This window comes from Medicago truncatula, chromosome 3, assembly GCF_003473485.1.
Source record: "Medicago truncatula cultivar Jemalong A17 chromosome 3, MtrunA17r5.0-ANR, whole genome shotgun sequence".
Classification (NCBI taxonomy): Eukaryota; Viridiplantae; Streptophyta; class Magnoliopsida; order Fabales; family Fabaceae; genus Medicago; species Medicago truncatula.
In genome coordinates, this window is record NC_053044.1 from 24,300,570 (window position 1) to 24,371,935 (window position 71,366).

Consider the following 71,366-nt stretch of genomic DNA (forward strand, 5'->3'; position numbering starts at 1 on the left):
TGATAAAGAAAATAAACCATATATATATATATTCGTATCATGTTTGTTATATTTTTTTAATATTTAAATTTATTCTTGTCTATTTGCTACATGTGCTATTTGTATTTAAAATTGAGGGTATTTTTGAAAAAAGAAAAAGTCAGCCCCAAAGAGCTGAAATGGATTGTTTTCTTTATATAAAATATAAATTTATTTATAGATATTTAATCAACATTTTCATTATTTGAGGATATATCACTAAATTAATAAAAGAAAATAGTTGAATACCCAACATTATCCCTTTATAAAATTGTATTGGTAAATCAAATCACTAATATTACTATTCTCTCAACAAAAAAAAAAAATCAAATTAACTTGACTTGTCATAATATTATCATGTATTATAAAAAAATATTATTTTACCCGATAATAAGGATTATATATTTTTTCTGAGCAATGCAAAATGAAATATATTATTACCGAAAAAACATTTTCCCTTGCACAAGACATACTAGGTCGTAGAACAACATAGTTCATCAACAAATATAATGCGGCAATAAACATTTTCCATTGTGCTAGGGTTTCTAGCATGTGCGCCGTCTACCAACTAAATTTAACCATTTCAATTCACAAATCCAACACAGCTTATTCAAATATATTCCATTTGGCTTTACGTTTCACACTAATTTTGGATCTAGTAGCTTCAATTACAATTTTTGATCTATTATCATCCAATTGGTTACCAAGCCATTGTTCCAATTATTTAATTTCCATCGTGCCAATTCTTTCATTGGAATTGAATCATTGTTGGTTGTTCAATCGGTGCTTCTTCTCAATAACATTTTTGGTGTCTGGTGATTTCAATATCAATTATTGTTTGGTTGCAATACGGTCTGGCTCGCCATGTTTGACTGGCAGACTGAACTTGCGGCGCCGATTACTATTTCTCCATATGTGAAGACACAGATTTCTCCCTCTCCTCAGAATTACGGTCTCTTCTCAGATTGTTACAGTACCTTACAAGTCTTTTGCGGCGGCACTTGGCGGAAGGGGTTCTCTCCCTAATGACACTCCCCTTCCGATTCCTTGCCTCAAAGGTGATGCATTTTGTAGTAAACTTGGGCAGGAGAATACACGAAAGGTTTAGCAGACCGTCAAAACGCACTCCAGGGACGTCTGACTTGGGTCAAGGGTGACAAACCTTACACGGCGCAAGATTTGGCTACGAAGCTAGGCTCGATTTTGAAGGTTATACACAAATGTAAATGGTGCCGCTTGGAAGGGGTTATTATGACTTCATTTTGAGTCGGCCGAGGACTTACGGAATATTTGGTCGGCTAGTACTATCAATTTAAGGCCAGGTCTCCTTCGTTTCTCCCAATGGCTAAAAGACTTTTCTCATTATTCACAGAACCAGACTCATGCTTCCATTTGGATCCGCTTGGTCGAATTACCACAAGAATATTAGCAGGAACGTACTTTGAAGGAAATAGCAAGCGTGATTGGTACCCCAATTGACTTGGATGCCCGGCCCACACGTAATAGAGCTTATGGGCATGACACAATGATATTGGTTGACATTGATTTATTTAAACGTGCATTTGACGAAATTCTTTTGGAACGAGAAGGTTATGCTTTTTAAATTGGAAATAGATGAACTTTGTCAAAATGAGGTTTTCTGATTGGATAACTTGCAATTGGCTTTGTATACATGATAACATGGTGAAATAAGAATAAATCAACAACTGATTGGTGTATAATATGTTGTTTATCATGATGTGGTGATTTGTTCGTTTTTTATACGATTTGTGCTTTGTGAAACGATGTTGCTTCCTTGTGGTGATAATTGTTAATGATGAATATGTTGATGACTCTATTGATTATGACTTGTTGAATTGTATCAATGTAAATGCTTGATAATGCAATGGTGAATTTTGATGAAGATATTAAATGATGGAGTGAATTGTATAATATAGAATTGGTGATTTTTGCATTGTCGAGTCTTTACTTGAAAGTCCATGCATTCATGTTCATGTTGAGTCTTTTGGTGAAGAACATAATCAGAGAGAAGCTACGTTATTTAGTGAAGAACGTAATCGGAGAGAAATTACGTTAGTGGATTCACACGGTAAAATTATCTCCGGAATCCAATTGGTACCACATGCATGTAGAAGTGTCTAGAACATTGCATGCACTTGAAGTTAGTGAAATGTGTCATACTTAAATATGTGACTTGGTGATTATGTTCATTGGTTAAATTTTGTGAATGTTGGGATTATGTGAAATTGTGGACTTGTATATATTACTTTAGTATGATAATATTCATGTGGAGTTAATATTCTAGGAATGTTGAATACATACATGTGTATTTATTTAAAATCCTTCTCTTGTATCGTTTGTGATGCACGTCTAGGACTGCTTGTTATTTGTGAGCCTTTCTTGTATCACCTTAATACATGATAAGGATTGTTTATTGAGTTGTAACTCGTGTGCTACACCAAAGCTTTGAAGCACGGTTTTAGTTTGTGTTTGAAGGTAACTTCTTCATTTTGTGTTTAAATATGATAATCATAGGGGCTGTGATTAATTGTAGGATAGTGAGACGGGATCTCAGATCTAGGAGTTCCTAGGTTGAAGTTCTAGACGGGTAGGTCCTAGGTCTTAAGTTGTAAACGTGGTTTACTGAGAACTTTAGAATAAGGACTACACTAGTGAATTTCCTTCCTGACTTGGTAGCCCCAGAGTAGGTGTGTTTGTCGAACTAGGTCAACAAATTCTCTCTGCTATTTACTTTCTTATCTTTTATTTTCCAGCATATTTTATGTTTGCTAATATGATTTTGGAACATTAAACACAATATCTGTTTTCTATGATTCTGATGTTGGAACATTGCATAGAACATCGTAAAACAAATACGTTAGAATTTCAAAAATCCATGTTAAAATATAGTGGAAAAATGTAAATATGACGTAGTTGAGCAGAATGTAAACACTGATTTGAGCAAACCACATTGTGTGAGAATTGAACATATAAAATAAACTACAAGCTTTGTTGATGTGTTGTGCAAGATGAGTGCGTGATGCAGAGAAAAAACAACATTTGACTTAGGAGGTGAAATAGAAAGAAAAAGAAAAGAAACACTAACGTAGTAAAATAAGTTAAATGCATCTTAAACTTAATATTCTCTTTCGGATATGGTCACATAAGCGTAAATGACTTAATTAGAACCTTGACTGTTACAAAGTAAGTGAAGAATATTTTTTTTAACAAGCCAAAATGAAATATATATTACCACCGATGATTCATCTCGCACAAGGCGTGTCAAAGAGAATCACCAAAAAAGAATACAAACAGTAGTCAATGATGCATAATTAACAAGCACTGAAGAAGGGAAACAGAAAATCAAGAAGATTATAACCCGACACCTATACAAGACAAAGGGTGCTGCCAACAATCATGATAGCTAAAAAAAAAACGAAACATATTTGCCTTTAACTACCGGAAAGATAACAGTTTAACCTTGTCTGCTAAATATTGAGGAGCTGCAACCTTCTGCTGAAACACTATGTTGTTCCTTTCCTTCCAAATAATTCAGACACAAGCCAACCAGATTATCCAAAAAGAACATGTAAGATGAACGCGGAAACCTAGCCATCTGGCCAAACTGAAGATAATGCGACCTACTCCCAACCGAGTCGACGAAGGATAAGTGAAGCCACTGCAAAACCACGGACCACACACTACCAAAAGTGTCGCAGCTGAAAAGGAGGTGAGTCGCGGTCTCCAAAGAGCCGCACCCACCCACACAAATGTTGTCACCGGTGTGAAGAATTTGACGCCGAACGAGATTATCTTTGGTCGGAAGCCTATTGCGAAAAAGTCTCCAAGCGAACAATGAAACCTTTCGTGGAACCTGCGTATGCCAAACATCAACAGACAAGTCTTGTTAAGGAGGACATCGACCGTTGTGAGAAAGCGATAAGTTCCCTTAACAGATTAACCATTAACGGGATCAAGCAGCCACCTCCACCTGTCAGTAATATTGTCCTGCAAAATAATATCCTGCGGCAAAACAGAGCACTCTGTAACACTCTCCTCCTCCTACGCTAATAGGCGCCTCCTCCACTCCCAAGCGGCACCCCCTTCCTCCAACCCCCTCCTCGACCTCTCCGCCACTATAACCCATCTATCGGTAACCAAATCAAAAAGGCGGGGAAATTTGACCCGTAACACATAATATTTACATTGGATAATCTGACATGGTCAAAGATAAGCTTTCGGATGTTCATCTTCGTTAAGATTAAGATAATAGGTGTTTAAATAGTAAAGAAAGGACAAAGAACCAAAAATATCATCTAAAGTTATACTAGAGATTAATCCCCTCAAAATAATCGAGATCAATTTAAAGGATTGATATATCTAAACAAATGATTTTTTATACACATCGACCGACCAATCAAATAGTTAAGGAATACAAGGAACACAAGTATCTATGATCTATCTATATTGGCTATTGAACCATATCATCAAGATTAATTTGAAAAGAATCTTTAAATTATTTTTTAAAAATTATAACATCAGACAATTTTGTTTCTAATATGAATGAAATTTCGAAACGATCATATAAAAATAAAAAAAATTAATCACATTATCTTCTTATATATTAAAGTTAACAAGTAAGCCCTAATTTTAACCTAAACCCTATTGCATAATTTTACTGTTTTAACCCTAATGTTCACACCTAATCTCCTATTTTCATGAACAATCCTAATGCTCTCTCCTAATCTTCTTATATATTAAAGTTAACAAGTAAGCCCTATTTTTAACCTAAACCCTATTGCATAATTTTACTGTTTTAACCCTAATGTTCACACCTAATCTCCTATTTTCATGAACAATCCTAATGCTCTCTCCTAATCTTCTTATATATTAAAGTTAACATGTAAGCCCTAATTTTAACCTAAACCCTATTGCATAATTTTACTGTTTTAACCCTAATGTTCACACCTAATCTCCTATTTTCATGAACAATCCTAATGCTCTCTCCTAATCTTCTTATATATTAAAGTTAACAAGTAAGCCCTAATTTTAACCTAAACCCTATTGCATAATTTTACTGTTTTAACCCTAATGTTCACACCTAATCTCCTATTTTCATGAACAATCCTATTGCTCTCACCTAATCTTCTTATATATTAAAGGTAACCCGTAAGCCCTAATTTTAACCTAAATCCTATTGCATAATTTTACCGTTTTAACCCTAATGCTCTCACCTAATCTTATATTTTCATGAACAACCTAATGCTCACACCTAATCTCATATTTTCATGAGCCCCAATTTTAACCTAAACCCTGTTGCATAATTTTACCGTTTTAACCCTAATGCTCACACCTAATCTTATATTTTCATGAACAACCCTAATGCTACCTAATCTCATATTTTCATGAGCCCTAATTTTAACCTAAACCCTGTTGCATAATTTTACCGTTTTAACCCTAATGCTCACACCTAATCTTCTATTTTCATGAACAATGCTAATGCTCACACCTAATCTCCTATTTTCATGAACAAAGCAAATTGGCATCGCTTTATTTCCCCTATTTCTTCAAAATAAATCGCCCTATTTCTTCAACAAAACAAATCGCCCTATTGGAATAAAAGGGTTTTGAAAGATTATAGCAACATTTTTTTTTGTTAATATTACACTTTTCATCCAAATTAGAACTGAACTCTCTTTGTTAAATATTTAACACAAAATGCACCTGAATTTCGCAATCTATATAAACAGATGGAAGAAACATTTCAACAAACAGTTAAAGGGTATCATTTACGGTAAAAGCCAAATATTCGATAAAAGGAAAATTATTTAAATAAAACATTTTACATGTTGAGGTTAAGAATGAACTATTTTTAGGTACATAATATAACATTAACATATAATTTTTACAAAAGAATGAAGTAACATTTTTTCAAAAAAAAAAAAGAAAAATATGAAGTAACATACCAATAATATAATATTGACATATAATTTTAACAAAAGAATGAAGTAAACACACGATTGATAAAAATTAATATTTTTTTGGTGAATAAGCGTGGTGTCTGAGGTTCGAATTCCAACATCTGCATATATTTGGGACCACATATTTCATTCTCTTTGATATGCATTGAGATTTGTTTTTGTCTATTATATCTACAATGTATATGACCCGTGCGGCAGCACGGGTGGAAAGTCTAGTAGTTATGAAAGACACAGTGTTACCTATTTGTGTTATCCTTATCCACATGGAAGTATAGTACAGATACTTTTTTGGAATAATCTCATTAGGAAACTCACCTGTTGTACATTGTTGCTAGCATTTTCGAAAATTGACACTGATATTCCGTTTGAGAATTTTCTTAGAATCTTCAGCAACCACAATTTTCTTACAACTACAACTTCCATCCAACAACTATATATATCACCTTTGTTTTCTCATAATTATATCCATCTTTTTTTCTTCTATCACTTTTCCCCTCATTTACCAAAACCAATGAACAAGTTTAAGAAATCTCAAGTTCTGGTATTATTTGTTCTACTTCTTTTCCTTGCTTTTATACCTTTATTACCTTCCTCTCTTAAATCTACCTACTTGTATTTCATCTCAAACTTCATCATCATTGTACTTGCTTCTGAAGCTGGCCTTTTTTCCCTATTATATAAGCCTTTAGAAGACAAAATGCAATCTTCTTCTCTTATCAAGAAACCTATTACACCCTCGGACGGATATTCCGAGAAAAAAGAAGCTACCATTAGTTCTGTCTCAAAACATGTTGAGAAGAGGCTTAAACCTGTTGAAAAGTCAGCATCTGAGACTGAGAGGGTTGTTTCTTTCACCAAAGTGGATATAGTGAAAAAGAGCACTTTCATAGGTAGTGGAGAGGATGATGATATTGAAATACAAGAGGAGATTGAGGGACTTAATGGTCAAGAGCTATATGTAAAAGCAGACGTTTTCATTAGGAACTTCTACAAACAGTTGAAGCTGCAGAAAGATGAATCTTAGATTTATTAGAAAGTTTTATAATAATGTGATTTCTATAGTCTTAAAGTAGAAACTTTTTTTTTTTCTTTTGAAAATAACTAAACTAGCTACCTTGAAAATAACTATTTTTATTTTTTTTAGCTAAACTTAACTAGTATGTATGTATGTATAAATTAAAATGTGATACAAGAACTGAAGTCACACGTTATTCTAATCCACTCAATCTCATCAACTTTCAATCTAGTTTCCATTAAGAAAACCAGTTGAGGATTTTTAACTCTGAAAAGCCTTAGTAAGGCTCGAACTGCCTTCGGGTTACCTAACCCTAAACAGTTCCAACTGATGATTTTCATTGTTGTAGGTGGTGTTGAACATCCAACACCACATCTGGTTTGTTTACAATAGTTTCAACCATCTTCATATCTTGGCCCCTCTTTTTTGTCCCCAAATTGGAATTCTTCAGGTGTACCAACAAAAACTCTAAATCAGCAGGTGTTCACTTACATAGTACATTCTCTAGTTTTCTCCCTTTAGACATACTCTTCTTACATCTATCACCCTGCCTTGTCCATAGTATATCAAAGGTGCTAGAAAAGGCCACTGTTCCCAGCGATTCCGCAACAGTCTCAACCGCCTTGCTAGTTTTTCTTTTTCAGTATTCGTAACCTTTTTAGTTTGCACTTGTTGGAAACAATAGTTAAAAAAGTTGAAAATATTTTTGGTCACCGAAGAGACTACTAGGCTGAGTCGCGGATTATGTCGCTATTTTAAGACTTTTCATGAAAATGCCAAAAATTGTGCAAACAGACTATTAACCATGACGCCCCCAAGATAAAACAGTCTAGCTACAATTGTATCGGAGTCTTACTGTGTTGTAAGATCTGTTCTAGAAATACACCTTCATATGTGGTGTCAAGGTCACTCCAATATGGTATTGATACATGTAACACCCTAATTTTCTATTTTTAATTAATTCAATGATGTTTAATAGGCGGAATTTTGATAAATATTATTGTTGATGCTGCTTGTACTTGAGTATTATTTTGTTGTTGAGAAAATAGAAATAATGATGTGTAGCGGGAGGTGGTTTGAGAAAATTAAAAGGAACAAAGAGGAGAGTCTTGACAAAATAAATAAAGAGTCGTGGGTGTGGAAAGTAAGATTTTAATAAGTGGGGGAGGGGAGAAGTAAAAGAGTACTGCGTAAGAAAGGAAGACAATTATAGCAATTGCGAGCCCAAATATAAATAAGAATATTAGGGATTAAAAATCAATTTTGCTGATCAGAGTAAAGGGAGAAGAGAAGCAGGGGGAGAGAAGCGGAACCCTAGTGCAGCAACATCGAGCCAAACCGAAGGTTTCTATGGATTTGAGGTAAGGGGAGAATCTCTTCATATCTAGGGTTTAATATTTTGTTGTGGGTCTGTAAAGAGGTTAGAGGATGAGTGTTGTTATAATGGTGATGAAATTGTTGATAGGGTTATTTAATTCTTAAGATATGATTGTTATGATCAAGAATTCCACTGAAAAATTATGATGAATGAATGTAAAATTGTTGTTGAAAGAGTAAAACTAAGGGAACATAGTTTAGATATTAGGGTTAAGAATTTGACCTGAAAGAGTGTAAAATTGGATAGGTTAAGAGAGAATTAATGTCCGAATAGTAGGATAACCCTAAAGTGAAGTTTAGGGACGATTTGGGTAAGTTAAGGATCCAAAAATGGGAGTTTGGGACGACTTAGGATTGATCTCGAGGCCGGAAACTTTGTTTTTCAGGTCTATGAATCGATTCAAATATATGTGAATCGTATCAATCTTCATCTAGGGATTTTGAATCGACTCACAGACTCCTTGAATCATATCATAGAAAGTTTCTGGACTTGATTGAATCGATTCATATAAATGTGAATCGATTCAGACTTAGATGTCTTCATGAAAGTTGTAGATACGGATGTCAACTTTCATGTGGCTTTGGAGGGAGTCCTTTTAGACTTCTACAACTTGAGTTATGATTGAATTACCGTACATGGGTCATGTTGTGCTTTTCATGGAACTTCAACACAATCCTTTTAATGGACCTTAAAACATCCTAGAAAATAATAGTGAATTTAAGAAAGGTGTTAACGTGAAAGGTAAAATTAAGGATCCCTGAACTATATATCTAAAGGAGGAAGTGTGTTTAGGCATAAAAAGAAGTGATTACCTTAAGGAAATGGTGAGTCTAAAACATGAATTGGTGATAGCGGCGTAAGACAATAGAAGATAGTAACGATGAAACTATATATATATATATAGGAACCTAAATTAATGAGCCTAAAAGAATAGGGGGAAAACATTATGAGGAATGACGAATGTAGTGAAAAATATCTTAAGACTGGGAGCGAATGGTAAGACCTGTCACTAGGGCAAAAGATGTAAAAAATGGATATACAACTAATGATGGATGTGTGTTCTAAACATGATGTTGAAATAACGAAGACGTAAACTATATATATGATATGTAGATATGATGTTAATCGATGAATAAGGTTGTAATATGATGAGGTATGATGATAGTATAAATGTTATATGACAATGATGAACGATGTAATAAATGATGCTTATGAAAGACTTGAAGGTAAAGTAGAGAGAGTTGTAAGAGGTTAATTCATGAACTAATAAAGATAAAAATAATAGTAAATTAGAGTAAAGGATAAATGTAGCGACGGGTATATATGAAGAGATAGAACATAGGAAACTTAGTTTACATGCATATTTAAATTGAGTTTGCATGTATAGACTTAAACTTAGTTCGAGTGAATCTTATTTTTAGTGATGTAGCCACTCTTAAGTTTAAACAATTTTTGTTAACACAAGTTTGTGCATACCTAAATTAAGTGTACATACTTAAATTTAATTTACGTTAGCCAACAGTTTGTGCATACTTAAATTACATTTTAGTGTACATACCTAAATTTACGTTAAACTTATTTTAAGTTCTAAGTGATGTATGTAAATTTAAATTGTGTTATCCTGGGATTAACACTTAAACATAGTTAAGGCACACACCATAGAATAACTGCTTCCTCAGAGAAGACAAAAGGACATAGAACAAAGACAAAATAGAAACTCAACATCGTTGAAAAATTGGAAAAGAAGAAATCCATTTACCTGTATGGAGTAGAGTATGGATGGAAGATGTTCTGATAGAATCTTTAATTTTTCATTGAGATGGGTTGCACACTCATGATTGTTTGAAAGATTAGAGTGCAACAACGAAGGAGTTTTGATAAAATATAGGCTTAAATATGATTTTCATCCCTGTAATTTGAGTCAGTTTTGATTTTCGTCTCTTAAAAAAAAAAAAAAAACATTGAAAAACATCCCTGTAAAAAAAAATTTGTTTGAAAAAGGTCCCTGACCCCACTTTTTTGCTGATATGGTATGGTTTTGGCCACGTGGCAGTTGCTGACTCTGCAACTTTTGCCACGTGGCAGTCCATGTCATTAACAAATTTAAAATTAGTTTTTAAATTCTGAATTTTGTTTTAAATTTAAAAAACTGAAAAAAAATTCTAATATTTTTTTAAATATGAAGAAAAAAATTGGAAATTACTTTTTTTTTAAAATATGGAAATAAATGTTTGAAAAATAAAATTAAAAATTATATAATCTCAAAATTTATAACTTTTGAAATTATAATTTTCAGTATTTTCGAAAGAAAAAAAAAGTAATGAATAATATTCAAATTAATTTTCACTTTTTTTTTCGAAAATTTTTAATTTTAACAGTTTTTTTTCGGAATTTTTTATGATTTTTAAATTTTTTTAATTTAAAAAAAGAATTTTCAGAATTTTGAAAGAAAAAAAAAATTAATTATGTGACATGCAACGTCAACGTCACATGGCAAAAGTTGCACAGTCAGCAACTGGCACGTGGCAAAAACAATGCCAAATTAGAGCAGAAGTGGGGCCAGGAATCTTTTTCAAACAAAAAAATTTTTACAGGGATGTTTTTCAAAGTTTTTTTTTTATAGGGACGAAAATCAAAACTCGAAAATTTTAATTTTAACAGTTTTTTTTCGGAATTTTTTATGATTTTTAAATTTTTTTAATTTAAAAAAAGAATTTTCAGAATTTTGAAAGAAAAAAAAAATTTAATTATGTGACATGCCACGTCAACGCCACATGGCAAAAGTTGCACAGTCAGCAACTGACACGTGACAAAAACAATGCCAAATTAGGGCGGAAGTGGTGCCAGGAACCTTTTTCAAACAAAAAAAACAGGGATGTTTTCAAAGTTTTTTTTTTACAGGGACGAAAATCAAAACTGGTCCAAATTACAGGGACGAAAATCATATTTAAGCCTAAAATATATATGAAAAAGGGCAGTTTTGGTATTAACTTAAAACTTTAATTAAGTACGGGGTGAGACTAGAAAAAATATAAATTTATTTGATAAACATTAAAGTCTTCTTATATAGTTTTAGTACACAAATACACAATGCCTAAATAAATTTATTTGATAAACATTAAAGTCTTCTTATATAGTTTTAGTACACGAATACACAATTCCATAGTTTATACTCAATTCACCATTAGATGATCAAAACCTCCTCCACCTTGCAGTGCAGGAACCCGATTCCCTCCAACATTGTGAATCAGTTGTTGCAGCCACTTCCTAGTTGTTGGGTCCTCCTGAATAAACAAAACAAAAAATAAGTACTGTAAACAAACTAAAAGCATGAATGTTTATTCAAAGTGATTGAATGGAAAATTTTCAGCTCTAACATTAAAGATTTGGAGAACATGATGAACTGTTCTAGTTACGACCTTTCTTTTGGACCTATTGTTAATGATTTCTTCACTCATGCCATTTCACTCAACAAACAACAGACTATTGCATATTTGGTCCAAGTCATAGAGATTCGACAAAATTTTACATTGGATGTCGAGGCCTAATTGATTAAAAATTACTCCCTCTGATTCTATTTGTCACTTATGTAGGGAAAAAATTGTTCTTATTTACTTGTCATTTTCAAAGTTCAAACATTAATTTTGTTTTGTCAATAATACTCGTAAGTGTTTATTGCAGAGAAAAAACCAGGTGGAATTAGATAATAAATAGTTTAGATATTGTAGGCAAAAACAAAATATTCAATCAAAAGTAACAATTTATTAGTTTTCTTGGTATGTATAAATAATCGTAAAATCACACCAAAAAAAGAATTGAGGGAGTAGTGATCACAAGGAATACTTACACGAAGGCAGCTGCTGAATGTAGCATCCCTTAACATGTCAGGAAGACAGCTTCTTAATGCATCACAAGCCCTGTTTTAACAAGACCAAGAGTTTGGCATTTGAAACTTGGAAGGGAAGGGCATGAAAGAGGCAATTTCAGCGGAAAGAGAGGAGGGGAAGGAGGAACTCGCATTAAGTTGCAATCCTATTAACAAACCTCGGGTTATCTGACAGACGAAGATAGCATCGAATGATATGCTTCAACAGACGAGATGATGGTTGCTCAGCAAGAGCTGCCACCATGTTTCCAAGAACTCGACCAACAGCGAAAAAGCGCTCAGCTGTAGTACAAATATAGTCCAAGCCCACATCGTCTAACAGAATCTTTTGAACAATAAACGTTGCAACCTGTTGCAGCAGAGCCTTCATTAGACTATCATGCTCAATTTTTTTATTATCTCATATACATTAATAGGGAAACCAGACAGTGGCAACATAACATAAACAGGTGACTTAAAATCTATAAAACAAAAGATCGAGAGTTTATCCTAATGACCAAAAATTGTATTCAATAATTTATCCTAATGACAGAATAGTATTTGAAGTTGAACCCGTATAAATACATACAGATGCCATTGCTCAAATAACATATTGATAACATTAAACATCCCCCGCAAAGTTTAAACAATCCCATGACCATAGCTAGACCCTTGGATTGGGAGCAGCTATCCAAAAGGTAAAACAAGAATATCAAAAGCAGTCTTCTTAAGTGATAGGTTCACAATATCTATTTATCTTGTGCTATGACTTATGAATGCATAAACTGATTTAGCATGTGTTTGAAAACTAACAAAACCATGGTGAAAAGGCACGGTTGGCGTAAAGCTACACCAACTAGCTTCTAAATACCACGGTGAGATTGACTTTAAACATGCAGTAGCGGTCACTCACGGCACAAACAAACAAGCACTTATTATACGTATGTCTAACACAGCACTGAAATACGAAAATAACTTCACATGCATATATTAATGTTAATCGAACATTGACAGGAAAAATGTGGCTAAGGAGATGGTAATAAAGTCTGATTTGCCAGTGTTTGCATAAATTTACCCAAGACAGATAATCAAGAATCAGTAAACTCACTGTTTTGGAGAGCTCACTCCCCATCTCCATAGTGCGCAGGCACAGGGGAATTATTTCAGTCGAAAGCAGAAAACTAATAACCTCAGTATCATCAACCTGGTGAACAGAAAATTCAGACTAAATTGAAAAACACCAACATAGATGATATATTGATAAAAAAAAAAAAAATTAATAATAATAATATAAAACAAACAAAAAATAGAGGAACACTAGCTTACAAATTCATCCAAACAAGTTGTTGGACTTTCATTCCATTATAAAGAGCTGTGTCGAGGATTTTGTGATGAATCTTTTGGACAACTTTTTGTTATTATTTCAAATTAATTTTTGCAGTAAAAATGTAACCGTATGAAATATAGGTCATCTCGCAGTTATTTCCACCCAACATCAGAATGAGTAAGGAAGAAGTACCTTCACTAGTGCACCGATGACACCAAGACTAGTAAGCCTCAAGTACTCAAAAGGTCTGGATTTGCTTGTTGTGTTCAGGAACGGATACAAATACAGAGGAATGTGCGCTGAAGAAAAAAACAAGTGAAAAGAATCGTTAAAATAATACAACATACCTTATGAACTATCTTTAACTAATAAAAACCAATGGATCTTTTGACATTCAAGCAGTCTCCTTATATTCAATATAAAAAGAAAATGTATTACACCATCCAATTTCCAAAAGCTTCTGGTTTCACAGTTTTACAAGTGTATAGATATTAGAAGTAAAAAAATTCAAAAGCAACAAGGAAAGGCATGACTATGCCTACTAAAACGGAGCATCAGATGGGGTAACCTTTAAATAATAGGAGAAAGTTCGAGCAAAGTGGAGACTCCTAAGATGGGTAAGGTAATCGCAAGGGCATGCGAGTTGAATTTAAAGTTTATTAGCAACATTCATTTTTACTCAGATGCAATTTGTTAGATGTATGACATTAAGCAGACCATATTATATCCGTCTGCATGAGATATGTCAAATATAGATTTAGAATAACCCAGAGCAGGAGAGAATTCGTCATTTGTTCATGCAGTAAATATATCAAAAAGAATGATCAAATTAAAAGGGTAACATCGATCATTCATGCATAAACCAAAAATGTGGACAATTCAAACCACCCTTCATCCATATGCAGTCTATGATTAATCACATCAACCTGGTGTATATCAAGTCCCTAGTACCTACCATGCTTACCTCAATCCTATAATTTCCATACTATTACTGTATTACTTGGATGGAAACGGCATCGACCAAATCTAGAGAAGCCAACACCATTTCCCAAAGCATTTCAGCAAAATACAAATGCCAACTTTGATTTTTAAGAACACATTAGTCCAACACCCATCAGAATATTTGAAGCATAGATGATAATTAAAAATCAGACAGAAGTTCAAAATTCATCGAATGAATGAAGAAAGTAACATTACCATTCAGGAATAGCATCCTTGTATCAGGGTGAGATGCTACACACTGTAAGAAAACAAGAGAAGAAGAAAAAACTTAGTGCCGTCAATTTTTTATGTTCTTAATGATATGTCTCAAAAGAAAATAACAACACAAAAACGAAAAAGTATAATATCTATGGCTGGTTCCTTTCCTAATTAATTGATTATCTGAACTTAAGATTTAATAAACTGAAGAAACACTGCAAATCAGTGTCTTCTTTTCTTTACTCCTATCTTGCGAAGAACGCAGGTGGAATGGTCAAATACAAATAACCTGCCACGCAAAGTATATCCTGTAACAGTCCACACACACATACAGTTCTAACAAGTGTTATGTTTTTTATGTGTATCCCACCTTGAAATTTTACTATGATATTTCTACTGAAAGCGTGATATAGATTTCCAAATTTCACTGTTTGGTGATTTAAAATGAGTATTCATATAATCAAGTTATTCACAAAAAAATAAAAGGATTGAGTTAGACAAACTCATCTAACCTGGAGCAGGGCAAGAGCATTGCACACTCGATTTGATTGTGCTGGAGTGAGGTTGGGAGGAGACAAAACAGGGTATATTGAAACAATTTCCTGAAAGAAAATAAAATATCAAATCCAACTTAGTGGAGGACAACTGAGAAACCTTGCTAATGGAAACTGAAAGGGAGATATAGAGCAGACTGAGGTGAGAAAATATTAAATTAAAATACATGCGGAGAATCTGAGAGCAGTTTACAGCGTATGCTGATACTATAGTATTTTAAAGCTAACCAATTTTTAGATTTACAGTTTTAAAACAATCGAAGTTAAATCACAACAATGCGTAGTTTTGACTAATTATCAAATTTCAAAGTTGGTCTAGTCAAGGAAAAATAGTTGGAACCAAGTATAACAACAGGTTACCATAACAAAGAAATAGGGGGAGAAGAGAAAAATGTGAATACCACAATATATTCAAAACTAAGTAAATATTTATGTTGTCAATGGCAGATAGTAGAGCATAGCTGTGGACCTCCAAAAATGCTATCGCGGTATCATGAGAAAGGGCATCATCGGTACTGCCACATTAAAGTTTGGCAAGACAAAACAAGAAATTTATACCATAGTATGATACACATATAAAAGCTCAGAAATCTATACCATAGTATATTACACATTCAAAACTAATAATCAAAGTTCAGTTTTACCAATATTCAAACCCAACATAAAGCATAGTTTTAGGATGAAATGACCAAAGAGTTTCAAAAGAAACAAAAGGGAACACCGGAGCATCTATAAATTGAGGGCACGTTTGGAATTTTACAGGAGCTTCACTGTAGAGGCCACGATATTTTGCTGCTACTCAAAAATGAAAATCAACAGGGCAGGGTTTCGCGTAGTGACTAGGGGCTTCTATTGACTACAGATTCATATGAAAGGTTATAGCAAAATAAGCTAAACAATACAGATAGGAAAAAAGTGACACAGCATACCTGCAGTAGTGCTGCAATAGTACCAAATGAATTCCATAGCAATGGGGCGAGATCTTGAAATTGCTCCCTCTTCTACAATACACAAAACAAAAATGAGATACCCATATGAGTGCAGTAGCAATCCAAACAAACAGAAACCAAGTCAAATCATCGTGATATAATTCAATAAATGTCTAAACAATTTTTAGCACAAATCTAAAATTTAATTAGTTAATCAGCATCAATCCATTAACAAATAATGATTACATCTCCCATGTAACCCCAAATTCAACATAAGAAATAATGCACAAACCAAAGCCATTGAAACAGATTCTCACTCCAATGGGAATACTCATGCAAAATTGATCATACCTCTTTCTACTTTTCTCTCAGGTAAAAATTGTAACAACAAACAAGGAAAACTGAGATTCGAAAAACACGCAAAACAGAAAAACATTAAAAAAGTCAAATTTGTCCAACACGACAGCAAACTCATAACAAGAACACATAGACATAATATCAATATCATATCTTCAAAATTAACTAACATTTGAAGGCCAGATCGAAGTTCCAAACCATCTCTGCAACAACAAATTAATTATATGAAAACCTAACCGCGCATTAACAAAAAAAATAAGTAAATACAATCCAGTAAATGTGATTGAGAGGGTAAGTAAAAGGTTGTGGGGACATCTGATGTGTTGAGATGCGGGTTCGAACCCGCAATACCTCTTCACCGCACTTTGTTTTCGATCCAAATTTGTTGAAACTCTAATCTGGTATTCTAAAATAAAGGGGAAACGATAACCTTGCAGAGCTCACGAAGTGCATTTTCAATGTCGTCAGGGTTTCTAAGTTTACAAATGAGTTGTTCCGCAGCAGAAGGCATCGTGCCATCTTTGGTGGTGGCTGAACCCTGGGCAGTGGCACCCTGAGTAGTCAGCATGTCACTTTTGTGGACAGTTGATATTTTCTGTTTCGGTTTCTTCTCACTTGATTTATCATTTATCTCATCGTTTTAAACACAACAAGGCAATTTAATGTAACATCACGATGTCAATTTTACTGTCGTGTTTTGTAACAACGGTTATATTTTTATCAGTTTGATCTATTTTCCTTTAAGAAGGTTTGCCGACTTTGACAATCCAGATCACGTTCAAGATCACAAAAGTACACACAATAAAGGGGTAAAAAACCGCAAAACTGGTAATTGTGCATGGAACTACACGCATTTTAACGCGCCCCCCACACGCAAGCTGAACATCTTTAGTTTTGTTACATATCCGACTGGATATTTGTATTTTTCTTTAAGAAGGTTTACCGATTTTGACAATCCAGATCACGTTAAAAATCACAAAAGTACGCACAATAAAGGGGCAAAAACCGTAAATGTGTGTAGCACTCCACACATTTTAACGCGCCCCCCACGCGCAAGCCGAACATTTGTAGTTTTCTTACATACTAGACTGGATATTTGTATTTTTTAAACTGACACCCTTTGAAAATCTGTAACGCACGCTCTCACACTCGAGAATGAACAGCTCTAGTATATCTGCTGTCAATTTTCAATTTTTGAGTGTAAATACATAAAAAAATAAAAAAATGTGAATCAGCATTAAAACAAACAATAACTAAATTTACATCTCCCATGCAACCCTAATTTCAACAAAAGGAATCAATCAATCAATGATCCACACGTCAAATTCCATTGAAACCAATTCTCACTCCCACAAAATTGATCACACTATAAATCTACACGCAATTCAAAAATTATAACAGCAATTGACTAATAAAATAAAAACCAGAACAAATTTTCAACACATAACGTAATTAAACAGTGTAAAATTATCATAACAACACATATCATCAACACTTCTGATGAAATGCATCTCTAGCGTCCGACACTAACACATAATATTACATTCAATTATGTCATTTTCTCAAATTATTACGAGTGTCAACATGTCATGTCATGTAATGTCCAGTGTACATTTCTGTGTTTCAAAGATCCCAACAATTAACTAACAAAACCCTAATCATAAACAGTGTAACTTAACAAAACAATCAACTAAAAAAGGAAAACCAGACCAACCTTTCAACACATAACAACACAAATAAACAGTGTACCATTCTCATATCTCAACACTTCTGATCGAAAGCGTGTTTGGTGTCTGACATGTGTCAATGTCAGACACCCGACGAAACACATGTAATTACATTAAATCATGTCATTTTCTCAAATTGTACCAGCTTCTTAGTGTCAGTGCTTCATAGATCTAAATAATTAACTAAAATAATCCTAATCATAATCCATAACCCTAATCACTTATTTAAAAAATTAAATGGAGAAATTTGAAATTGTTTTGAAGAAAAAGGCGAAAGAGAAAATGGCTACGATGATGATGAAGATGAAGATACCTTGGAGAGTTCGAGAAGAGCGTTTTCACGGAGTTCGGGATTGCTGAGTTCGAGAACGAGTTGTTCAGAAGAAGCCATCGAGGACGAGTTGGAAGAAGCGGGAGAAGGAGGAATAGAACCGAATGAAGAGTTGTTGTTCATAGAAGAGGACACAGATTGGGGCAACTTTTACATGTGGCTACTCATATTTTTTTTTTTTTGTGTCTTTTTATACTAGTGTGAATGAATTCATTTTCATTTTCATTTTTATTTTATTACTATTTATAAAATTATTTATATCATATTACAACAAAAAAAAGATATATTATTTCCATAAAATAAATTATGATTTGGGTCTATCATGTCAATGAAAAATTAATTGGGTCAACAATTATTTTGTTCAATGAATATGCGATTTTTTTTTTTTAAGGGAATGAATATGGGAAAGTTGTTGACAATATTTCCTTTGTATTTTATTATTTATTACACTGAAAAATAAAAATTACCAAAAATAAAAAAAAAATCTTTGAAACATTGATGTTTTTTTTATTAAATTATTTATTGTTTAATATTTTCTCTTCTTTTAATTTATTTTGCTTAATGATTTGTCAAAAAAAATATTATATTGTTGAATGAATGTGATAAAGTTGTTGTATAGTACTCTTTTCTTTTTGAGAAAAGTTGGTGTATAGTATTTGATTTGAATATATTAAATTTGAAAATATATTACCAAGTACATTTTTTGTTCGAAATTTTATAGATTATAGTGATGAACGAAAAATATATTTGCGGATTATACTAATAAGTTAAAGATACATTTGAAAATTAACAATTAAAATTGATAAATTCACATGTAATTTTCTAATTTTTATTCTTTTGAAGGTTATTGTGACAATGACTTACGTATTTGAAGATTAAAATGATTGTTTACTGTGTTATATTTATTATTAATTTACGCTTTGATATTTTGATAGACAATTTTTGCTACTACTTCAAATGGTTAACAAATTAAATTTTTATAATAAGGTGTTGAAACTCGTTACTCATAACATGAACATAATTATTGAGATATATGTTGAATGCAAAATTTTGAGTCTTGGACATGTTTCCAACCTATACTTGGCGAAGTATTCATAGAGCTTTATAGGTTCTGAATCGTGGATGTGTTTGGAGAGTGAGAACGGGCAATTTCATCAATATTTGAGAAGATAATTGGCTTCCTTTCCATAATGGCTACAAGGTGTGGTCTCCAAAGCCATCCAATAGTGAACTTTCTCAAGTGTCTCAACTTCATCATGATCTTGGAGTTGGGAATGCATCGTTGATCAATGCATATTTCTTGCCTTTTAAAGCCATGCAAATACTTTAACTCCAACATCAACACATATGGATTCTCAAATTTGGGTCCCTCACAAAAAAATGTATTTTCTCATATGAAAGTGCATATCATTTCATAAGGAAGTGGGAGGAATCTGGTCTTTCTTAAACTTCCACTCGTAGTGCCAATTATGAGTGTTGGTCAAAGCTTCAGAGCATTCACACCATCCCAAAACATATTCATCTTCCCTGAAGAATTTTTCATGATAGCCCCCACACCAAAAAGAAGTTGATTTATATAGGAATGATGATCGACCCTTTTTGTTCTTGTTGTGGTAGTGCTGACAAAGATTTGGACCATGTCTTTAAAGGGTGCATTTGGAAGAAAAAGGTTTGGTTGCACTCTCCTTTGAGTATTCGATTAAAGGCTTATTCCCTCTCATTCATATCTTGACTTGAATAGGTCATTTCTCATTCATCATTAGATATCATCTGATATATTCTTTCTTTATGTTATGGTATTTGGTTTGCTCATAATAAGTCTTGTTTTATTAGCGATTTCCGGTTTATCTCTGTAACAAAATTTGTTTAGATTCCAACCCTGTATATTGAAAATTCTTTGGTTTTGGATGAATTTTGACCGTACAAAATTGATGATATGGCGGGCAGTAAACTAAAATTCTCTCAGATTACAAGTTTACAAGGGACAAAAGTACCTTAAATTTTAAAACCAAAGAATCTTCAAATTATAGGGTTAGAATCTAAACAAATGTTTTTACAGGAGCAAACCGAAAATCGTTAATATTACAAGAGATAAAGATATATTAACCTTTGATTTTTCATATTCGTATACAAGTTAGTAATATTAATCATGGTATTTTTATGGAAAAAGAATAATAAATACACCTAATAATTTATACATGATTTATATTTAAAGATTAGACTTTTTTGTTCAAAGGGGTTTATAATTAGGGAGGGAATTCGGGTCCTCGTAATAAACTATTTCCTTCACATGATTGTCCCTCTGATGTTTGGTCCAAATTATAGATATGGCGCACAGTTCCTAAACATGTCCACTTGGCTTGGAGAATTTGAATAACAATATTTTCGTTAAGTAATCATTTGATAAATATGTAGGGGCAATCCTTGCCTCACCACCCAATTTTATGAGGTTGTGTTAAACTCAACTACATGGTTGTTTAATTTTTGTTGAACCATGTTATCAGGTTTCGCTATCGTATTACTCACCATTTATATCTATGCACCAAACCTCAATAATGCTTGGCATGATGGGTATGTTAAAAGTTACGACATGGCATATACAAATATTTATAAGTGAGGGTAATTCTTAAACCAAAAATTCTAAAAATAGTTAGAGTAAATTACACTCCGCTTCCCTCAAAGATATTTGAATTACACTTCCCTTAAAATATACAAAATAGACATTAATTGTACTATCAATTAAACATGAGAAATATGGAATGAATGCTGATAAAGAATGACAGAGAGGGTATGAAGGTTCTTAGTAAACAAGAAACATGGCATGCTTGACGATAAAACAATGGCTTGCTTAGTCATTTAATGTTCATATTTAAAGTTTGTGTTTGAACAATGAATAAACAACAAAGCATACGGAAACACTGTCATGGAGTGGAGCCTAATGATGCATTTGACAGTGCAATGAACAATATATAAATCAAGGATAATATAGACAATAGTATAGTTTCTTGTATTAATAATAATGGAATCTTTCAAAAAACATAAAAAAATAATAAAATGATAGATTAGGTGAGGGGAAGAGCAAACAGCACCGTTGACCAAACCATAGAAGGTGTAAAAAGAATCGTGTTGTGTGATAGTGTAAAGGTTAAAGTGAAAGCTCAAGTATCCTTCTGTGCAGCTGTTATTGCGAACTTAGCTCAGCTGACAGTGCATCTACTTCTTGAGCTCTTACATAAGGTATGCTGTTTTTGCTTTCTGAAAATGTATTGACCATATATCTATGATAAAATTTATTTGTTGCAGTCCAAACAAGGCTCAATCTTATTGCTTAAATTAGACAACTTATTCCAACTACAAAGTTGGCCTTTTGTATTTTTCACTAATCTGAGCCTGAGACTAAAATTTGACACTATACCCTGTATTTTTCACATATATTTTGTACATGACAAGCACTAACATGTTTCTTTGTCATCAAGAAATTAAGTGACCAAACCATATTTACCGTAATGATGGATCTTTGACTAATTTGTGTACACGATTCTGTTATCAGGTTGTCTTTATTTGATGGCAAATATTGTTGTGACTGTTGCAACTAATGTGGGTAAATATTTGGGGGGACCAATATTCCGCGAAGTACAATACTTTCTTTGTGTTAATAATGTAATCAATGATCTTGAGACTGAAAAGGAGGCGCTGACATCTGAAAGAGACAATTTGTTGATTCGCGTTGCACAAGCCTTGGAGAAAACTGAAATAATTGAAAAACCAGTGGAGAAGTGGTTGATTGTTGTAGAAAATCTCTTGAGAGAGGTGGATGTTCTTGTGCAAAGGACAGAAACAGACGCCAATTGCTTTCAAGGATGGTTTCCAACGTGTGGACGGTATCTTTTGTGCAAGCAAATGGTACAAAAGATAGATGCGATGGGGAAATACAAAGGTAAAAGCATTGATATTCAACCATTTTCTCATCGTGCTCCACTACCAGGTAGCAGGTATCGGTCATTTGAAGAATTCATTTATTTTGAATCAACAAAGGTGGCTTACAATCAACTATTGGAGGCACTTAAGGATGATTGCATCTCTATAATAGGAATGTATGGAATGGGTGGATGCGGAAAAACAACCCTTGCAGCAGAAGTTGGCAAGAAGGCTGAGGAATTAGATATGTTTGATAAGGTTATATCAATCACTGTCGCTCAAACTCCAAATATTAGAGGCATTCAGGGAAAACTTGCAGATATGTTAAACTTGAAATTGGAGGAAGAAAGTGAAGAGGGAAGAGCACAACGTTTATGGTTGTGTTTAAAACAAAAGAAGCGAATTCTTATAATAGTGGACGATCTATGGAGAGAGTTTCATTTGATAAATATAGGGATTCTCGTAGACAATGTTAACGAGCACACATGGAAGGTCCTGATAACCACTCGTAATGAGCATGTCTGTACATCAATGGACTGTCAAAAGAAGATTCATTTGGGGCTCTTGTCTGAAGATGAATCTTGGACATTATTCCAAAAGTTTGCAAGAATTGATGACGAATACTCCAAGTTATTGGATGGTGTGCCACGGGAAGTCTGCAATGAGTGTAATGGACTTCCCTTATCAATCAAAACTATAGGGTCGTCCTTAAAAGGAAGGCATGAAATTGAGTTGTGGCAGCAGGCGTTAGATAAGTTGAGGGATTCAAAGGCATCCAATGATGAAGGAGGAGTGAGGACTACTTTAAGTTGCCTTAAATTAAGCTATGATTATTTGCAAAGGCAGTACACACAGCTACTCTTAATGATTTGTACTCTTTTTCCAGAAGACTATCACATCCCAACAGAAGATTTGATGAGGTTTGCATTTGGACTAGGTATGGGAGAAAAATTATCATTACAGTCAATGAGGAGCTTGATTCAAGCAGACATAAACAAACTCTTCGATTCTTGTTTGTTCACGCCTGGTTCTGTGAAGATGCATGGCATGGTTCGTGAGACAGTCTTATGGATTGCAAATACATCAGATAATTGCAAAATCTTGGTAAATGTTGACAAACCACTTAGCACTTTAGCAGAGGATAACAAAATAAGAGAATGTTTTACATTATCCTCATGGTGGTATAATGAAAATCCCACCTTTTGTCAATTGCATGCTCCAAATCTTAAAATGTTATTGGTAAATATAAGTGCTCGTGAATCATTGAATTTCTTGGATTTATCACATTTAACATTTGAAGGAGTACAAGGGCTTGAGGTACTTTCAATAACCATTGATAACAAAATAGTACCAGTATCATTTTCTCCATCCATCCAGTTGTTGACAAATGTTCGAACTTTGCGCTTAAATGGATTGAAATTGGATGACATTTCTTTCATCGGAAGCTTAACAAGCATTGAGGTTCTTGACTTGAGACGTTGTCACTTCAATGGACTTCCTATCGAAATAGGAAAACTCATAAGTCTTAAGTTGCTAGATTTGTCAGAATGTCGTATTTCTCGAAACAGCTATAATGGAGCAATAGGGAAATGTTCACAACTAGAGGAGTTATATGCTTCAGCATGTTACCCAGAAAAGCATGTTCCTGAGATCATTCTGGATATTGGTATTCTCGTAAATCTACAAAGCTTTGTACTTGATGATCAAATCCTTCAGGAAAGAAGGAGAGTCCTACGAGTAAAAGGTTTTAATACATCAAGGTTGAAGACATCTAAGAAAAATATTCTGCAAATAGCTGAAGTTATTTCTTTGGAAGCTCTTCATGGAGGATGTAAAAATATTATCCCAGATATGGTTGGAGTTGTAGGAGGCATGGATGATTTGACTTCTCTCCATCTTACAAGATGCCAAGATATAGAATGCATCTTCGATGCAACCTATGATTTCAGGGAAGATGATTTGATTCCCAGGTTGGGGGAGTTACGCCTTCGGTCTATGAATAACTTGACAGAATTGTATCGAGGTCCATCTCTTCAAGTACTACACTACTTTGAGAAACTAGAACTGGTTGACATACAAGATTGCAGGAAGTTACACATCATGTTTCCATTGGAATGTAAGTTACGAAATCTTAAGATCCTCAGCTTATCATATTGCAGGACCGATGAAGTACTCTTCTCAGCATCTGTTGCTCAAAGTTTGCAGCAACTAGAACAACTAAAAATCAGTGGGTGCTATAAATTGAAGCATATAATTGCTGCTAGTGGAAGGCAACATGGTGGTAGTAATACAAGTGAGGAAATAAGTCCAGCTCCAATGAATTCTCATTTTTTGATGACCAAATTAAGGGATGTTAACATTTCTGATTGTCCAAGGTTAGAGTCGATATTCCCGATTTGTTATGTTGAAGGACTTACACAATTGCAACAGATGGAGATAGGATATTCTCCTAAGCTGGAATACGTGTTTGGTAAATGTGATCACAAAGAACACCTTTCATCACACCATGTCATGCTTCCTCATTTGGAAGTTCTCGGACTCTCTTCTCTTGAAAATCTCATTGGGATGTGTCCAGAGAATTGTCAAGCAAACTGGTCATCTCAATGTCTGAGGATGCTAAACATATATAATTGTCCAAACATGGCTATACCATGGTTCAATTTGAAGGTTGGCTATGATCAAAGACAACATCATCCGAATGAAGTGCGTAATCTTATTGAAATGCTTTACTGTTTTGTGGTACTTATGCTATTTTTTTATTGATATTTGTAATGCTACCCACCCCAATATTATTTGGTTATTTAACTTGGAATATTCCATTTCAGAGCTTACTCTCAAAACTGCAAGAACTGGTATTGTATGATCTGCCTCAATTGCACTCCATTTCATGGGTAGGTCCTACTCCAAGTCAGATTTGGAGTTTCCAATGTCTTCAGCGTTTAAGAGTGGACAGTTGTGAAAATTTGAAATACTTGTTCTCCATGGAGGTAAGTAGAAGCCTACAAGAGTTGATTAGCCTTGAAATTTTCAATTGCCAAGAATTGGAACAAGTAGTTGCAGCAGATGAAGAACTTGTGCAGCTTCCTGATGCTGAATTTTATTTTCCTAAGCTAAAACAAATAGAAGTCTATAACTGCAACAAGTTGAAAAGCCTTTTCTCTTTTGCCATGATTACAAATTTACAATGCTTCCACAATTAAGTTCTCTTTTCTTAGCAGATGCTACTCAACTTCAAGAGGTTTTTAGACATAGTAGTGGAGACAACGTTATGAATGAAATGGAAATTGTTCTTCCAAACTTGACCGAGATAACATTGAGTAATCTAACGAATTTTGTAGATATCTGCCATGGTTGTAAGTTACATGCTGATAAGCTTCTACAACTCCACATATATGACTGCCCCAAAACTGCTTCAAGCTTAAGAAAAATTAAGGTGACTTTTCTTCCTTGCTAACTAGGATACTAAGGTTTCGTTTGGCCCAGCTTTTTTTAGACATATAAGCTACTTTAAACTTAAAGTTAAAAATAACTGCTTAAAAGATAAAGTTAAAGTTGTTTGGTAAACATTTTTTTTATTATAATTTTTTTATGTTAAAGTGTTTGATAATATTTTCAAATAAAATCAATTAATTTTATCAAGCTCATATTTAATTATAAATCATTATAAATATTTAAAAAATGAATAAGATTTATAAAAATTCATCCATTATCATATTAAATAAATTTTTATGAATTCAATAAATGGTAACTTTTTTGATGATTTTTTTTTTCTCTGTCTTTGACAATTATGATAACTTTATTTTTGTGGAGATAGTTTCTCTCTACTGACCGAAATTTTCATTTGTTGTTGATAAAGAGGAAACTGCAAAAGGAAGCAGGATTAGGAGATGGTGAAGATTCTCATTATTTGGAACTAAAGAATGATGAAAATGAAGCCGCAGCAGAAGATGATGAAGATTCTCCTATTTATGAGTACCCAACGTCTAGCAAAACCGATTATGTGAAAGATCCATCCGTACCCAACTTGGCGTGGGACAAAGGAAAAACAAAGTTTGTTGTTGATAAGGATGAAGAAGCGGCAGCAGAAGATGATGAAGATTCTTATTTCGGTACCGAGCTTCTAACAAAGTTGAATATTTGAAAGAACCATTCGTACTCAACTACGCATGGGACAAAGGAAAAACAGAAGAAATTAAAAAAAGAAATGTTGAGAGTGGGATTAGAGAAGAACCCGCACCCTTTGGACCAGAATTTTAATCTGCCACCTTAGGTCAACTCGTTCATCTCAACTTTGTTGAAAAGTCTTTTCCCTGTTACTAAGGTTAGAATGCTTCCGCAACCAAGCAAGCTTTAAATGTCACAAGCTACTCAACAAGTGGAATAAAATGAAGTTGTGCTTCCAAACATGACAGAAACTACATTGGACAATCTGCTAAGTTTTGTTGATATATTTCATGGTTGCAAGTTAGATTCCGTTAAACCTCTAAAACTCCGCATATGTGAATGCCTCCAAACCTCTCTAAGCTTGAGACACAAACTCAGGTAACTTTTTGTTCTGTTTTTTTATATTTTTACTTTTTCTTAATTTTTGAAAAGAATAATAATTTAGTTCAATATTTTGGATAGTAAATAAACAAACTAACTGGAATTTCGTTTTCAAAATTCCATATAACTTCTTTTTGACTTGGTTTGTACATAATTTTCCTTGATTGTTAATAAAACTACAAAATATGAATGTTACTGCTAATTTTTTTACCAACATTGTCAATGTAAACCATGAATGTATTATTGACAGTGACCAAGTACATGCCAACATTGTCTGACACTATTGATTATTCAAATAATTCATTCTGCTATAATTCATTGCGAATATCGTGAATGTTATTATACTATAATTAGAAAAATATTGAAGAAACATTGCGTTAAAAAAAGAAACATAAAATAATTTTTATTCATACATTAAATAAAGAATTCAAATACATTATTTGATTGTACCAGGTGCGAAGATAATTCCTCTACTGACTGAAATTTTGAATTTGTTGTTGAAAAGGTTGAAACTAGAAGAAGCAAGCAGCATAATAAGATGGTGAAGTTTCTCTATGTTCTCAACCCAATCAACTGTATCAATGTAAAACCCTGCAAATATAAATGTTCATTTTTCTCTATATTTATATTTGAACATAAAAATGTGCTGTAATTCTGGTATAAGGATCATCATTTTTGTTTGTTTGTATTGAATTAAAATGTGGCTAGTTGCTTATAAATTTTGAACCTGTGGAATAGAATTGTGGTTGGTTTATGTGTATTACTAGAGAATGTCGTATTACAGCGTGCAATATCTATGCTACATGATTGGAGAGCAGCTCGTCAAACTTGTAATCCGCCCACTCCCCAAAATAAGTCTTTTGGAACCATAAAATGGACAAAGCCGAGTAAAGGACGGATGAAATGCAACATTGATGTGTCCTTTTTCTGCGCATGATGACAAGGTTTGTATAGGAGTGTGCATAAGATATGATAGATGTGCTTTTATTTTGGCTAAAACGGGATTCTTTAAACCAAAATGAGAAATACATATTGGAGAAGTTTTATGACTTTTATTAGCGCTTAACTGGGTTTATGAACTAAACTTGAGTCTTATTGATTTTGAGCTTGATTCAAAAAGAATGGTTGACATCTTTACTTCCCGAAACATGATGCAACAAAACAAGGGGCTATTTTCTTAAAAATAAAATAAAAAGTAAGTGGTTATAGTGTTGAGTTTATGCAAAGACGAAACAAATGAAATTATCCATAAATTAGCTAAGGTTGTTTAAACAATTTTATACAAATTATAGTGTTGAGTTTCTGCAAAGACAACAATTGAAATTGTCCATAAACTAGTTAAGACAGTTAATTTTTATTTTATTTTAAGCTAAATTAGCCAACCCAAATTGGCATTGGAAAGTAGAATCTGAAACCTTGAGGAGAAGCACACTCCTAAGTCCAAGCTAATACCATCATGCCAACTCAACTGGGTTAGCTAAGATTGTTACATTGTCGGCTAGTTTCTAGATATTGGCTGACATGCCAAGTTATATTAAACATATTCTAAATATTATAAAACTTTTTGATTCAATTAATTAAGAATTTTTATTATGACTAACATAAAAAGACTAGTAAAATTTTGATTTAAAACTCTCGACTCTACTAACAAGCACCGTCGCATGGAGATGGAGTGGAGCATGATCATGTATTGGACAGTGTAAAAACAATATCAAGAATAATATTATTTTTACATAGGTAAAGAGAGAATAGGTGAGGGGAAGAGCAAGGAGAACTGTGACCAAACAATAATATCATATTATCCTTTCCAACAAAAAAAAAAGCAATAATAATATCTTATGTCTAAGGATAAAGTGCAAAAACACCACACAATTATCCTTCTAGCATCCGTTTCTCAACTTAGCTAAGCCAACAGACTGAGTACTGCTTATTGAGAATTCCTCTCCAAGAAAGGTATGAAGCTTCCCCAGTCCCATTCTATATATATACACTCATACATTAATCATATATCTATGTTCTAATCTGCTGCTTAAATTTTATAGTTGATGCCTTTAAGTGTACAAACAAAAATTGTTCAAAAAAAAAGTGTACAAACAAAAATTTGGCATTTTGACATTTTTCAACAATCCCAAAATAGTTTATTCTCCCGTAGTATTAGACATATGATATATGTGACTTAATCATATACTCCCTGGGTCTCCTGTAACAAAAATCACGAATGTTAAAAGAAAAAATGTCGGAGTAATAAATTTGTCTCATGTGTGTGTGAATATTACTAAATTGTCGGTCATTTTTGTATAGATATATTTAATGTTAATTTTTCATATTTCAAGATAAATTGATGGTAATAATAAGGGGCATATTTGGAAAATGCGTAATAAATATATCTAGAAATCTATAGAGTGTCTTATATTTATCGACAAAACTTTTTGTAAATTATCTTATAATTGGAGACAGGAGTATTCCATCTTTGATAGATCTTTGACTGGTTTGTGCACATGATTATATTATCAGGTTGCCTTTACTTGATGGCAAATATTTTTGTGACTATTGCAACTAATGTGGGTCAATATTTGGCGGGACCAGCAATTCGCGAAGTTCAATACCTTCTTTGTGTTAATAACACAATCAATGATCTTGAGAAAGAAAAGGAAGCACTGACATCTGAAAGAGATAACTTGCTAATTCGTGTTGAACGAGCCAAAGAGAGAACTGAAGTAATTGAAAAACCAGTGGAGAAGTGGCTGAATGATGTGGAAAAACTCCTTAGAGAGGTGGAGGTTCTTGTACAAAGGACGGAGACAGACAACAATTGCTTCCAAGGATGGTTTCCAACGTGTGGACGATATCTTTTGTGCAAACAAATGGTGCAGAAGATAGACGCAATGGGGAGGTTCAAAGGCAAAAGCAAAGATATCGAACCATTTTCTCATCTTGCTCCACTACCAGGTATTCTGTATCAGTCATCCGAAGACTTCATCTATTTTGAATCAACAAAAGTGGCTTATGATAAACTCTTGAAGGCACTTGAGGATGATCGCATCTCTATAATTGGACTGTACGGAATGGGTGGATGTGGAAAAACAACCCTTGTAACGGAAGTTGGCAAGAAGGCTGAGGAATTGGATATGTTTGATAAGGTTATATCAATCACCGTGACAAGAACTCCAAACATTAGGAGCATTCAAGGACAAATTGCAGATATGTTAAACTTGAAATTGGGGGAAGAAAGTGAAGATGGAAGAGCACAACGTCTATGGTTGCGTTTAAAAGAAATGAAGAGAACTCTTATAATAGTTGACAATCTATGGAGAGAGTTTCATTTGAAGGATACAGGGATTCGCTTATACAATGATAATAGAGGTGCATTGAAAATCCTTGTAACCACACGTATTGAGAATGTTTGTATTTTAATGAATTGTCACAAGATGATTCATTTGGGGCTCTTGTCCAAAGATGAATCCTGGACATTCTTCCAAAAGCTTGCAGTAATTGATGACGAATTCTCTGTGTCATTAGATGGTGTACCACAAGAAATCTGCTATGAATGCAAGGGACTTCCCTTAGCAATCAAAACTATGTCTTCTTCCTTAAAAGGAAAGGATAATAATGAGTGGAATTCAACATTAGCTAAGTTGATGGTTTCAAAGGCATCTGATGATCATGAAGGAGGAGAGAGCGATGCTTTAAATTGTATCAAGTCCAGCTATGAGTGTTTACAAAATAGAGAAGCAGAACAGATATTTCTGATGTGCTGTATGTTTCTTGAAGACTATCACATCCCAGTAGAAGATTTGTTGAGGTATGAAATTGGAGTAGGTGTAGGAAGAACATACTCATTGCAGTTAAGGAGGAGCATGTTCCAAGCACACATAAACAAACTTCTGGATTCTCGTTTGCTGATGCATGGTAGCGTGAAGATGCATGACATGGTTCGCGACACAGCCTTATGGATCGCAAATAGATCAAATAATTGTAAAATCTTGGTAAATGTTGACAAACCACTCAGCATTGTGGCAGAAGATAAAAATATAAGAGATTGTTTTGCAGTATCTTCATGGTGGGAGAATAAAAATCCCTTTTTTTGTCCATTGCATGCTCCTAATCTTAAAATGCTATTGCTAAATATAAGTGCTCGTCCATCATTGAATTCCTTGGATTTATCGCATTTAACATTTGAAGGAATACAAGGGCTTGAGGTATTTTCTTTAACCGTTGATTACAGAGTAGTACCAATATCATTTTCTCCATCAATCCAACTGTTGAAAAATGTTCGAACTTTGCGCTTAAATGGATTGAACTTTGGTGACATTTCTGTCATTGGAAGCTTAACAAGCCTTGAGGTTCTTGACTTGAGACGTTGTAACTTCAATGAACTTCCTATCGAAATAGGAAAACTAATAAGCCTTAAGTTGCTGGATTTATCAGAGTGTCGTATTTCTGAAAACAACTATAATGGAGCAATAGGGAAATGTTCACAACTAGAGGAGTTATATGCTTCAACATGTTACCCAGAAAAGTATGTTCATGAGATCATTATTGATATTGGTATTCTCTCAAATCTACAAAGGTTTGTATTTGACAATCAAATCCTTCAGGAAATAAGGAGAGTTCTAAAATTAAAAGATTTTAATATCTCAAAGTTGAGGACATCTAAGAAAAATATTCTGCAAATAGCTGAAAATATTTCTTTGGAAGGGCTTCATGGAGGATGTAAAAATATAATCCCAGATATGGTTGGAATTGTGGGAGGCATGAATGATTTGACTTCTCTCCATCTTACAAGTTGCCAAGAAATAGAATGTATCTTCGATGCAACCTATGATTTCAAGGAAGATGATTTGATTCCCAGGTTGGGGGAGTTACGCCTTCGGCATATGAATAACTTGACAGAATTGTATCGAGGTCCATCTCTTCAAGTACTACGCTACTTTGAGAAACTAGAACTGGTTGATATACAATATTGTTGGCAGGTACACATCATGTTTCCACTGGAATGTAAGTTACGAAATCTTAAGATTCTCAGCTTATCAAATTGCAGGACCGATAAAGTACTCTTCTCAGAATCTGTTGCTCAAAGTATGCTGCAACTAGAACAACTAAACATCAGTGGGTGCTATGAATTGAAGCATATAATTGCTGCTAGTGGAAGCCAACATGGTGGTAGTAATACAAGTGAGGAAATAAGTCCAGCTCCAATGAATTCTCATTTTTTGATGACCAAACTAAGGGATGTTAACATTTCTGATTGTCCAAGTTTAGAGTCAATATTCCCAATTTGTTATGTTGAAGGACTTACACAATTGCAACAGATGGAGATAGAAGATTCTCCTAAGCTGGAATACGTGTTTGGTAAATGTGATCACAAAGAACACCTTTCATCAAACCATGTCACGCTTCCTCATTTGGAAGCTCTCCGACTCTCTTCTCTTGAAAATCTCATTGGGATGTTTCCTGAGAATTGTCAAGCAAACTGGTCATCTCAATGTCTGAGGATGCTAAACATATATCATTGTCCAAAGATGGCTATACCATGGTTCAATTTGAAGGTTGGCTATGATCAAAGTCAACATCATCCGAATGAAGTGCGTACTCTTATTAAAATGCTTTACTGTTTTGTGGTACTTATGCTATTTTTTTTATTGATATTTGTAATGCTACCCACCCCAATATTATTTGGTTATTTAACTTGGAATATTCCATTTCAGAGATTACTCTCAAAACTGCAAGAGCTGGAATTGTGTGATCTGCCTCAATTGTACTCCATTTCATGGGTAGGTCCTACTCCGAGTCAGATTTGGAGTTTTCAATGTCTTCAGAGTTTAACAGTGAAAAGTTGTGAAAATTTGAAATTCTTGTTTTCCATGGGGGTATGTAGAAGCCTACCAGAGTTGATTAGCCTTGTTATTGAGAACTGCCAAGAATTGGAACAAGTAGTTGTAGAAGATGAAGAACTTCTGCAGCTTCCTGATGCTGAATTTTATTTTCGTAAGCTAAAACAAATAGGAGTCTTTAGCTGCAACAAGTTGAAAAGCCTTTTCCCTTTTGCCATGGTTACAATGCTTCCACAATTAAGTTCTCTTTTCTTAGCATATGCTACTCAACTTCAAGAGGTTTTTAGACATAGTAGTGGAGACAACGTTATGAATGAAATGGAAATTGTTCTTCCAAACTTGACCAAGATATTTTTGTCTGAACTACCAAATTTTGTAGATATCTGCCATGGTTGTAAGTTACATGCCCCTAAACTTCTAAAACTCAGCATATCTTTCCTTGACCGAACTCCTCCAAGCTTAATAAAAATTCAGGTGACTTTTCTTCATTGCTAACTAAGATACTAAGGTTTCGTTTGGCCCAGCTTTTTTTAAGCATATAAGCTACTTTAAACTTAAAGTTAAAAATAACAGCTTAAAAGATAAAGTTAAAGTTGTTTGGTAAACATTGTTTTTTATTACAATTTTTTTATGTTAAAGTGTTTGATAATATTTTCAAATAAAATCAATTAATTTTATCAAGCTCATATTTAATTATAAATCATTATAAATATTTAAAAAATGAATAAGATTTATAAAAATTCATCCATTATCATATTAAATAAATTTTTATGATATTCAATAAATGGTAACTTTTTTGATGATTTTTTTTTTCTTTCTGTCTTTGACAATTATGATAACTTTTTTTTTAGTGGAGATAGTTTCTCTCTACTGACCGAAATTTTCATTTGTTGTTGATAAAGAGGAAACTGCAAGAGGAAGCAGGATCAGGAGATGGTGAAGATTTTCATTCTTTGGTTTTTAAGAATGATGAAGATTCTCAATTTCGGTCAACTTCAAGCATAAGTGATTATGTGAAAGATCCATCCGTACCCAACTTGGCAGTGGGACAAAGGAAAAACAAAGTATATTGTTGATAAGGATGAAGAAGCGGCAGCAGAAGATGACGAAGATTCTCTTTATCAGTACCCAGCTTCTACCAAAACTGATTTTGTGGAAGAACCGTTCGTACTCAACTACGCATGGGACAAAGGAAAAACAGAAGAAATTGAAAAAAGAAATGTTGAGAGTGGGATTAGAGAAGAACCCACTCCCTTTGGATCAGAACCTTAATCCGGTGCCTTAGGCCAACTCGGTCATCTCAACTTTGTTGAAAAATCTGTTCCCTGTTACTGTGGTTATAGTACTTGTATTGCGTGTTCCTTTGTTTCGGTTTCTTTAAACCACTTTTGTTGTAGTTTACCGTTTGGGCTGATTACTACATTTTGTCTGTTGTTTGACTGGGTCAGGTTTATGTCCTCCAGTATTTTGACAAATATCACAAGCTACATTGGATGATCTGCTGAATTTTCTTGATATATTTCATGATTGCAAGTTAGATGCAGTTAAACCTCTAAAACTCCGCATATGTGAATGCCTCATTTGCACTCATGAACGTGCGTTTAAAGTTGCTATAACTGTGTATTTGAAGAAGCTAGGAATACTAGCTTTTGGTGTACTCACGTTTGCATATGTTTCCACAGTGTAAACAAACAGATACTAAATATTTTACCAACATTGTCATTGTAAATCATGAATGTGTTAGTGACAGTGACCAAGTACATGCCCTGAGTCAGACACTATTGATTATTCAAAAAAATTGTTGGTGTTTGTATTGATTAGTTTTCAATATTGAAGAAACATTGAGTTAAAAAAACAAAAGTAAAATCATTTTTATTCATATATTATTTAAGTGTACCTGATGTGAATATGGTTCCTCTACTGACTGAAATTTTGAATTTGTTGTTGAAACTAGAAGAAGCAAGCAGCATAATAAGATGATGAAGTTTCTCTATGCTCTCAACCCAATCAGCTGTATCAATGTAAAACAGTGCAAATATAAATGTTCATTTTTCTCTATCTTTATATTTCAACATAAAAATGTGTCATTCTGGTTATTGTAATTCTGATACAGATGAATCATCATAATTTATTTTTTCTAATGACAAAAAAATAAAGAATGTATTTAGTTGATTATAAACTTTGAACATGTGGAATAGAATTGTACGTGATTGGTTTATACATTACTAGTGTATGTTAATTATCACCATAACTTTGCATACGTAATAACAATTTTAATTATACATTTCATGTTAAGAGAATGTGGGGTATATATTAATTGATTCTTCAATGCTAGAAATGTATAAAAGGGAAATGGAAATGGAAATACAGTTGAAGAAGGAAATGGAAAGTGTAAAAGAAAAATGAAAAGAAAAGAAAAGAAAAAAAAAATAGAAATGTTGACAGTGGGATTTGAACCCACGCCCTTTCGGACCAGAACCTTAATCTGGCGCCTTAGACCAACTCGGCCATATCAACTTATTGTTATGATTTCGCGTTACATATATAAAACGTTTGTCTTCTTTGTTTGGTCTTTCATTTTTCTTGGCCTTGGCTTCCTTTCTTGTTTGATAAACATAAGAGGGCTTAATACATATCCGAATCCCTTAACTTATTTTATTTTTTCAGTTTGATCTCTTAACTATTAAGTGTGTCAATTTGGTCCCATAACTCTTCTGCCGTTTACCATTTTGGTCATTTCCGTCTGTTTTTAACCCTAAATGTCTAAGGTGGACCAACATTATAGGTGGTCCACCATAGACCTTACAAAGTTTTTTAATTTTAACCATTTGATATTTTAGTTAAAAAGATGATTGTTGAATTGTGCATGTCCATTATATCTGAAAAACACATGTAAAAGACGAAAATGTCCCTGCGGCAGTTAACTGCCGACGGAAAAAAAAAAAAAAAAAACCTCGGCCCTTACGTGCCGTGTCTTTGTCCACGTATATACACTAGATATGCCTTATGTCAAACAATACTCATTATGATATTATATTTCATTGAGTTATAATATGCTAAAGAGAAACTTTGAGTATATACTCATTAATGTCTTCATATCTAAACTACATCATTTACAATTACACTTTATGTCAAACAATATTTTTATTTAAGATTAAACAAAAACAAAGAAGTGTATGTTTGATTGTCCGATGAAAACATTTCAACACGCTTCTCTTCCCATTAAACACGGTTACAACCCTTCACTCAAATTACTTGTTTCTTCTTTTGAATCGATTATGAGTGAAGTATATATCCTTAACTGCTGAAACATGCGTCTTTTTTTATGCAGGTATGCATCTGGTTCATTTGTCTTTTTTACCCTTCATTTGAGTAGTATCTTCTTCTCATCAATTCTCTTCAACTATGTGAGATGAGAACTTTCATTCCTGCATCAACAACTTCAATTTTCCTTTTCGATGTTACGAAACCTACTTTCATTCAAATTTGGCACAATTATTACAAATTTCTTTATATATTTTGCCATCATCTCTCACCCTCTTCATTGTCATACACTTCATTGTCATACACATCGATATGAAGGAACTAGGAGAAACAAAAGAAAAGATATTAATTATTCAAAAAAAAAAAAATTAAGAAAGTAAGAAAAAGTTTATATGAAGGACTTTTTTTTTAAGAAATTTATACGAATGACTTGTTATCATGTACTCAATTAAAAAAAGTAAATTTATATTTAGTTATAAAGGGTATACTGCCCCATAAGTCCTAGCTCAACTGGCAAAAATACCGAGGTCGGACGTCATGATCGGGGTTCGAACCCCGGTACCTCTACTTTGTGTTTGTGAGTTTATGATGGCTTTGCCATCTTGTCTATCTACCAAAAAAAGAAGTTATAAAGGGTATACTAACTTTTAGCATAACTCTATTTTCTTCCAATTTTGCTCTTTTATCTAATTAAAGAAAAGAAAGGGAAAGAAAAACGAGATGGAAAAAAAAAAAAAAAAAAAAAAAACAGACGAAGACATTAGTTCTTTTCTGCACACAAGTTGGCTATTAATGTCATAATCCATCTACCATATTTGATACACTCTCTAATTATGAAATTTACATATTCCTTATAACAATTGAACTGAATACTTTAGTTCCACTCTTTACTCTATGAAAGTAAATGGAAAGCTAAAAACAAAGTTCTATACACATAAGTTCCTCCTCCTTATCATCAGTGTAGATTTTCTAGTAACTCTTTACACAACCTATATGAAATTTGTGGTATCTGGATCAGTAGGATTTACATTTTACAACCAAAAACCTCGGTTTGCATAATTAGAATATGCAGTCATATTCCAGTACCTTGCATCTTCATGAATCTAGGATTCGTTTGTTCTCAACTTCCATGCTCAGGTACGTTGAGACTCGATCATATTTACTGTTAAATTTTTCTTACAACATTATACATGTCAAAGAAAACTAACAGTTTTTCATTGTGATCAAAGTTCTTGTTGGAAGATACTTCCCAGATGCTGCAGCATGCTTCATATTCTCAGAATCCGCTTTAACTTGTAAACCTGAAAAGGGTAAAACAGAATTCTTTATCTTTAGTCATGTCAAGCATAAGTATACTGAATAATATAAAGATGCACATCCTTCAAAAAGTTATGTGCTAAACATTTGATTGAATGTTTGTTGATATATATATATATATATAAAACTTTTGCAGTGAGTAAAATCCACTGTAATTCATATTTACAGAAAAGTAACTTGGACAAGAAGGAAAAGCCTGATAGAAACTGGTATCTTTACTAAAAATAGTTTGGGAATAGTTCCACTTGTTACATATACTCTCTGCTCCTATATACATGACTTTTATTATCGTTTTGCACAAAGAAATAGCTTTGATTAATAAGCAAATATCAAAGATAATGTTACGTTTCATTGAGTCATCCATTTACTCTCTCTTCATTAACGTATATGTAAAATAATTGATGTGGTAAAGGTATCATTGACAAAAAAAAGTAGTTAATATAACATAAAAATTTGAAAACGACAAATAAATGTAGAGAATTTTTTTTCTAAAATACTGAACATTGAAAAGGAACGAAGGGAGTAAGAGATTGCAGAACTTCAATGGTCTACACCTGGCAATGCCCAAAGGCCATATCTGTTTCAAATGAAAAGATTCTTCCAACTAATCCCTTCGTCGACACCGTGTGAGTGTGTATACACCACGTTCTTCCCTTACTTATATACAACACAGCCTACCCATAATAACCAACTAAGGAGGTTACCCATCAAAGCCCTATGTAAAGTGTGAAACCCTTCGGGACGGACTTGCAAACTGTCGAGACAGGATGCAATAAATAAGGCCATTCAAGAATGGTTAGTTTTGTTTATTGGTGATATTTGTTAATACCAAACAGGGGCCAGTTAAAACTTAGACGAACGACTTCAACTTGGATATATTTGAATGCTTTGTTTAAGTGACTTCGTTGATCAACGAAACATAGAAAGTAAACAAAAAATGTAACAGCGGCAACAAACTATTAACCTGAGCAGTTCTGCTGGGCAGTTGCACTTCTATGCAGTTTCGATGGCCATCGACTCTGTCAATACATGTTACCGACATCAAAACACGATAAGTTAAAAACAAAAACAAAAGGCACAAGGATAAAATCGAAGAGGCGGAACGATGGAATTGGGAGATTCAAGAAGCATGACTACCTTCTGCTTATAGTTCTTTGAAAATATTGGTCTTCTTTAAGGATCCCCTGACCGGCATACTTTATTTCATCTGTGTTTAGAATAAGCTGTACCATCAAAATGTCTCAACAAAATTAGTTACACTTCAAAGGACCTAAAACCAAATGCTAAACATTCAACTTCAGATATATAAACGGTGCATGAGGGGGGAAAAAACATTAAATGAGTGTGAAGTTTCAAATTTAATTACGAAGTGATACTCACTTGATACTCCCCAGCTTCTTCTACACCTACTGCGTAACTATCATATGAGTCTGTTGGATGAAAATTGAAAATGAAGAGAAGGGGGCCTCTGACATAAGATATGACCTGCAAATAATGAACCAAACGGACCCTTAAAATATATAATCAAATATATCGCAATGGTCTTTGTATTTAGAAATGGAGGACATTATATAGTTGAAGAACAAGGACACTTAAGGCATGTTTGAATTAGCATATTTGAGTTTAGCTATTGGAAAAAGAGGAAACAGATTATAATGTCCATAAGCTCTCCAAGATAGCTTATATCAAAACCATTTGATTTTATTTTATATTTTGATATGGAAATAACTTATAAGTGTTTATTCTATATGCGCTTAATTAAGCTATTTATCCAAATAGAGCCGTAGTATACAGATGAATTGTCAAGTAATATGCTAAAAACTAAGTAAACCAATTATTTAAGAGGAAGGAAACAAAATTCGATGTACCATTGAACTGTCATTAACATGGTGAAAGGTTGGAAAAGCTCGCGACAGCACTCTCTCCTTTTCATCCAGCTTCATCATGTCCTGAAAAGAATGGGACAAGTAATTTCATAATCTCTATTTGTTTACGGGTAGTTACAAACATGAAGTCTTAATCTGAATGGAAGCTTCAAGCCACATATGATTATTAAATAGTTAAGATTTAATTAAACGATTTGCCAGCAGTGCACTGCTTATGATTAAACAATTATTAGCAAACAGAACACAAATAAATGCATTGATAAATTGGCCAGTTTCAATATCAATTACTTTCCACCAACACACGAGTCATAACTAGTGAGCAAGAATACAACTATAACAAAAGGGATTGAAATGATACCTTATCAAATGTAAATAAATCACAGTGAATTCCATCTTTTTCCAAAAGATCCCACTGACGATTTGCAAGCGAATATGAGAAGTCGTTGCTTGGTGATGGAAACTCAACACTCTGGCACGGGTAAAACATTAATACGTTCAGTCACAAACAGGTGGTAGTTGTGTATAGTTAAGATGAGTATAATCAATTCCTCACCTTTGGATGCCCGAATTCATTGCCCATGAAGTTCATATATGCACGACCGCCAATTGTTAATGTGATCAATCTGATCATCTGGCACGAAAGTCAAGAATATTTATAAAAATGAGAAGAAAAAAGGAAATGGAAAAGTCATCCGTCTAAGCATGTTATATATCAGCGATATTTTAAGTTCTATTGTAAGAATTTATTTACAATGTAAGGATGAAAGCAGGAAGAATTTGGAGACAAGGAGAGAGAGTGCGAAGGTTAAACAAAACTTCAAATTCAAATGTCTAAATTCCTATCTTCAGTTCTAAACAAAAAAACAGAGGAAATTGGTTAAAATCATACTTTATGTAATGAAGATCCCCTCAATAAAGACTCCTTATAGTCTTCTGAATGCTCGTCAATTTCACCGAACAATGCTTCTGCAAATGACCGCCTACCAGATATAGACTGGCAGCAAGATAAGAAAAAGTTAGATCACAATGATACCTGAAAAACAAACCACGCAGATCAAAAAGGGGTGAGTTACCTGGTTGTGGTTTTCTGCGTACAAGAGCATCTTATTAGCATATTCCCTTTTGGAAATTAATGTGTTAACAATCTGCAGCATGAGATGCAACATAAAATAAATTAAGAGTTTAATTTAAAAAATTTAGTAATACTAATGGAACCTAAAAAAACAATTAATAACAAAATGATCAATTATATTCGAGTACGACCTTAGTCATGCTCCATTCATGGTCAGGAACAGTCTCGAGAAAAGTTGACCACATCTCGGGCGCAGAAAGGTTGACATAGTAATCAAATCCAAGTCCACCTTGAGAAGTTGGCTCACATAATCCAGGATAATATGTTGCCTGATCAATAAGGGATACAAATATTATACACAGTAAAGATAATGATTACTTACAGCGCAAGTTAAAAAGTAACTGTTCACTACTCCATGGTGGTCAATGTATTACAATAATATTATGTCAGTTATTTATGAATTGTTGGACCTTACTCCAACTCCAAAGCACACTTCAGATTGCCACATAGGCTGCAAATAACTGAGTTTTATGATGGTGCAGATTTTGGCGATAGAAAACCACATCCATTGACTCTATCATAAATCATGTTTGTAGCCAAACCATTGGCTCTAGTTTCCCTTCAAGAAAATAATGACTGATAATTTTTATATAATTTGAAAAATCTTGGGAGCATGATCATTTCTGCCGCCAAAAAAATAGTGCATGCTACCTATTTCCTTTATTATTAGCTTCTTGAATCTAAATAAATGCTTGTCTTTTTCATGGTTAGTTTACTTGGTCAGAAATATTATAACAATTGACTGTATTATAACAAGGTGGGTTCCTCTATACAAACTAAATGAGGTTAATGGGATATTTCAGAAACCAAATCAATTAAGGATAAAGTTTAGTTTCATGGTTATCACTTCTAGAGTTTACTTTGGTCTTCTGCGATGCTCTTACATGCACATAGTTCAAACTCACAAAATCGCAATATTTGGTTCACTTTTAAGAAATACTAATCGATGCTTATAAGTATCTAAATTAATGAAAAGGACATCAAAGCTTACATCTTCTGCTATTGTGACAATATTTGGGTGAAGAACATGTAGAATCTCATTGGCCATGATAAGATATAATAGTGCATCCTTGTCAACATATTGGTTGCTGTACCTGAATGAAAGTAGAATTTGTAATCAATGCAATGCAATTATCAAGATCATTATGTTTCACATTTTGAAAAGCAATCTACTAAATACAATTCAGTATTGTAGTTACTTCAAACTGCACTATTGGGGCAATATTTATACATAAAACTTGAGGATGACACGAGAAAACCAACAAAATAGCATTAGGATTCATACAATGACTCGGAACCAAGATACATTTACGAAAGCCAACAAAATCTCAAATATAAAATTAATATTAATATATATGAAGCAATGAAGCTTGGAAAATGCCTTACTCCTCCAAGTCACCAGTAAACGAAGCAAAACCGTTGTGAGTATATATCATAGATGAAAGTGAATGGAACTGGAAACCATCAATTTGATACTCCTCAACCCACCTGTTCAAACATCATGAAGTGATCAATTTAGCATGAACAAACACTCCCTCCCAGATAATGAGGCAATCGAAAATATAAAAACAAAATATGAAGAAAAAAAAAATAATGATGTTTCTGATCAATAAAATGAACTGGTAGACCAATTAGGTAGAAACACAATGGCTCTAAGAGGCAATTGTAAGTTATAAATTCTTGTGCAATTGCATGTACCAGTTCAAGTTTGATAGAAGGAAATGAAGAACATCAAGATCGCCATATTTGAACATTCTGGTTCCCCAGAACTTGTGTTGCCCCCGTTTTCCTGTTGAAAAAGTCAAATCATGGTTGGCATTTACAGTTATTAGAATTAGAATAAAGGCTAAGTTCGAGGTAGGAAAGCTTGATACAACACTTTCTTTTTCTAAGGAACCAAAAGACGTTTAAAACACCAATACACGTAACCACACTTGGCAAATTATCACTTTAGAAAAGCTAAAATAATATTACAGATCAGGGAATTTTGCATTAAAATAATTTATAATATTAGTAGTGTTAACGGAGAGAGCTAATTGTGACATATACAAGCTTGGCTTATTAAATACTTTGTTTAAGCTCATTTGTTTAGCTAAAGAAATAAGCTAAAACTTATGTTAAGCTTAATTAAATAAATGTGCCAAACTCAAGCTTTACAAACTTGACAGCAGTAGTTTATCAATATATCATGTATGTGTGTTCTCAGGTGCGCGGTGTATCAAAGGAAGCTATTCCGCCAAAAAGTTGAATGATCAATGATGAAGATTCAACTAAACTTTATCATTTCTATGTTCATTGTGGAAATAAGTTGAACATTTTATAATGTTAAAAAAAAAAATTGACATTTCTTTCCATAATTGCTAGATGTTATGATTTTTCATGTAAAGGGTTGTCATTACAAAATCATATTATATTTCTACTTCCATTCATAATATTGCATCATCGCATGCATGTAGTGAAAAAGAAACGAGGTTTATCACGTGATCTTGAATGAATGAATGAAAGTAAAAAATGAAAATTGCAAGTGTGACTAAATAAAGAGGTTTCAGCACCATGAACAATACCAGAATGAAAAAAACAGTCATTAGATCCATCGAACATCGATAATCCAACCATCTCATCTGCAGCAGCATACGAATGGACAATTTCCATGAATACAAGCAATCCTAGTCCTGTGCAACCAAAAGAAGAGTCAGCAACTATGAAGCACAAACACGAAAACCAGACACAACACTACCACTAACACATCAACATCCATAATAATTTAAGATAATGGAATAATTGAAAGCAACCACATGTGTCGGTGTCAGACACCGGACACACCATTAATGTGAAGTGTCGGTGCAACATAGTTAGCAAAATAGTCTGTTTCCCCCGATGAAAATGAAGATAAAGCAGAAATTATGTCATTATTGCTGGAAAAAATGGCAGCCACCAAATATTGGAGATATAAACACACACACAAAAGAAACCACAAACAAACAGCAAAAAAGACACAGTCGACATTCGACGTGATTCATCACTTCTTGCCTATATCTATAAAAAATATAAAATAATCCAAGAAAAGGTTACTATCCCATACAAGTTTACAAGTTGTATTAAACTTGGAAACACATCCCACGCTTTGTATCACCTACATGTCCCACTAGAGAGTTACAAGGAATGACACTCACATTCGTTACACAAGTGATCACTCACGTCACACGCTTGCTCAGTTCTCTTGAACTTGGAATGCCTTAACTCTTCCAAAGACATCTTTATATAGTGGTAGGGTGTGACTTCTTCAAACAACGGATAAATGGACAATAAATCATTAACTACATCGCACATTTCCAAGACTTTCAAGAATGCACTTCTCCTTCTGAAGATGAACGCAAGCTTCTCAATAGCCAAAATAACAATTCCAATTCCATGATTAGAAACTTGGATTGCTTTTCCGAACAATTTTATATTTTATTTTTACTTTTAACCTTAAAGAAAAATAGGAAAAATATGCACTGATGCTTGTTTTTCTTTTCTTAGCTCCGTTTATCTAGATACATATCCAGTTACGTGGACATTATCCTTGACTTTGATGAACTCATGTAATGCAACAAATATAATGTATCATGTTCTTTCTGTCTATAATTTTCAATACTAACGGTTATGAATAAATTTATACTCACCATGTGCCTCATCAACTAAACGCTTGAAGTCATCAGGAGTGCCATATCGACTACTAGTGGCATAAAAATTGGTAACCTGCACCAATCAGATAGAATTTTGAGCATGTTCCTAACTAACTTAAAATAGTGAACTTTTGATTCATCCATTGTTAGAACTCTTGACTGATTTGTGAAAAATCATAATGTTGTCAAAGGTAAGAGTTGCAATATAATAATCTTACAAATAATAAAACATATAATATTTAAGAAGAACCTATAAGGAAGGTGCGTGCGTATAGTTGTAGTTTATACGATGACTTACAAGATAAAGCATGCATGCCTTTTCACACAAATTATATGCATCAACAGTTACCAATAAAGTTATCTTATATATTATTAATTTAATAGATATATTTGGAAGTTCTCCATATTCCTCTATTCAAAATTCAATAATGATTAACATTTTTACACTAACTATAACAGAAGCTTAACATTCCGATTCATACACTCGTACTAAGACCACTAGATTTTCCTAACTTCGCTCGTGCCTTCCTAGATATAGCGGTCATCAATGTCTCTGACTTAACGAAATTCTAGAGAAACTTAATCAAGTAATTAGAGTCATAAAATTAAGTAAGAATTACAACAATGTTAACTTACTCTGTAACCAACAGTAAAATAATCCTTGTGTTCAACAACTCCGATCAACTGAATTGCATTGTATCCAGCTTCTTTTATGTAAGGAAGAACCTGCATTAAGTATATAATATAAATTCAAGGGGGTGGTGATACACAGAAGATTAATGGGTTAACTATAAACTTCATGTCCAAAAAAACAGAACCTTGTCTGTGAAATCATTAAATGAAGATATTTTTGGCTCGGATCCACTAATTCCAATATGAGCTTCGTATATCCGCAATGACTTTGGTACTTTGGGACTTCCATTTTTCCATTTGTAAGCATCTTCAGGAGGTGGTTCCCAGTGGATCGCATAAGCTTGCCTTCCATCTAATTCTGAGTACATAACATTCAGATAACACTGAATCAATAAAAGTACAAAAAATAAAAAATAAATCATAATATTATGGAAATGGTGATAATATCATGCTGCTAATAGCCTCTCCAGCAATGCTCAATGAAATTTCCATTGACCAGTAAGTACAAATGTTTGTTAATGGAAGAAAAAGTTGACTTCGACATCAAGCTATGCATTTTAGTTAATGTTCACAGCAGTCTTGTCATTGTCAATACATAAAGATTACCTTAAAGAATCACCTTTGCAATTGAAACAACAAGACAAAATAACATATATATACGTGAGACTATGCAAAAGCACATAAAAACCATGCACAAATGCATAAGCACAGCTTTACAAAAAAGAAACGACAACAATATACTACATAGGAACAAATACGAATCTAAAGGAGTTTTAACGTACAGATGATTAAATGACTTTCAAGAATCCCAACTATAAGGTTTACCTGGCTGCACATATGTAGCCCAAGCAGGTACCCGCTCCAATGGCCCATTTGGAGTGTTAAAGTAAACCCTATACTTGCTTCCATGAGGAATGCCGGGCATATACTTTTTCAACCATGCCTTCCGGCCTTTACGTGTCTCAAGCCAATATGCTATAGGAGGTTCCAACGCACGAATTCTCTCTTGCCATTCTGGATCCACTTTCACATTAAATATGTCGTAATTCTTGCCATCATCAATCACAGCATATGGGGAAGGTCCATTCTTTGCTGCCCATTCCTTATACCTTGTTTCTGCATCTGGTATGTCTCCCAACTCCTCCATGGTTTGAGGTCCATTAGGACCAAACATCTGTTCGTACAATTTAGCTGGAACTTCGAAATGGTTTTTCAGGTAACGGTCTTCTCCTGGTTGCCAGTACTCATCGTTTGCTTTCTTAAAGAGCTCTTCAACAGTGACTCCACTATCCCCTTTATCATAATCATCTACATAGTTATACTGCTGAAAATAAAGTTCATCTGCCTCTTCTCCCTCTCTCAGCTTATCTTCAAGAACAATAAACCAGTATCCATAATCATCATGACCGAAGTAATGCTCTCTGGCACAATTTTCAGTAGGTGACCACCCATTGAAGTCAGCAGTAATTGCACAATAGCGAGCCCCTGCATTTACATGCTTCTTAATATAACAAGAAAGGATGAACAGTAATAAATTCAAACAACAGATTACTCTGGGTGGAAACTTGGGAAAACAACTGTAGACAGTGTGAAATTTTAGATAAAAGGAGAACGGAAAATAATAAGAACTTTGAATACTATTGTTAATAACTTGATACAGACTTGATACAAAAGACTGAAACTAATCCCTATTTATCAGGATATATAGACTCGACCCTAAATACCAGGTGACAGATAGAAGTAGGTGTCTCAGACACACAAGACCTTTCCTAAACACATACTTCAAAGACCAGAATAAAACACTGATTTGCCAAAATTTACACCATGGTGCAAGCTAAAACTCAAGATGTTGAAATCTTACGAGAGTTGAGGTATGATTCTTGCCGAAGATAGACTAAATAAGACTAATAATTCAGTATTTGGGATATGAAAACCAGACAGACCCTAAAAAATATCATGGGGATAATGTCAAACCTGGAGCCCATTCCATATAATCCACCCTATGTTCTGGATGGCGATGCATACCCAATAACTCAAACCTGGACGGACATAATAAAGCAGAGTCAAATGCAACTCAAAAGGAACCTCGCAACTTTACAAGCACAGCTTTGTCAAATACCATAACTTCATAATGTCGATAATTTCATAAACATACAGGAAACAAATAAACACATCATAATTTTTGTTTTCCAATTAGGTTGATTGAATAGGTAAGAGTTAAAATATTCAAAGACATCCGATAGAAAGAATGCAGCTTGTAGAGGATGACCAAAATACACAGCAATGCACTGAAGTATAAACTTAAATTTTAAATTAATGCCACATATTAGAACTAACCCCGAAGCCATCTCCTTGAAGTTCATGTGCCGTTTCAAAATTTCATCTTTCAGGTCCTTCAACGCTTTATATCTACAAAACAAATGAAAATTAACATTTTAAAAATTCTCTGCATCAAACTTCCAACACTCCAAGAAAGAACAACAAAAAAGTACCTATCATAGCTATGTAACTCACTATCACAACAAAAATTGAAAACATACAAGTTTTCCTACACCTTTTTATTCAGTGATAGTTATACCAACTTCAGTGCTCATTACATTGAACCCCTTATTATATGAAAGTTACTGAGTAAATAGTCACATTAATCCTTAAATGATACAAGGTCATCCATTTGGTCTCTGAATATTGGAAATTGCATCCATGGTCCTTGAATATGTGTATGTTTTAGGACCTTTAAATGTGAATTATGTATCCTCCTATTGGAGGTGTTCTAAGTCGAGGCCAACAGGGCAACGAGGTAGGATTAGTCCTCAATATGACAGTCACATTAGTCACATTAGTCCTCAATATTTATCGCATGATGATTAATTTGACCCAAGAAATGCACATTAACAGACCTTAAGCCTAATTGTCATCATTCAGGTATCAATAAGATCATTGCTATATGACTAATTGTACTACATACTCAGAAAATTACACTTTTTTTGCACTATTCATACATCCCAAAGGCCTTCTTTTTTAATTTTGATTAAGAAAATTACACTTAACTCCCTCTTGTGTCCTAAACATGGAGCGGAGGAGTTTTTGCCGCTCATCGTGATTTTTACATTCAAATTTATTGTTCGACTCACTCTTACATGAGTTACACGAACATGTCCAAATATAAATCATTTTACATTAAATCACTTTCAACTAAAATCAATTTTACAAATTCAATAAAAAATCAAATTTTGTCACAGTAGAACCAAACACACACTCAGAGTATAACTTCATCGTGATTCGTGAAGATAAAGGAAGGGTAATTACAGTTCCAACTTCTACTAAAGACTCAAACTTTCTAAGAAAACCACAAAAACAAAACAAACCCAGAAAATCAAAACACAAATTCAACGAAATTTTTCCATTTGAATTCAATCCACACACCTTTCACGAAGAAACTGCGCAAACAGTTTATGAGAAACACCACGTTTCACAAGAAACCCAACAGGGTCATAACCCTTTTCTGCCTCAAAATCAGTCTCATTAGCATTGTTATTCAACTCTTTCTTCTTCTTATATTGCTTTTGTTGTTGTTGTGGATTTTGTTGTGAAGAAGAACATGCGGTTTTTACAACGGTTTTTCTACGAGAAAAGGTAACGGTTTGAGGGAATTGAGAAAATGAAGAAGTGGGTGTGGTTTGAATTTGATGGAAGAAGATAATATTAAGAGGAATTGAAAGTGTTGTTGTTGTTGACATTGTTGTAACGTTGTTTGAGAATGGATAAGAAATGAAAAACACTGACACAGTAGCAAAGAACAGTGTGCTACTGAGAGTTGTTTTTGTTGTGCTGGGTTCAAGAGAGGTTTTTGAGTCAAAGGAATATATAAGACAGAATCTGTAAAATCTAGGACTTGTTTGGTTACATTTTTCTTTTACTTTTTGGCTTTTTCATTTTACTTTTAATTTTAGATTATAACTCGGTTTGATCCATCACAATTTTTGTACGAGTCGGTTCTAACAAAAATAAAAGTAGTCATTGACATTTTCATATCATACACAACATTTTCATATCATACACAAATTAGTCGATGACTCGGTATAATAGAGGAACTAATTTGTCTCTGGTATAAAAATGTCAAATACTACTTTATGTTTTAATTTTATCAGAAACTAAATTGGTCAAACGAAAAATGTCAAATACTACTTTTAATTTTAATTGTTGATCCTTAACTCAACGATTGTTGTTTTAGGGAAATAGATTGTCTCCTGTGAGAATTTCTGAAGTTTTCTCGAGGGTTAAGTCTAAGTCATTAAACATCTTCTGTCTCTCGATTTTAACATTTAATTTCTCAAATGCAGTTTTCTGCATTTATTTTTCAATGGGTAGGATTTAACTGGATCCTCCGGTCACTGGAGAGGATCCGGTCCCTTGTTTTGGTTAAGTTATAAATTAGGGGGGTTTACATAGGATTCGTTTGCAGCTGAAGGTAAATGAATTAAAAAAGATGATCGTTAAAATGGTTGTGATTGTTTGAATCTCTTTTTTGCCACTATTTGGTGATAGATACAATAGTTGTGTCAATGCTCACGACAATTTAACAAAGTACCCCAAACCCAATTTACTGTGTTAAAGATCCGTTTATTTTACACAACAGGTTGATCACTTAGGTGAACTAATGTCATCAAAAGCATTAACGAACGCTAGCTTCTTTATCACACATGGATAATTTGATATTTCCAAAATAATCGTCTAGTAATTCTCACACATGGAGAAATTAAATGTTAAATTATCTAAATTCAATTATAAAACTTGCAAGATTCTCTCGTTATTCGATTTGAGACTTGACACCAGGAGGAAGAAGAAACGGAGGAAAACCTAGGGCTAGTGTTGAATTATCTCTTAGATTCAATTCAGTATTGGTCATATAAAGAACAATCATGCGCCCCGTTCTGCATCACTTCTTGGCTACAATTACGTCTTCTCCATTTCATCTCTATTAGGCAATTTTTCTCAATTTATTTTTCTTTTTGTTTCCTTGTTTTGATTCTCTTTTGCCTTCCTCTGAGTCTATATTAGTGAAGGTAAAATCGGACCAAGTATGTTGGTTAGGTGATTGTATCGTGAACCAGGCCTATGTTTGATCTATTTAAGCTCGAAAACAAAAATGTCCAAGTCCACTTGTAATTTGTAACCCTGAAATTGTTAAACAGAATAAGTAATATTTATTTCCAGAAATATGTAATTAAGAGTTTAACATTCCCGTGTGTTTCAAGTTCTGAAAATTTGTTTCAAGAAATTTTTGTCCCCAGAAAGGTTAATTATACATGATTTCGACAATTGTTATTCCCATGCTAATAAGGTGAGAATCTAATATTACTGCAAGAATAAAATTCAACTTAAATTCAACTTCCTACAATTTGCATTTTTATTTTAAATAAATTTTAAAAACACTGTTAAGGAGGCCATCAGAAATCCTTCAAATATCAAGAGTATAAATGAGACCCTTTTGGTGTTACCTCTATTTATTTTGTCATGTAGCCTAGTGACTAGAATTCACCTTTTTTAAAGTGAATAAGTAGGGTTTCCGGTGCTCGAACCCCGGCCCCTGCATATAACAATGCACGTCCCTACCAACTAAGCTATGCTTACGGGAACGGTGTTACCTCTATTTTAAGCTACAATTAGAATTATTTGATTTCTTTCTGCACGTAACATCTGAATTATGATTTATAAATAGCATCCAGTTAGGTGGCAAAAAATTAAAAATCAGTTACTTTAAGACCAGATTATTAAGAATAATCACGGCACAAATTGCCCTGCAAATAGTCATTAAAGATAAATAATATTCAAACACTAGGTACAATTGTTAAGTTTCTTTTTGCAGATGGTCACTGTATAATGATGGAGCATGCTGCAACTATATACTATAGTATATTTGCTTCCCTCTCCCTCTTTCCAAGTACCATGAACAAGCATTCTGTAAGAAAAGAAAATAAGAAATTGAAAGATTTTCTATGTAGTTTGTTCTTAGTACATGTATTAACTACGAAAGTGATTATTAATCAATTTTATTATATCAATTACAATGGAAATAAAAAACAATACCATTCAGAAGATTTGTGCCATGATATAATCATGTCTACTTTAGACAGAGGAAGAGAGAGATTGCAACTTTCTGCTATCATTGTTTTTTTGCATACTCTCTTGGTCCAAATATTGTTGACCCAACTCTCACATTAGTACTACCTGATTCGATCTGAAAAGGCAAGAATATTTGTTAACTAGTTATATTATATACTTACAAATGAATAAATAATACAACATCAAAATAAACTAGAAGTAGAAGAATATAAATCAAACAGTATCATGACGTTCTGTCATGATTCATGAATCATATAAAGTTTCCATGGTCTTATATTTTTAGCCTACAGTTTTCCTTAATCATCTCCTATCTCTGAACTATTAGATGAGAAATGATGTTTTGACAACAAAAATCAACAACACTTTGAATGGTTAATGCCGTTTGAACTTTGAATATATGGTTAGTTACGTTAAGTGGATGGTTAATGAATATAACAAAGTGTCACAACTCATTAATCATCCACTGAACGTAATTAACCACAATTTTGAACTTCATTAACCATGATTGTCAAGTGATCAATCAAATATACATGATATTCATTATAACCATCCAAGTTATTTTCAAATATACATGATATCTCTTAATCACAATTTGTGTTCAAATCTACACCTAAAAATTGCGGTCAATGGCATTCAAAATTTTGGTTAATTCAATAATTGTGTTATGTGGATGATAAATAAGATGTTAACTCTTGTTATATTCATTAACCATCTACTTAACATAATTAACCATGTATTTGAATTGCATTAACCATCCAAATTGTTGTTATCCGATTGTGTTAAAATTGTTGTAGAAAATGCTACGAAGACCTGCAAAACAAAAACAGTGAGATAGATCTGAGACGTGTTGAACGCACTGTCCTCAAGGATTTTCCGCGTGTAGAACGCTAACCCTTCCAAAATATAACAGACCCTTCTCGGCATGCCTAGGATTCAAAACTGACAAGAGATATTATGTGACAGGTAGTGTAACCCAGAAAGAATTGGAAGTGTGAAAGTGATATATTTTGTTTTGTACGTGAGTTGTGTTATCAGGTTTTTCTGTACTGTTTATGTGCTCCTCAAAACAATTATTATATAGGCTATTTTCAAAATTAACCATTGAGCACAATAAACGTGGGATATACACGTACTCAGTACTGCTGCTTTGAAAACCAATTCTTGGCATAAATATAGGGATAATTGAAAAGCTAGTTTGATGGACAAGTTTGTGAAAGAGTCAACAATTGCTAAAATCATGCCAAGTTATTCTTTAGAGAGACACCTGTATACGAAGACATGATTATGCTTTGATGACTCAAGAGAGATTAAAGGAATGGTTTGTTGGTATATATATAAAATCAGTCAAAGCAAAAACTTCAATAATAATAAAATTTCACAATTAATAATTATGATTTCCAACTAAAAATATTTTTCACTAAAATAGGGAATATTTATATTTGAAGAACTTTTGAAATATAAGCAATATTTACAACAATCCCCCACATATCATACCTCTTTTAAACTTTTGAAATATGTGGGGGATTGTTGTAAATATTGCTTATATTTCAAAAGTTCTTCAAATATAAATATTCCTTATTTTAGTGAAAAATATTTTTAGTTGAAAATCATAATTATTAATTGTGAAATTTTATTATTACTAAAATTATTATTGAAGTTTTTGCTTTGACCGATTTTATATATATACTAACAAACCATTCTTATAATCTCTCTTGAGTCATCAAAGCATAAGCATGTCTTCATATACATGTGTCTCTCTAAAGAATAACTTGGCATGATTTTAGCAATTGTTGACTCTTTCACAAACTTGTTCATCAAACTAGCTTTTCAAATATCCCTATATTTATGCCAATAATTGGTTTTCAAAGCAGCAGTACTGAGTACGGGTATATCCCACATGTTCATTGTGCTCAACGATTAATTTTGAAAATAGCCTATATAATAATTGTTTTAAGGAGCACATAAACAGTATAATAGAAAAAACCTGATAACACAACTCACGTACAAAACAAAATATATCACTTTCACACTTCAAATTCTTTCTGGGTTACACTACCTGTCACATAATATCTCTCGTCAGTTCTGAATCCTCGGCTTTCCAGGAAGGGTCTGTTATATCTTGGGAGGGTTAGTGTTCTACACGCGGAAAATCCTTGAGGACAGTGCAACACGTCTCAGATCTATCTCAAAGTTTTTGTTTTGCAGGTCTTCGTAGCATTTCTACAACAAAAATAACCCAGCTCCTATTAGACTATCTTCTACGTGCTTTGCTTTCCTTATTGACACTTCTAATGGGTCTCTTCGTGCATGCACAAACTACATAAAACAAGCTATACCATCTTTTTTAGAATAAGCGCTACAGCTATTTTATCTCTAATAATTTGCTTTAAAATTTTATCATATGTGACCACCGATCTATCATGACATAACTAAATCATATTCCTTAGAAAAGAGAACGTGTCAGTCTCATCATAACAATCTCTAACTATAAACTATTACTATCAGTGCGAACACCAAAAAATCCCACTCCAGTATTAGAAGTCAATTCATTGCCTTATGAGCTAAAAAGCATCCATAAGACCTTAATTATCAGATATTTCAAAATGCAATTACGTAATGCAACTATCAAGACAATTAAATAACTGCTGAATCACTTTAACACACTATTTCATACCGCTAACTCAAAATCGCCAGACATTCCCATTGACAGTTCACATTGCTCCTCGTCCATTTCAAGTGCCTTGCAAACTTCAGTCCTGCAATTTGATAGCGTCTACATTTTCACAAAAGAGAAAACCTTAGCAAATAGACATTACAGTTCAGCATTGAGGCGCATAAAGCTGTGCCACAAAACCAATGAAATGATTCTAAAAAATACAGATTAAATTCAAGTAAAATAAATATGATCTCAAGAAACAGGACATTTCAAAGAGTTCTCCACATGCTTTAGAATATAACTATTACCCAAAAGTTCTGCGGAGTTGAGGTATAGTCTGGCATTCCTATTGTCATTAAGCCAGAGAATTCTAAGTTTGGACAGCTCAATTTAACATGTTTTGCAAGATCAACACAATCGGAAGGATCAACACCAGATTTGGCTGCAACAATATTTAAAATAGTTAACAAGTTTATCTATTTAGACATGTAAGCAATAAAAGCACCGTATTCTGACAAACAATGCACTCAAAAGTACTTGAAAGTTGAAACAATGCCAATACATAATAGAAAAGTAAAACAATATGGGCCAGATGCAGTCTTCCAATCTAATAGCTGTTGAACTATCATTGATTGAGCAACAAAACAATGTCATTATCTGCAATGAATATCTAAAAGCTAAAAGCCACTACAATAACTTGGGAATAAGAGGGGAAGGTGTGAGTCCCAAGTAGGCAGCTCGGTTGATGAGCTGAGCAATGTTGAAGGGGTTTTAACCAAGAGGTCTGGATATCTAACCTTAGAAACTAACATAATCACTAATTCACTAATATTTGTCTATCAAAAAAAGAGAGGTGGATGTTTTAATAATATTCTAACTTATGGAATTACATCAGAAACATCAAACAGTTAATAAAAAATAATTTCCTGACACTAAATTAAGAAGGCTCGGAATGTGAAGACAAGTCCACAAAATTACAGTGATGCAGATACATACAAGTCACAACATACACAATAAGGGTTACAGATACGCAGAGTATGTGATAGGAACCTCAAATTAAGAGGAGAAGATATTGTATTATTGATAGGAAAAGATATTGCAGAGATAATCACCATGTAACCCAAGAGCTATTGCTCCTCAAAATAAGATAAATCTCTCTTTGCCCAACCTTTACAGTTCTAACAGAAAAGATGATGAAAAAACCCTCTCTTTTCACACTATGTGCACCCTTAGCCTCTGCCACGTCATAATCCTTTCTCTCCTTCCTATATTTTACTAACATCACTCCCCACATAATAGGCATGCGAGAATTAACTAACGGCCTATTTGCCCCCACATTCACATATGGGATCTTAATAGTATGCCTCAGCTTTGTGCCTGAGGACGTAGGAAAACCTCGTAAATAACCAAAAAATATAACAAGGATTTAGAGTAACTTAGTTTTAAGGTGAACATACATTCTTCTCCACTGGTATTTACTTGCACCAAAACCCTTAGACGATTTCTTCCCAGGTTTGAAACCATACGGTCAAGGTTATTTGCCACCTGCCAGTTACAGAAGTACAAGAATAATTTAAAGGTTTGTCAAATGATATGGCAAGTGGTATTAGTAAGAAAATTAGCTTATCGAAATCACAATTTAGAACTCTAATTAGTTATCTAAAAGGAATGTGCCTTATCAACAGAAAATACTAAATCCTAAATGATAATTGAGCACAACCTGAAGGTCATTTTATCTAGGTTTCTTCAAATTATAGCATAAAATACAAAGAAAACAACAACTTCATATCTCTAAGAGATACTGGTAATATTGGTTATAAATGTCTACCTTTTGATTGTCCACGCCCTCAACCATGGCCAAATTTGGAACTCCGCCTGCATAATAAAGCATGCAAGTTTAACGCTAACTTAATATAAGGATGATAAAGAAAAGAAGAACCAAACAACCTCATCCAAGATAACTCCTTTATAAATATGAAGGATGTTATCAATCATATAAAGTATAAACATCAGAAACAGTGGTCAAAACTCTTCCCAAAAACAAGTTTATTCCAGCCACTTAGAACCTGTCTAGATAATCAGCTTAGTTACGCATTTATTCTAAGTTATTTTAGGAATCAAAATCAAGCACTATATGATACTCTATGAAGTTTAATGAAAGCAGTTGAAATCAGCTTTTGGGCATGTCATTGTTTTTATAGGTGTATACAAAAACAAAAACACTAATGAGTGTTTATGTCAAAACTAAACTCAAAGTATTCTAAGGCCACATTTTTATTGAACATCCTAGTGAAACTACATAAAAAGCATTCATTCTACATTAATCTAATAATTAAAAAGAAACATATTTAGAAACAAATCACAAGTAAATGAAAATATAAATAAATAAAAACATACTCAGAAGTGTTTTGGCTTTATTGCTCTGCAAATGCCCAATGAAGTGCCACTGAATATCTTGTGGAAGCTGCAGACAAATCCCCAAAACCAAATTAATAGAAGTATAGAACTTTACAGCCAGATAGAACAAAAATAACACAGTACTGTTTAACTAGACATATAAATACAGAATAAAAAAGAACAAAAAACAATTAGAATCGAATGAATCCCCAAATATGTCCCTGAAATTATATTTGCTAGCGAATTCATCCCTAAAATTAAGAAATTGTCAAAACCGTCTCTGAAATTGTAAATTGTTAGTCATTTTAGTTCCATCATCACTTCCATTAGTGACATACGCACACCGAACATGACACTGACATGTTGGCATAGGTAATAATTTGAAAAATGACAAAATGGAATGTAATGACATGAGTTGGTGTTGTGTCGGACACTGACACGTGTGTCAAACACAAACCAAGCACGCCTTCGATCAGAAATGTTGGTGCTAGGTTTGAACCTAGACCTCATGCATACAAGTTTTTCATGTTTCTTAGCTCAACAATGGAACTACCTACTTAAAAATTAATTGTAAACGTCAAATCAGTCCTCATATCTTACTTATTTACCACTCAAAATATTGCTAAAAGACTAAATAAAAGATAATATACAATTTTAGAGACGTTTATCACAATTTCATAATTACAAAAATTAACATGAGATAATAATTTGAGAAAATGACATAATTCAGTGTAATCAAAGATGTCGTTGTCGGACACCAACGTGTGTCTGACACCGAACACACCTAATCCGAGGAATGTCTGTGTTTCATAACTACAGTTTAATGGAGAAATTTAACTTGATTAAAATTTGAAATGCAATATGAATAGAAAAAAAGAAGTTTGAGTACCTGAGGAGCTTTCTCAACGATTTCTTGGACGTAGTTTTCCCCAAAGACTCTATGACCTGCGTCATAGAGTTGGCGAATCATGGAAATGGGTTTGGTTTTGGAAACTGCAACAACCCGAACTCGATCGGGTTTGGTTCCGGATCTTTCCGCTGCTTGTTGGACACGGAGCATTACTGATCGGAAAGCTAAAACGGCAGCAGCTTCCGCCATCACTGGAGATGTCATTGGTGGTGTGTTTGTGTGTTGAGGTGGTTAAACAAGCAACACAAAATAAAATGGAGAAGATGAAAAAAGACAAATTAATGAAAATTAAATAGCCATAGTTATAAACTTTTTTTTAAAATAGATTTTTATATCTTTTTGCTATAATTTTTTTTAAATAAAGTATTTTTTAAAGAAAACTTCAAATAATTTTTTTTTTTAAGGATGTAAATATTCGTGTAAAAATATTATCTTAAATGTCATTTTAAATATTTCATCATTTTATTATAATTTTTTTGGATAATGAAATTTTAAAAGATCTTTGAGAAAAAAAAACTATTTTAAATAGCTTTTCATAAAATTTATTTTTTAAAGACGTTTTTTTTTAAATAATATGATTTAAAATCACTGACAATGAATATTTAATTTAATGAATATCAAATTCTCGTTTTATAACTTATAATAAATGAGTTTGACATAATTTTTACTAATTTTAATTCAATTTCCAATAAAAACATTTTTTGAAATACAAAGAAAAATACATTTTTTTTAAACCTAAAATAAACGGGGCTCAAAATCACCTCAAAAATATCATTTTATGGATTTGACCCCTATTTTAAAATCTAACAATTATAATACCTCTATTTTTTTAAACTAAAAATTGTTGATGTGATACTCCCTCTAGTCATATTTATATGCAAAAAATAACTTTTTAGATTCATTAAATAACTAATGTATCTAATTTATATATAGACCCGGTACATTAATTATTCAATGTGTAACGCCCTAGTTGTTTATTTAATTATTTTATTATGTGGAGTATATATATATATATATATATATATATATATATTTATATTTATATATGATGTTGGTGATTTATGTGGAGTATATGCATATATTTATATATATGTGTGTTTTTGGGTGATTTATGTGGTGTATTATTTTATCATATGGTTTATTTAATAATAATTAGATTAAGTATGAAATATTAATTATTTTGGTGTTTAGGGAAATAATAGAATTTATTAGAATTATGAGGAGTTAAGTGTAAATAGAAGGGAGTTATATTAAGTGGGAAGTTAATACAGAGAAGTTAGAAAAAACAGTTTCACGTAGAACCAGTTTTGGGAGGAAGCAAGAGAGAACCAAGGAAGAACCTAGAGTTGATCATTGCTGTGCATTTCTTTCTGCAATTCTAAGGTAAGGGTGAGGTTTACTTCAGTATTGTAGCTATTAAAGTCTGATTTTGAGTTTGACAGGTTTTGGTGAGGAATTGGGATTTTGGGGTTTTATGATAGAATGAGGATTTTGAAGTTGTAAACATGATTTTGATGTTAAAATTAGTTTCTGGTTGCATAGAACACTTAATTATGTATCTGTAAACTGATTTGGGGAGTGATTGGAAGAAAAATGGGATTTTTGGGAAAAACCAGTTTTCTGCCCGTACAGAAGTTCATCGCTCGCCTCGCGAGTAGCTGTGCTCGCCATGGCGAGTGAGCAACTTCATAGCTCACCTCGCGAGCAGTCCAACTCGCCATGGCGAGTAACCCATAATAAAACTTGATTTTTGAAAAGTTGTTATAAGATGTTTTGGGGATGGTTTAAGGTACCTAGATGATATTAATGATGAATGGTGGAACTTTTAGGCTAAAAAGATGAATAGGGAACTTAGAATTTGGATTTGAGTGAGAAAATGGCATTTTTCCCGAGAGCACCTGATTTTCACTCGCCTCGAGTTCGCCTTGAACTCGCCATGGCGAGCAGATGTGCTCGCGAGGCGAGTTGCACAGTTTCTGAGTGTTGACTTGCTTGCATGATTAGTAGTGGTTGGTGTTGTTGTATTTGAGCATGGTTGTATATAATTATACATTATTTTGGTTGATTGGATTGCTGGATTGATGAACACTGATGATGATTTAAATGTATGTTAATTATTGAATCATACATGTTGTTTAAGTGGAGTCACATGGAGTTGCATTGCATGGTCAGTTGTATGTAGATATACACAAGTAGGTCCATTGCATATGCATAAAACAGCGGTGAGGGCTTCGGTCCTGGAGTAATAGTTGCTCAACAGCGGTGAGGGCTTCGGCCCTGATGAATGCTTTAACCATTCAAAAGCGGTGAGGGCTTCGGTCCTGTTTGGTACCACATGCATATTGCATTTCATTAAGAAGTCTAAGATGGTGTCTTAGCAGTGGTCATGTCATTTGCATGAGTCTTGGTTGTTGATTTCAGTTATTATCTGATGGATGATGTTGGTGTTGAATATGCATTTATATATATATATATTCATTGTGATCATGGTGTATTGTTGATGTTGTTGTTGCTTGTGACTTATACATATATATGTTTACAAGATAAAGTATTGTTGATTAGGGTGTTAGATTCAATTGATGATTTTAATATCTATAATTATTGTTGTGAATCTCACCCCTTCTGCTTGAAAATGTTGCCCTTCCTATGGGTAACTTGCAGGTGATCCTGAGTAGTAGGTGGTGGCTCAAAGTCGTGTCTAGGGCTCTGATACGTGGGATGGGATTTATCATTTTTATTATTGTTGCTTTCCTTTCCATGTATCAAATTTTGGAATTTGTGGTGTGGAGCCCTTTTGTTGTCTTTGAACTATGATGTTGAATTATGTTAAGGCCTTTAATGCCATAGACTATTGTTGGAGGTTCATGAGGTTATGGATTTTGAAAACTATTCCGTTGCTATGTTTTCATATATAATAAGTTGAATTTCTTAAATAGTTTTATTTTCTATTTAAGAACTTTTGAAATGACATGTAGCATGCCCGTTGTGGAATTACTCTGATGTATATTGCTATTTAATTGCTTTTGGGTAACGGGGTGTTACACAATGAACATAAAAAGTTGTTTTTTTTTTATAAATATGACTGGATGAAGTATGTTTTAAATGACATGGTATATGAGAAAATATTAACATCGATGAAATTGTAGGAAAACGCTTTTAGAAACTTCATTTATACACATGTTATATCGCCATATTTAAACCAATTATTTGATGGAGGGGCCAAGACTATCAAATTTTAGAATATGGGGCCAATTTGATAAAATTGTGAAAATAGAAGGATTAAAACTAAAATTAAAATACATTTTTTTAATTGAGCTTTCCGTTTAAAATTTATATATTTTTTTAACGGCAAAATTTTATTAAAAAAACCCGATCCCTGCACAAAACGAACATAGTTCATCTAGAAACTATAAAACAGAGGCGCCGTATATAGGCGGAACATCCAAAATAAACACAAAAAAAGATGCCAAAATACATACTACCTAACCACGACCTACCTTCAACACCCGTATATAGGTTGAAAATTTATGTTGCACTTAGCATTTGTAAAATTTTGTCTGATTATTTAAAAATTAAGTTATTTGATTGATGTGAAAAGATAAAATGACAAAAAAAAAATATCAAACAAATGGTCAAATTTTTTTTTAAAATGTTACACTAAAACTTTTATTTTTTGTATAAAAGTATAGATATTTGAAAAATTAAATTAATTAAATAAAGGATGGTTAAATTGTAAATAAAATAGTTTATATAAAGGTTTAAATTGCAAAGGACAAAGTCACGCCAAAATTTTGCATTCTCTTTATACATAACTAGCAAAAAGACGGACAATCACATGCTCGTCTTTTTGCTCTTTTTATTGTGCTAACTGTGTTAATTATCAACAATATTTTATAGAAATTTTGTGAATAAATTACAAACAATATTTCATATAAATTTTTTATATAAATTTAAATTATAAATATAGATATTTATGATTTTCAAATGTAACAAACTAATAAACCATATTTATTTTTTACAATGACAACAATAATATAACAAAGGAATGAATTTTTAAATGAGTCAAGAATGACAACATTTAAAAACGACAGAATATCATTGTAATAAACAAGGAATGAATTTTTAATTATGATCAAGATAATTTCTAACTCAGCCTATACTCAGGATAAAAGTTACGAAAGCAAGTCAGGATATGATAGAAAAATGGTCTATTTTATATGTTATCTTTTTGCTGCATCAAATATGAAATTTATTATATGTTATCTTTTTGTTGCATCAAATATGAAATTTAAGAAGGATATGATAAATAGATCATGTCATGTCTCTCTATCCTGAGCACCAAACGGCTAAAGTTTCAAGTCAACCTATTATTAATATACTATATAAATATTTGTCAAAAAAAAAACAAAATACTATGTCAATAATTTATTTGAGATATAATACCACCACAAATGCGGTTTTTTTATTGATATATTTTTAATAAAATCATGACAAGCCTCGTATAGTATACCATAAGACCCTATGCCTTTTCAAAAATAAAATAAAATATGAGACCCTATATTGGAAAATAAAATATGAGACCCTATATTGGAGACTCAATAAATAATATCTTATGCATAATCGCACATTCCATAGACACAATACTGACCAATTTCACACCGATTATTGCACTCTCCACAATGCCTCTTATCATAGTTTGTATCAACACATTGTCCTCTACAACATGTTTGAGTGTACTTGCAATGCTTCTTGCATGCACCACAATTATGCTTATCATATGCCAAATCAATGCATTTATTGTTGCAACATGTAGCGTTCTTGGCGCCATATAAGTAGCAAATCTCATCTTGCTTGTGACAATGAATAGGTGCATTAGGGTTTTGAGCTAGGAGACGACTTACCCTCTTTGAAGGAAGAAACTTGTTTTTCTCATGGAGGATTAGTGGTTGCTTTTCTAGATGAATCGATGCCGGTTTCGATTCGTTATGCTTGATGGTTTTCATTGTGATTGTGAGGGACAAAGCCAATGTTATTGCTATGATGATGATTGCTTTTAGGAACCTCATGGCTTTGCCGGTTGAAACTTGAAAGACTTAGTAGAATAGTTAGAAAAGAAGAAGAAAGGAAATAATGTGTTATTGTTTTTTGTGTTTTTGATTTGTTGGTAGAAAATTAAGAGGAAGATATAGGGGTTTATATAGTAATGTGTTGGGGGAGAATAGTTGACGCTGCAAAAGTGGCAAAAGGTGAGAAGAACTTGTATGGTACATGCATGAGGAAGAAGAGTATAGTGGAATTAATGCTAGAGTTTTCTATTGTTTGACCTTACAAGTTAAAAAGCTTAAGCTACTTAATTATGCATATGTTAACTTCAAACACACCTATCTCTCATTTTAGTTTTTAATATGCTTTTGTTGTTTTCTTTAAAAATAAATAAATTCTGTATTGTCTATAATACCCTTCGTCTTATGAGTTAATCATATGATGCATGTGGATCGAAATATTCACTGCTTTAAGGGAATCTCATATTCACATATGCAACCATTTAACCATTATTTGATTTGCTCATCTTACACTCACAACCCTTGATTTGTATTGTCCAAAATAATAGAAATAAAATAAAATAAAATAGAAATAATAATAATAATAGATTGTTTGTTTTTTTTTATAAAGCCAGAATTTTATTAAACCAAAAGGAAAAGAAACACAAAATATTGGGGGACTTAAACCCAATAAAACTAGCAAAACTAATAATTAACAAAGGATTAATGCAACTACAAAAGATAGATACCAGTTAAATTAAATCTCTAATATACAAAGGATTAATGAAACTAGGGGGAACATTCCACCAAAAATCAGCACTAGATAGAAATGAATGTTAACAAAAAAAATATATATATAGAAAAAACAAGTAGAAATTACAATAGATCTAAACCCTAATCTAAATTGTAACAAAAAAAACCTAATCTAAACAATAGATAGAAACTAATGTTGCACAGAGTCGGTCCAACACATATTAGAGTCTAAGATGAATTTTAAGAGGAGACCTTTTTATAAACTATAATAGTATTTTACTAAAATTATTAATATTCTTTTTAATTTTTTTTTCATATGTTTTAGAATACAAAATCATTCAATAAAACCACGCTCACAACTAAAATTTAAAATAGCAATGCATATATAGCAAAATAGTATATTAGTATGAATTAAATTCTATCCAAATGTTTCTTCAAAAAAAAAAAATTCTCTCCAAATGTCCTCGAGTTTAACTCAGTTGATATATAGGAACATTGCATAATTTATGTGGAGACGAAGTTCGAAGTCCGAATATTAAACTTATTCACCTTTAAGATATGAATTTTTAGTCACTGAACTACTTGACAAAAAAAAAAATCTTGTCAGTTGTCCCCAGGAGCATAGCAAGGAATTTAAATTCAAGGGGGCCGAGTATAAGGTGTTGGAACAAAATGTGTTTCACAATGAACCTTATTAAGTTTTGATGATAACAAGGTATTAAAAATTGTCAATTGGTTATTACTAATAATTGTTCAAGTGTACAGGACCAAATGCTACTCAAGTTATTTCAATAGGTCTTGGAAGAACAATGGAAAGAAAAAGAAATTCTGAGCATCTGAAGAAAACTGCTCCTGAAGCTGAAGTGCTTCTGAAGTGATGACGTCATCAGAAGCAGAAGGTCATCAGAAGCAAAAGTTTTCATCAGAAGCAATATCTTCACTAGAAGCTACGTTTGATCCTTTAATCAAACTGAAGATTCAAAGTAGCTGATTCTCAATTCAGTCTTATCCAAGAAGAACGAAGAATTGAAAGGGAGGTATCAACGGATATATGGATAGCACTGAGCACTTGTCTCTCGTTAATAGAGTTGACAAAGTACAAGTGTACAACCACTACCTCCACTACTCTGTTTTCTGTCTACGCTACAAGACAAAACAACAGCCATGCCTGCAGAAGTTGTACGTTCAAGATGGGAATGAATTTGAAGCTTATTCTTCAAAGGACTACACCCAAATCAGGCAAAGGATTACTGGTGGATGATCAAAGGATTTCAAACGACTCTTTAGACGTGCTGATTATCTCAACGCCTCTTTCACGCCTCTATATAAAGGTGTGAAGACTTGAAGATTGTAGATAGAGATACATAAGTTCAAAAGCGCCAAAACTCTGTCAATTTGATTCTACAAAGCACACTGAATTTCTGCACTGATTTGATACATCTTAGAAATTCAAAGTCTAGAGTCTGTACTGTATTGTATTGTGAACACCACTGATTGTATATCAAGTGTTCAAGTCAAACTCAATTCTCTGTATTTTTGTTTGATTAGAAGTCTCTTGCCTGCGTGTTTGAGCATTAGAAGTCTCTTGCTTAGTGCTTGAGCATTGGAAGACTCTTGCGTGTGTGCTTGAGCATTTTTTGTGAAGTCTCATACTTAGAAAGTATTGAGCAGTTGTAATCTTTGTGATTATAGTGAAATCTCCTTGGAAGTGCAAGGGGGACTGGACTACTTCCGTGTTGTGGAAGGAACCAGGATAACTGCTTGTGTCTTTGTCTTTCTTTTCTCTGCTCTGTTCTTTTCCGCTGCAATCTGACTCTGATCATTTCATCAGAAGCACTCAAACTGCTTCTGAAGTTTTATCAGAAGAAGTATTTTTTAAGAGAAAAAGAAAACACAATTCAACCCCCCCCCCTTCTTGTGTTTTTCACCTTCAATTGGTATCAGAGCTTGCTCTGTTATCACAGCACTTAACCGTGTTACAGTTCAAGATCTATTAGAAAAACATGTCTGGAGATGAGGAATCAGTTACTACAAAATACACAAGTGTCAAGCATGACTATGATACTGCTGACAAGAAAACAGACTCTGGAAAAGCTCCAAAGTTTAATGGAGATCCAGAAGAGTTTTCATGGTGGAAAACAAATATGTACAGCTTTATCATGGGATTGGATGAAGAGTTATGGGACATACTGGAAGATGGAGTTGATGATCTGGATTTAGATGAAGAAGGAGCTGCTATAGACAGAAGAATACATACTCCTGCTCAGAAGAAGCTTTATAAGAAACACCACAAGATAAGAGGAATCATTGTGGCTTCTATACCTCGCACCGAATACATGAAGATGAGTGACAAATCTACTGCGAAGGCTATGTTTGCTTCTCTATGTGCAAACTTTGAAGGCAGCAAGAAGGTGAAAGAGGCTAAAGCTTTGATGCTAGTTCATCAGTATGAACTTTTCAGAATGAAGGATGATGAGAGTATAGAAGAAATGTACTCAAGATTTCAAACTTTAGTTTCTGGATTGCAAATACTGAAGAAAAGCTATGTTGCTTCTCATCATGTTAGTAAGATTTTGAGAAGCTTACCTTCAAGATGGAGACCCAAAGTAACTGCTATTGAGGAAGCTAAGGATCTAAATACTTTAAGTGTTGAAGATCTTGTTAGCTCACTCAAAGTGCATGAAATGAGTTTAAATGAGCATGAAACCTCTAAGAAGAGTAAATCCATTGCTTTACCATCTAAAGGAAAGACTTCAAAATCTTCCAAAGCCTACAAAGCCAGTGAATCTGAAGAAGAATCACCTGATGGAGATTCTGATGAAGATCAATCTGTAAAGATGGCTATGCTGTCCAACAAGCTTGAGTATCTGGCAAGGAAGCAGAAGAAATTTTTGAGCAAGAGAGGTAGCTACAAGAACTCCGAGAAAGAAGATCAGAAGGGATGCTTCAATTGTAAGAAGCCTGGTCATTTCATTGCTGATTGCCCTGATCTTCAGAAGGAGAAGTTTAAAGGCAAATCCAAGAAATCAAGCTTCAACTCCAGTAAATTCAGAAAGCAAATCAAAAAGAGCTTGATGGCGACCTAGGAAGATTTGGATAGTGAATTTGGTTCTGATAAAGAAGAAGTTGATGATGATGCTAAGGCAGCCATGGGGTTAGTGGCAACAGTATCATCAGAAGCAGTATCAGAAGCTGAATCAGATTCAGAAGATGAAAATGAGGTATATTCCAAAATTCCTAGACAAGAACTTGTTGATTCTCTAAAAGAACTTTTATCACTGTTTGAACACAGAACCAATGAGTTGACAGATTTAAAAAAAAAATATGTTGATTTGATGAAACAACAAAAGACAACTCTATTGGAACTAAAAGCTTCTGAAGAAGAACACAAAGGGTTTAACCTCATATCAACAACATATGAAGATAGACTCAAGATTATTTGTCAGAAGCTACAAGAAAAATGTGATAAAGGTTCAGGCAATAAACATGAGATTGCCTTGGATGATTTTATTATGGCTGGAATAGACAGAAGCAAAGTTGCTTCTATGATCTACAGCACATACAAGAACAAAGGCAAAGGGATTGGATATTCTGAGGAGAAATCCAAAGAATACAGTCTCAAGAGCTACTGTGATTGTATCAAGGATGGATTGAAATCCACCTTTGTGCCTGAAGGTACAAATGCTGTAACTGCTGTTCAGTCAGAACCTGAAGCTTCTGGTTCACAGGCTAAGATCACATCAAAGCCAGAAAACCTCAAGACCAAGGTTATGACAAAATCTGATCCTAAGAGTCAAAAGATTAAAATTCTGAAAAGATCAGAACCTGTTCATCAGAATCTGATTAAACCAGAATCTAAAATCCCAAAACAAAAGGATCAGAAAAATAAAACAGTTACTGCTTCTGAGAAAACAATACCAAAAGGTGTCAAACCTAAAGTATTGAATGATCAGAAGCCTTTCAGCATTCACCCTAAGGTACAAGGGAGGAAAAGTAAAACCTCCAAAACTAACTCAAAAGGACCCATGAAGATATGGGTACCTAAATCTGAATTGGCTAAAACTGCAGGTGTGCCTAAGGGCAAGAGAGAAACAAAGGTCATGGTACCTAGACAGCGGATGTTCAAGGCACATGACTGGAGAGAAAGCTTTGTTCCTTACCCTTACAATGAAAGATGGAGGAGAAGTGAAGTTTGGTGGCAACCAAACTGGAAAGATCATTGGTACATGTACTATTGGTAATTCCTCCATCTCAATTAATAATGTGTGGCTAGTAGATGGTCTGAAGCATAACCTATTGAGCATTAGTCAATTTTGTGACAATGGGTATGATGTAATGTTCAGTAAGACCAACTGCACACTAGTCAACAAGGATGACAAATCCATTACATTCAAGGGAAAGAGAGTTGAGAATGTCTATAAAATAAATTTCTCTGATCTGGCTGATCAGAAGGTAGTTTGCCTTCTGTCAATGAATGATAAAAAATGGGTATGGCATAAAAGGTTGGGACATGCTAATTGGAGATTAATTTCTAAAATTAGCAAGTTACAACTGGTCAAAGGATTGCCTAACATTGATTATCATTCAGATGCACTTTGTGGTGCATGTCAGAAAGGGAAAATTGTGAAAAGTTCTTTCAAATCTAAAGACATTGTATCAACCTCCAGACCCTTAGAATTACTCCATATTGATCTTTTTGGTCCAGTTAACACTGCATCTTTATATGGAAGTAAATATGGATTAGTCATTGTTGATGATTACAGCAGATGGACTTGGGTAAAATTCATTAAAAGTAAAGACTATGCATGTGAAGTGTTTAGCAGCTTCTGCATTCAAATACAATCTGAAAAAGAATTGAAAATTTTGAAAGTCAGAAGTGATCATGGTGGAGAATTTGAAAATGAGCCATTTGAACTTTTTTGTAAAAAACATGGGATTCTCCATGAATTTTCTTCTCCTAGAACTCCACAACAAAATGGGGTTGTAGAGAGAAAGAACAGAACCTTACAAGAAATGGCCAGAACCATGATCCATGAAAACAACTTAGCTAAACATTTCTGGGCAGAAGCAGTTAATACTTCATGTTATATTCAAAATAGGATCTATATCAGACCTATGTTGGAGAAAACAGCATATGAACTCTTTAAAGGAAGAAGACCCAATATCTCTTTGTTATACCCTGTTTTTGGACCTAAAAATACTGGGCCCAATTTCATTTCAAACTTTGTCAATTATCAAATTTCAACTGCACAGTTCAAATTGTCTCTGTCTCGCAGTATTTTCAATCACAATTTTACCTATGTTTTTCTTGCATAAAACCTTTCGAAATGTCTTTACTTGTCTTGTAAGTCATTCAAAAGTGTCTCTGAATCATTGCATTGCTTTTTCTACAGTTTATTCCAAAATTTGCAAAAAGTCATGCAGAAGGGTATTTTGGTCATTTCCTGCAGTGGGACCCATTTTCATCCTTGTGACTGTCTCTGAGTCTTTTCAGATTATTTTTAAACATTTTATCAGTAAACCATGTTAAAATTCATTTCAAACTTGCGTCTGAGTCAGTGTCAAGTCTGTTTGAGTCAGTTTAGGTCATTTTTAGCCCTAGGGGCATTTTGGTCATTTCACACGAAATTTTGGCATAGAGAGGTTACTTTGAAGTACCTCATTTAGGTTATTGGTTCGTTTTAGTCCGTTTTGTCAATTTTATTTTTGTTTCGCTTTACGTTTGGTCAATTTGCGTTTTTTATTCAATTTTATCTTAATTGCATTTTGGTCCCTCAATTGAGGTCCCAAAATTGCATTTTTTGTCCAAAAAAGTTTTTAATTTCATTTCAGTCCTTATTTTCTTTTTTCAATCCAGTCCCTATTTCTTTTAAAATTGCAAACAGGTCCTTCAAGTCAAAAATTACAGGGCAGCGTTTTTTTTTTCCAATGCCACATGTCAGCTTTCTAATGGTCCAATCACTCACACATGTCAGCTATAAATACTGTTCACAGTGCCACATGGATCAGATCCATTCATTACAATACACATCACCAAAAACAAATTCCCATTTTTCTCTCTCTTTTCTGTTAGATCAAAGACAGAAATTTCTCAAGAACAAAACAGAACCCTAACCGAAATTCATCGTCAAATTCTCAGAGATTCGTGTACGAATCTTCATCATCGAATCGATTCCACCGCAATACAAGGTGCGAATTCCTCACCGGAAGTGAAGAACTCAAGCACCGATCACGGTAGGGAAAAAGAGGGAAAACCGAATCTGCACAGAGGAAGGAGAAGAAGACAGAACCAAAGAAACAGCAAGCAAAAGAGCAATCAAACGCGCACGCAAGCAAACCAGCAAGCAAACGCGCACGCAAACAAACGAGCAAGCAAACACGCGCGCAAGCAAGCAAGCACGCGAAGCACAAGCAGCAAGGGCCGTAACAGAAAGCGAGAAGAGGTAAGCATCCTCTTCGTTCGTGTTTCTTCCTTTTTACCGTTTCTTTTACAAAAATTTCATCAAGATCCAAACTCAGATCTACTCCGGTTGAAATTCTTTTTCAAAAAACTAAGCTCAGATTCGTGCATAGGAGAAAAAAGGATGTTTGAAAATGTAAAAAAATTTTGAATCGGAGCAAGGAAAATTTTCCGGCGGCGGCGCCGCCACCTTGAGGTGGCCGGCCACCGCGCCGGAGAAGCTAAGTACGACCGGAGAAGACAACCGGATTCTAGAGAGAGGACAGACTCTCTCTCTCTAGAATCCAAAGAAGAGAGAGGTTTTTTTGAGGATTTTGGTGTTTTTTTTTGTTGAAGCTCTTTTTATATACACCTCTGTTCCCACGCGCGCGCGTGCATGCTCTTGCTATGCTCTTTCGTATTGTGAACCATCAGATCTGGATTGTTCCAAGATCTGATGGCTGCTGTGTGTTTGATTTTGTTTCCTGTGTGTGATCTTTTGCGTGGAGTATGCTGCATAACCTGTTTGAACCGTTAGATCTTTGATCTAACGGCCATTGTGCTTCCTGCAATTTTTACACTATCTTTTATGCTTTTTTCTGGACCCTTTGATCTTTGATCAAATGGCTGTGATGTGATCTTGAGAGCTTGATCTGGACCTCTGGATTCATCCAACGGTCCAGATTAAATCCTGCTGAGTTTTTTAATTGCTTTTTAATTGTGTTTTAAATACCCTTTTTTACACTTTCTTGGTGTTTTATGCTTCTAAAAAAAATTTCTAAAAATATTTCTCCATCATTTTAATTTTTCCTCTAAGTTTTAGAATTTATTTGCTTATTTTTGCATTTATTTTCTTTACTTTGTTCTTTTAATTCTTGCTCATTAAATTTTATTGCATATTCATTTGGTGCACTTTTCATCATTCCCATTATATTTTTCTTGTTTCACTAACCATTTCATCTCATGTGCCATACATTCCATAGCATTCCACCACCCTTTCCATTTTCTTTAGCTTAGCATTTATTTTATTTTTTGCAAGTTTTAATTCATTTGGTGATGTAATTTGTTATCATTGGTTTGTAGCTTGGCAAAGGGGCCATAGAATGTATTTAGGCAATTTTTGTAATATGGACTATGGACACTATGACGCACCGACACGCACACACTCACCCTAGATGTATGCCTAGGATTGTATGGTTAGGTGAATGTTTAGGTTTTAACACTTAGATAAAAATCAACTTTTTTCCAAAAAACATGCAAATAACACTTGAAAACCTTTTTGAAAATGAAATGGAGTCAAAACTCCTTATTTTCCCCTTTATTTTCTTAAGTAAAACTTTCAATAAACCTTAATCCTCCTTGGACTTTATTTTTGCAAAATGACTAATTTCATCTCACATTTTCCAAGTCTTATGCCCTTGAGGCCTCCCATCTCTATTCTTCAAAATCTCTTTTCAAACTTAAAATCAACCAACAAAAACAAAAAACCTTTTCTTTGAGAATGAACTACGAACGGTTTTGATCCCTTAAAAGGGTATGTAGGCAATGAGTCAAAGCTCATCCAAGCCGAAATAAAAATCAAAATTCTACTTCTTCTCACCTCCATTCTTGACTAATTATACCTCCCCTTTTTACAAATAAGCAATAAAAATAAAGCGTAGAAATCAACTTAGGAGAGCGGCTCTTATGGAATACCATAATCGCTCCGGGTGCCTAACACCTTCCCGTAGCGAAAACGACCCCCGAATCTAGAACTTCTTAAGGGTTTTTTCTCCTTTTACCCTTCCCAAGAAAAAAGAGAGATATCAACGGTCGAAAGGTTCAAGTCCAATTAATGGCTTGGCACCCAAAAACCATGATAACAGAAATGGCGACTTCACTGGGGAAATCTTTTTAGCGGGTCGCGCCTAGTTTTCCTTAGTTTATATTCACGCTTTGTCTTATTACTTACATATGTGAATACTTGTTTACTTTCATTTGACGTGTGGGGTGAGAATATCAAAAGTCCTAACCCGGGCTGAGTGAACTTATGTTTAGGTAGAGATATAATCGACAATTCGATCCGGGGGTTGCCTCGTGTATTGGATTATGCGATCAATCTCACATAGCTGAGGCATTTTGAAGGTGATATTGTCGGCGTGTGTTGTCATGCTTAGGCACTTCACTT

The 71,366-nt window shown here is 33.5% G+C and overlaps 7 protein-coding genes and 1 non-coding gene across 11 annotated transcripts; 3 read left to right on the forward strand and 5 right to left on the reverse strand.

Moving 5' to 3' along the window:
* Window positions 1–6,486: 6,486 nt before the first annotated feature.
* On the forward strand, window positions 6,487–7,133 carry LOC25488986 (uncharacterized). Its single transcript, XM_013604387.3, has one exon. The coding sequence runs from the start codon at window positions 6,511–6,513 to the stop codon at window positions 7,021–7,023; it is 513 nt and encodes a 170-aa protein (XP_013459841.1). The 5' UTR covers window positions 6,487–6,510; the 3' UTR covers window positions 7,024–7,133.
* Window positions 7,134–11,410: 4,277 nt separating this feature from the next.
* On the reverse strand, window positions 11,411–18,855 carry LOC25488987 (CCR4-NOT transcription complex subunit 9). The gene is made up of 9 exons (XM_013604388.3): window positions 18,665–18,855; window positions 16,268–16,339; window positions 15,297–15,386; window positions 14,782–14,824; window positions 13,777–13,883; window positions 13,366–13,461; window positions 12,437–12,627; window positions 12,240–12,309; window positions 11,411–11,676 (listed from the first exon to the last, which is right to left on the reverse strand). The coding sequence occupies exons 1-9, from the start codon at window positions 18,803–18,805 to the stop codon at window positions 11,566–11,568; spliced, it is 921 nt and encodes a 306-aa protein (XP_013459842.1). The 5' UTR covers window positions 18,806–18,855; the 3' UTR covers window positions 11,411–11,565.
* A 2,903-nt stretch (window positions 18,856–21,758) lies between these two features.
* Window positions 21,759–27,908, forward strand: LOC25488988 (putative disease resistance protein At5g05400). Of its 3 annotated transcripts, XM_024778054.2 has the most exons (6): window positions 21,759–21,919; window positions 22,233–25,303; window positions 25,426–25,587; window positions 25,939–26,033; window positions 26,457–27,142; window positions 27,651–27,908. In XM_024778054.2, exons 2-4 carry the CDS (start codon window positions 22,247–22,249, stop codon window positions 26,020–26,022), a joined length of 3,303 nt encoding a protein of 1,100 aa, XP_024633822.1. In that variant the 5' UTR covers window positions 21,759–21,919; window positions 22,233–22,246; the 3' UTR covers window positions 26,023–26,033; window positions 26,457–27,142; window positions 27,651–27,908. The 3 variants fall into 3 exon arrangements, with proteins under 3 accessions (XP_024633822.1, XP_039688444.1, XP_013459844.1); XM_039832510.1 differs by having other exon boundaries at window positions 25,426–26,033; window positions 27,599–27,908; XM_013604390.3 differs by having other exon boundaries at window positions 25,426–26,033.
* A 982-nt stretch (window positions 27,909–28,890) lies between these two features.
* LOC25488990 (probable disease resistance protein At4g27220) lies at window positions 28,891–34,522 on the forward strand. Its single transcript, XM_024778052.2, has 4 exons — window positions 28,891–29,098; window positions 29,660–32,730; window positions 32,854–33,453; window positions 33,882–34,522. The coding sequence occupies exons 2-4, from the start codon at window positions 29,674–29,676 to the stop codon at window positions 34,053–34,055; spliced, it is 3,831 nt and encodes a 1,276-aa protein (XP_024633820.1). The 5' UTR covers window positions 28,891–29,098; window positions 29,660–29,673; the 3' UTR covers window positions 34,056–34,522.
* Window positions 34,523–35,415: 893 nt separating this feature from the next.
* Window positions 35,416–35,496, reverse strand: TRNAL-AAG (transfer RNA leucine (anticodon AAG)). Its single transcript has one exon. It is a non-coding gene; the product is annotated as a tRNA-Leu (tRNA).
* Window positions 35,497–37,003: 1,507 nt separating this feature from the next.
* On the reverse strand, window positions 37,004–48,743 carry LOC25488992 (1,4-alpha-glucan-branching enzyme 3, chloroplastic/amyloplastic). Of its 2 annotated transcripts, XR_003010628.2 has the most exons (22): window positions 48,303–48,697; window positions 47,217–47,288; window positions 46,854–46,918; window positions 45,705–46,364; window positions 45,065–45,237; window positions 44,883–44,972; window positions 44,244–44,319; window positions 43,143–43,250; window positions 42,277–42,367; window positions 41,965–42,066; window positions 41,570–41,672; window positions 40,710–40,847; window positions 40,520–40,591; window positions 40,336–40,440; window positions 40,000–40,077; window positions 39,805–39,915; window positions 39,429–39,509; window positions 38,941–39,045; window positions 38,698–38,783; window positions 38,525–38,579; window positions 37,330–37,544; window positions 37,004–37,232 (listed from the first exon to the last, which is right to left on the reverse strand). XR_003010628.2 is itself a non-coding variant. In XM_013604393.3 (21 exons), the coding sequence occupies exons 1-21, from the start codon at window positions 48,614–48,616 to the stop codon at window positions 37,512–37,514; spliced, it is 2,718 nt and encodes a 905-aa protein (XP_013459847.2). In that variant the 5' UTR covers window positions 48,617–48,743; the 3' UTR covers window positions 37,004–37,511. The 2 variants fall into 2 exon arrangements, 1 of the variants encoding a protein (XP_013459847.2); XM_013604393.3 differs by having other exon boundaries at window positions 37,004–37,544; window positions 48,303–48,743.
* A 1,867-nt stretch (window positions 48,744–50,610) lies between these two features.
* Window positions 50,611–57,234, reverse strand: LOC25488993 (pyridoxal phosphate homeostasis protein). Its single transcript, XM_013604394.3, has 8 exons — window positions 56,945–57,234; window positions 56,056–56,122; window positions 55,487–55,533; window positions 55,116–55,203; window positions 53,967–54,100; window positions 53,677–53,775; window positions 50,967–51,117; window positions 50,611–50,838 (listed from the first exon to the last, which is right to left on the reverse strand). Exons 1-7 carry the CDS (start codon window positions 57,167–57,169, stop codon window positions 51,043–51,045), a joined length of 735 nt encoding a protein of 244 aa, XP_013459848.1. The 5' UTR covers window positions 57,170–57,234; the 3' UTR covers window positions 50,611–50,838; window positions 50,967–51,042.
* Window positions 57,235–61,406: 4,172 nt separating this feature from the next.
* Window positions 61,407–62,115, reverse strand: LOC25488994 (stigma-specific STIG1-like protein 3). The gene has a single exon (XM_013604395.3). It carries the CDS (start codon window positions 62,029–62,031, stop codon window positions 61,576–61,578), a length of 456 nt encoding a protein of 151 aa, XP_013459849.1. The 5' UTR covers window positions 62,032–62,115; the 3' UTR covers window positions 61,407–61,575.
* Between the last annotated feature and the right edge of the window lie 9,251 nt (window positions 62,116–71,366).

Excerpts from the sequence above, each read along its gene's own strand:
- LOC25488992 (XM_013604393.3), bottom strand. The coding sequence starts at position 48,616 with ATGTCAACAACAACAACACTTTCAATTCCTCTTAATATTATCTTCTTC. Across the intron at positions 47,289-48,302 it reads GCGCAGTTTCTTCGTGAAAG|ATATAAAGCGTTGAAGGACC; the intron begins GTGTGTGGATTG and ends TTTGTTTTGTAG. Across the intron at positions 39,510-39,804 it reads ATTTATTTACATTTGATAAG|GACATGATGAAGCTGGATGA; the intron begins GTATCATTTCAA and ends CATTCTTTTCAG.
- LOC25488988 (XM_039832510.1), top strand. The coding sequence starts at position 22,247 with ATGGCAAATATTGTTGTGACTGTTGCAACTAATGTGGGTAAATATTTG. Across the intron at positions 25,304-25,425 it reads GACAACATCATCCGAATGAA|AGCTTACTCTCAAAACTGCA; the intron begins GTGCGTAATCTT and ends ATTCCATTTCAG.
- LOC25488993 (XM_013604394.3), bottom strand. The coding sequence starts at position 57,169 with ATGACATCTCCAGTGATGGCGGAAGCTGCTGCCGTTTTAGCTTTCCGA. Across the intron at positions 56,123-56,944 it reads TCGTTGAGAAAGCTCCTCAG|CTTCCACAAGATATTCAGTG; the intron begins GTACTCAAACTT and ends ATTTGTCTGCAG. Across the intron at positions 55,534-56,055 it reads TAAAGCCAAAACACTTCTGA|GCGGAGTTCCAAATTTGGCC; the intron begins GTATGTTTTTAT and ends TTTATTATGCAG.
- LOC25488987 (XM_013604388.3), bottom strand. The coding sequence starts at position 18,805 with ATGAACAACAACTCTTCATTCGGTTCTATTCCTCCTTCTCCCGCTTCT. Across the intron at positions 16,340-18,664 it reads CTCTTCTCGAACTCTCCAAG|AAGAGGGAGCAATTTCAAGA; the intron begins GTATCTTCATCT and ends TGTGTATTGTAG. Across the intron at positions 13,884-14,781 it reads AAGGATGCTATTCCTGAATG|CGCACATTCCTCTGTATTTG; the intron begins GTAATGTTACTT and ends TTTTTTCTTCAG.
- LOC25488986 (XM_013604387.3), top strand. The coding sequence starts at position 6,511 with ATGAACAAGTTTAAGAAATCTCAAGTTCTGGTATTATTTGTTCTACTT.
- LOC25488994 (XM_013604395.3), bottom strand. The coding sequence starts at position 62,031 with ATGAGGTTCCTAAAAGCAATCATCATCATAGCAATAACATTGGCTTTG.
- LOC25488990 (XM_024778052.2), top strand. The coding sequence starts at position 29,674 with ATGGCAAATATTTTTGTGACTATTGCAACTAATGTGGGTCAATATTTG. Across the intron at positions 32,731-32,853 it reads GTCAACATCATCCGAATGAA|AGATTACTCTCAAAACTGCA; the intron begins GTGCGTACTCTT and ends ATTCCATTTCAG. Across the intron at positions 33,454-33,881 it reads CAAGCTTAATAAAAATTCAG|AGGAAACTGCAAGAGGAAGC; the intron begins GTGACTTTTCTT and ends TTGTTGATAAAG.